Source organism: Ruditapes philippinarum, unplaced genomic scaffold, assembly GCF_026571515.1.
Source record: "Ruditapes philippinarum isolate M1 unplaced genomic scaffold, ASM2657151v2 ctg1078_1_1_1_1, whole genome shotgun sequence".
Taxonomy (NCBI): Eukaryota; Metazoa; Mollusca; class Bivalvia; order Venerida; family Veneridae; genus Ruditapes; species Ruditapes philippinarum.
In genome coordinates, this window is record NW_026854045.1 from 72,944 (window position 1) to 145,032 (window position 72,089).

Here is a 72,089-nt window from a genome sequence, read left to right on the forward strand (position 1 = left end):
GTCTTCTACCCAATATGGACAATCATCCTGTGAAGTTTGAATACTGTGGGCCACATGGAACTTAAGTTATGCTCCGGAAACTGTATTTGGTTTAAAAGTAATAATGACCTTGACCTTTGACCTTGTGACCCCAAAAGCAAAAGGGGTCTTTTACCCAATATGGACAATCATCCTATGAAGTTTGAATGTTGTGGGCCAAATGGACCTTAAGTTATGCTCCGGAAACCAAATTGCTAACAGACAGACGGACTTTTGATATTTATGAGGCAAATCAGCTCATAAACTACACCTGGACCAACGTCCATAAGCAAAATTAGCCCATAAAAACAAAAAAAATAGCTCTTAATTTGAATTTTATGAGTTTTTGTTCTTTATTTAACTACGGAATGAAGCTCATCAATATCAAATGTTTGCTCGGACAGACAGACGGACGGACGGACCCCAGGGGTTATAACATAATATGCCCGAAATTTTTTCGGGCATATAAAAATGTACTATGACTTTTAGAAAAGTAAAAAGATTCAAATAAAAGTAATAATATTTGTGTAACACGCAATTTATGGCCAATTTTGTAGTATTTTTCACAATATTTCTACTACATTTGTATATTACTAAGCAGTCTGCGCTTTTTTTCATATTTTTTTCAGAAAATCGATTAAATGTTTGTGGAATTCATCAGGTTTATTCATGTAGCAGGCATGCCTGGCTCCAGCTAATTCGACCACTGTCTTCTGTTTGATGGTCTCAAAGTTTTTCGCAGATGAAGCACCCGAGCGTTTATCATTCTCACCATATATCACCAGATTAGGAATCTGTAAAAAAAATAGCCAGTTTCTTCTTTATCAACATTTTTGGGCAACTTTTTTTATCAATTTATAATTTTTTTTTTTATTTCAAAGTGGCATACCTCTATGCCACAAGATGAGTAATACATGTATATGTTTTTTGTTTCAAAGCACCAAACCTCAAGATGAGTAATATGTTTTTCTGTTTCAAGACGGCCTACCCCAAGATGAGTTTTTTTTTCAAGGCGGCCTACCTCAAGATGAGTCATATATATTTTTTTGTTTCAAAGTGACATACCTAAAGATGATTAATATATTTATTTTGTTTCCAAACGGCCTACTTCAAGATGAGTAATATATTTTTATTTTGTTTCAAAGCAGCAGACCTCAAGATGAGTAATATATTTATTTTGTTTCCAAGCGGCCTACCTCAAGATGAGTAATATATTTATTTTGTTTCAAAGCGGCCTACCTCAAGATGACTTATATAGTTCTTTGTTTCAAAGCAGCAGACCTCAAGATGAGTATTTATTTATTTTGTTTCCAAATGGCCTACCTCAAGATGAGTAATATATTTATTTTGTTTCCAAATGGCCTACCTCAAGATGAGTAATATATTTATTTTGTTTCCAAATGGCCTACCTCAAGATGAGTAATATACTTATTTTGTTTCAAAGTGGCCTACCTTAAGATGAGTAATATATTTATTTTGTTTCCAAGCGGTCTACCTCAAGATGAGTAATATATATTTTTTTTCCAAAGCAGCAGACCTCAAGATGAGTATTTATTTATTTTGTTTCCAAATGGCCTACCTCAAGATGAGTAATATATTTATTTTGTTTCAAAGCGGCCTACCTCAAGATGACTTATATAGTTCTTTGTTTCAAAGCGGCCTACCTCAAGATGAGTAATATAAGTATATTTTTATTTTTGTTTTAAAGTGGTCTACCTCAAGATGAGTAATATATTTTTATTTTTGTTTCAAAGTGGCCTACCTTAAGATGAGTAATATATTTATTTTGTTTCCATGAGGCCTACCTCAAGATGAGTAATATATTTATTTTGTTATCAAGCGGCCTACCTCAAGATGAGTATTTATTTATTTTGTTTCAAAGCGGCCTACCTCAAGATGACTTATATAGTTCTTTGTTTCAAAGCGGCCTACCTCAAGATTAGTAATATATTTTTATTTTTGTTTTAAAGTGGTCTACCTCAAGATGAGTAATATATTTATTTTGTTTCAAAGTGGCCTACCTTAAGATGAGTAATATATTTATTTTGTTTCCATGAGGCCTATCTCAAGATGAGTAATATATTTTTATTTTTGTTTCAAAGTGGCCTACCTTAAGATGAGTAATATATTTATTTTGTTTCCAAACGGCCTACCTCAAGATGAGTAATATATTTTTATTTTTGTTTCAAAGCAGCAGACCTCAAGATGAGTAATATATTTATTTTGTTTCCAAGCGGCCTACCTCAAAATGAGTATTTATTTATTTTGTTTCAAAGCGGCCTACCTCAAGATGAGTTATATAGTTATTTTGTTTCAAAGCGGCCTACCTCAAGATGAGTATTTATTTATTTTTGTTTTTGTTTCGAAGTGGCCTACCTTAAGATGAGTAATATATTTATTTTGTTTCAAAGCGGCCTACCTCAAGATGAGTTATATAGTTATTTTGTTTCCAAGCGGCCTACATCATGATGAGTAATATATTTATTTTGTTTCCAAACGGCCTACCTCATGATGAGTAATATATTTATTTTGTTTCCAAACGGCATACCTCAAGATGAGTAATATATTTTTATTTTTGTTTCAAAGCGGCCTACCTCAAGATGAGTATTTATTTATTTTGTTTCAAAGCTGCCTACCTGAAGATGAGTTATATAGTTATTTTGTTTCAAAGCGGCCTACCTCAAGATTAGTTATATATTTTTATTTTTGTTTCAGAGTGGTCTACCTCAAGATTAGTTATATATTTTTATTTTTGTTTCAAAGTGGCCTACCTTAAGATGAGTAATATATTTATTTTGTTTCCATGCCGCCTACCTCAAAATGAGTTATATATTTTCATTTTTGTTTCAAAGTGGCCTACCTTAAGATGAGTAATATATTTATTTTGTTTCAAAGCGGCCTACCTCAAGATGAGTTATATAGTTATTTTGTTTCCAAACGGCCAACCTCATGATGAGTATTTATTTATTTTGTTTCAAAGCTGCCTACCTCAAGATGAGTTATATAGTTATTTTGTTTCCAAACGGCCTACCTCATGATGAGTAATATTTATTTATTTTGTTTCAAAGCTGCCTACCTCAAGATGAGTTATATAGTTATTTTGTTTCCAAGCGGCCTACCTCAAGATGAGTATTTATTTATTTTGTTTCAAAGCGGCCTACCTCAAGATGAGTTTTAATTTATTTTGTTTCAAAGCTGCCTACCACATGATGAGTAATATATTTATTTTGTTTCCAAATGGCCTACCTCAAGATGAGTAATATATTTTTATTTTTGTTTCAAAGCAGCAGACCTCAAGATGAGTTATATAGTTATTTTGTTTCAAAGCGGCCTACCTCAAGATGAGTATTTATCTATTTTGTTTCAAAGCGGCCTACCTCAAGATGAGTAATATATTTATTTTGTTTCCAAACGGCCTACCTCATGATGAGTAATATATTTATTTTGTTTCCAAACGGCCTACCTCATGATGAGTAATATATTTATTTTGTTTCCAAACGGCCTACCTCAAGATGAGTAATATATTTATTTTGTTTCCAAACGGCCTACCTCATGATGAGTAATATATTTATTTTGTTTCCAAACGGCCTACCTCATGATGAGTAATATATTTATTTTGTTTCCAAACGGCCTACCTCATGATGAGTAATATATTTATTTTGTTTCAAAGTGGTCTACCTCAAGATGAGTAACATAAGTATATTTTTATTTTTGTTTCAAAGCGGCCTACTTCAAGATGAGTTATATATTTATTTTGTTTCAAAGTGGTCTACCTCAAGATGAGTAATATAAGTATATTTTTATTTGTTTCAAAGCGGCATACCTAAAGATGAGTATTTTTTTATTTCAAAGCGGCATATCTCAAGATTAGTAATATACGTTTTTTATTTCAAAGAGGCATACCTCAAGGTCAATTTTGATGAATATTTTCACAAGTTTTCTTGTGCCATGTGAGTTATTTATCCTTCATGCGAAGTAGATTATAAAACTGAAAGGATTTATGGCAAAATGTAAACTTATTATGACTTTATCCTGTTAACTCAAGGGCATAATGTCACTTTAATTAATTGAGCTTGTACAGAAGACATTGTACAGTGTATACCATTAAATCTGGAAACTGGGTCTTGTAATTATCTGTGCCCGCTGGAGCGACTGGTACAAAACCTTTTGACCGTGACAATGCATTTGACACATCTGAAAAAAGTCATATACATTGTATTATAAAAAAAAGTACAAATCAATGTAAAAGAAATAATACACGTTGAACTAAATATGAATTTCGTTATTACATTATTTCAATTTAAACACAAGACAGAAAAAAAAATCCTAAAGAATGCCTCAAAACAGCAAATTTCAAAATATTGCAGGATCGATTTGACTGAGCCTGTTCATGGACAGTAGTGATAAATGCAAGCTACCGGCCATGCCACCTTGCACTGATTTAAGCAGAAATCAACATTTAAACATGAAAATGGCAAAATTTTAATTTAGAAACATCCCCTGATGTGTTCAACCCTGTTGGAACCAAACAATAATAGCCTTTGCCACTAGTTTAGATCCAGGCCTCTATTTAAGTCCATGCTGTATGACTACCCTGTCTGCTGACTACCGTACCTTTAAATTTATCATCTTGACATCCCTAAAATAGTTATGAACAGTTCAAAAACTGAAAGTTGCCATACAAGTCTATCAAAGAAATTCAGCAAATTAAAGGTTACAAGGAAATTTGCTTCCATCTTTTTAATTATCTCTATTTTATTCTCTGATATTTCTGCAGTTGGCCCACTTACTCGACTTTCCTGGATAACACTCTACTGGCTAGTAATTACCAATTTCTCAAAAAAAAGATCAAGTTTAAACCCCACTTGATTTCTTTCTGAATCAACTGTGAGAGATACATGATCACTAGACGCAATCTGTCGATGCCCGAGATCATTTGCAACAGAGAACATTCACAGCACCCTTAGGATCAAACTACCAACACTTATATTACAAATTTGATGCTCTCCTCATTGAACTAAATAGCTGTCTGATCAAATAACTTACTTTTAAAGAGATATGGTAGAGAATATGTTCCACTCATAGATGGACTAACAATCACTGGTGCATTTAACTGCAGTTTGGCAATTACAGCTTCCATAAAAGCAGCAGGATCAACTTCTGCCTGCGGACTATCACCAAAACCTGTGTAGTAAAAGATCAACAAATTGTAGAGAATACATCTCTGTACTGGTGTAAATATATATATAAATACTACAAAACATTTTATTTATACTTTGGGGGGAATTTTGGCAAATTTGTGCCAGTGATCAAAATAAGCATTAGCATGACAGAAAAACACTGGTAGATTTCAAAATTGGTTAAAAATCCTTATTTTGTTAATAATTGCTCAGTTACTAGCCTGACTTGCTTGCAAATTTTTCTCCTAATTTATATGTGTATGACTGCTATGTATTTGTATAGGTTTACAAAGTTGATTAAATTTGCATAATAGTTGTCTAGCAAATTATACAGAATGTATGATTTTTTATAATCAATCTGTTATTAACTTTCCAGCTTCTCTAATGGATGTGGACCTCAGGAGCCCTTCCATGCATTATTTTAGGGCACAAGAAGTCACCTGAGTACCAACCACAGACCTTCAGTATGCCAGCTATCTAGCTTCTCCAAAAGCCTGCGTAACAATCAAAAGTCCCTGACAGGATGGGTAATATACATGTTAATTACCTGGTAAATCTATAGCCACAGCTCTAAACCCTCCTGTTTTGTATAACAGCTGTAGTGTCCATAAAGGTTTACTAACCCATGTCTCCGATTTGAATGACATGCCATGTAGAAACAGCACATCTGATTTTGCCTCGTCACATTTTGTTTCTCTGTATGCCACAGTGACTACCTGCAGAAGTAGAGAGTTCACATTCTTATTTATCCCTAAATTACTGGTACCAGTATACAAACATTAAATTAAACTCAAGACAATATACATAAAAGAATAAAGTTTAGACAGCATAAAATAACCAACTTGCTATTTATAAAAGCTTGCAAAACTGTTGATATTAATTTAATTATACTATGTTCTAGTGAAATTCATTCCACTGTGGTGGCTTTGACCCTAGTAACTTTGACCTTTGACCCTATGACCTCTAAGTTGGTTTGGTAGGCAGAGCCAATCAAAAGACACAGAGTATGGAGGAACTTCTATGTTATGTCATTTCAAGGTTAAAGTTTTTTTACAAACAGATAGTCAGACCAAAAACTCAGCCCTCCAAATCTATCAATTCAGTGGCATCATAATCCAAGTTCAGTAAAAAGTCATCGAAAATAAACATGTAGCTTTAAACTTGTTTAAATTCAAAGTTGATCCAAAGGGTAGTATGTAATGATAGTGATTGCCAATCAATTCTTTATCCCAGCTGTTTATGTACATGTAAAACATATGTTACAACACAGCAGAGATAGATATAGACTGATATCTTCCTAAACCTGCAACCATATAGCTATATGAAATTCTAAAATAATTCTATGAAACAATCAACAAGAGGGCTAAAGCACACATGTATCCTGGACTTTTTTTACAAGAGAGGTTCACAATATTCTGACAAGGGGTAATGCATATTCCATAGAAGGGTTTGACATTTTACTAGCATTCCAAAGGGGGCCATGAGTCAAATTTTTGATTGATGTTCATGAAAAAATCGTAAGTCAATGTAAATATTATATCTAATGTACAATTCTACAAAAACTCCTGTCAAATCTCATGGGAGGGGGGAAGGGGTCATGAACCCGGGAAGGGGTCATGAACCCCTAATCATGCCACTCTCCCTTGTTCTGTGCATGCATTGCATGACCTTGACCTAGATCAATTGACAATGTGACCTTAACACCCTGCCCAAGGGCAATGACCTTGACCTAAATCAAAGTGATCTCAACACCCAGGCCCAAGGGCAATGACCTTGACCTAGATCAAAGTGATCTTACCACCCAGCCCAAGGGCATGACCTTGACCTAGATCAAAGTGACCTCAACACCCTGCCAAAGGGCAATAACCTTGACCTAGATCAATTGACAGTGACCTCAAACCAAGCCCAAGGTCAATATCCTTGACCTAGATCAATTGACAAATGACCTCACTACCCTGCATAAGGAATATGTCCATGTCAGATATAGTACAACATCTGTAGAGTGGCCTTCTGTACATAAGGCAATAACTTATTTTTGACAACAGTATCACTTAATAATCCCAAAAGGAAAATGCCACAATAGATTTCTAACCTCTCTTTAGCAAGACCTCTTTGCAACAAATAAAGTCATAATGTCTCCCATGCAGCATTCCAGCCATTTTTTTAAAAATCAAAATTAGCCATGCAACATTCCAGCAAATGCTTCAACAAATTATGCCATGCAGCATGCCATTTTTTTCTTTAAATCAAAATAAGCCATGCAGCATTCCAGCCATTGTTTACAACAAATTTAGCCATAAACTATCCAGCCATTTTATTTATCATATATTAAGTCATGCGGCATTCCAGCCATTTTGATAAAATTTAGGCCATTTGTTTTAAGAGTAATTTGAAACAACTGTTCAGCCAATTTTGCATCAAACATCAAACTTAGCCATGTATAGTTTCAAGTAATTTGAAACTATTGTCGACGTCAGATGACAAAGTCAGACCATCGACAGCCACCAATCCTCTAAAAGCTCTCAAACAAGCTAAAAATGAAATTTATTACATGCTTTTCGGTGGTTTATAGAAATATATCAGTGATATAAAACTGGTAATTTCACTGTTTGAAACAGTGAAATTACCACTTTGATAATTTCACTGTTTTGAATTTAAGCCCCTTACGTTGTTTCAGTGAAATACCAGCGTGCACAGTACTGGGTACCAACTTAATGACGTGACGTCGTAAATGACGTCACGTTGTATTATTATTTGGCGCGCTTTTCATTCAGTATTAGGCTTTATGTCTTTTTAAAACGTTTCTTTGCATGTAATAAAAAGAAAATTTGTTTAGTTTAGTGTAAGATAGAAATATATTTCACCTTGTGAACACCAAAAGTTCATATTTCACTCGTGGCTGCGCCACTCGTGAAATATACCTTTTGATGCTCACTCGGTGAAATATATTCCGATCTTACACTGAACTAAACAAATATCCTCTATATAAAATTTATATCATACAAACCTTATCACCAACTGGGACTTGTAAATCTGTTTTATGGAAAACCTTGATACTGCTGAGATCATCTGAAGCCTTTGGTTTGTCTTCTGATTTCTGCTGAGAGAAATCTGCACTAGTTACAGATGCTGTTTTACCTGACATCTTAAAATAGACTATTCCAACCACAATCAAACCTGGAAAATGATAAACTTCAATTAAATTACTGTATAAGTGGTTAAGTTAGCAATGCGGAAATATTGGCGAATTTCGCGAATTGACGAAAATCGCTAAATTTTCCTCTAGCGTAAATATTAACCAACCTGTCATTAAATCCATGATTCGCTAATTATTTTCTTACGCTAAATGTCTGAAATTTTAATTCGCTAACTTTTCTCTAAGTTTGTTCTATTTTTGAGGTCTATAACAAGCACACATATCACAAAAAGTGACCTTGATCATAGTTTATAAAACATACAAGAAAAAAAATAAAAGTGGAACAAACAATCAACACAGGATAAGTTTTAAGGTTTATTTAATGATGATAACTGACGTTTCGACTCTCACGAGTGTTCATCAGGGTTATAAAAATAGACTATTCCAACCATTATAAAACATATTCAAGTTATTTTCTCTTATCTTACTGTTTAGTTTGATATATGGCTATGTCAATATTTGTCCTTCCATTATACCGATACAAACGTCGATATTTGTCTTCCCATTTATCGATATAAATTTTTTAATCAAATTGAAAACCCTTGAGTTATTTACATCACTAAACTTTGACCAACAGATTTGTCCCGTTTTAAAATTATTTTTTTTAATTTTTTTGTTCCTTATGAGATTTCTTTTAAGCTTGAACCCCTGAATTACCTTCATAATACGGGTGTTATTTAAAACCCGACACTAATACATACATCTGCAATAATTCTGAAACTATTTCTATCAACTTATGATAAATTCTTAGTCTGCTTTATTTCTAAAACAAGCTTGTCCGGCTTTCATTTATGAAATAAACTTGCCATTATTAATTTTAAGGTATCTATTGATAAGTTGAAGTTGGTCTGCATGGATGTGCTGGCTGGCTGGCCTTGGTCTATACTGGCCACAAAGACTAATCACCTTTGGTTCAAGCAAGTAAAGGGTTTATAACTAGAAAAGTCTTACAATACATACATTGCCCTAGTTCTATACACCTTTAAAGTTAAAAACACATTATGTCCCAGAACAAAAACAAGAGCTGTCGGTAGGACAGCAACGCTCGACTATTCCTAGTGCTTGATAGTAAAAAAATGCCTGATACAATTACCTCCTCCTGTTTACAGGTTGGGTTAATGATTGTGAACAAGTGTGCAAAGTTTCAAAGCCATATGTCAATGGACTTTGAAAATATTTGAACTATTACAAAAACTTTAACGTAAATTCTAAGTCGAAAAAGGGGCATAATTCTGTCAAAATGCTTGATACAGTTACCTCCTCCTGTCTACAGGTTGGGGTAATGATGGTGAACAAGTGTGCAAAGTTTCAAAGCCATATGTCAATGGACTTTGAAAATATTTGAACTATTACAAAAACTTTAACGTAAATTCTAAGTCGAAAAAGGGGCATAATTCTGTCAAAATGCTTGATACAGTTACCTCCTCCTGTCTACAGGTTGGGGTAATGATGGTGAACAAGTGTGCAAAGTTTCAAAAGCCATATGTCAATGGACTTTGAAAATATTTGAACTATTACAAAAACTTTAACGTAAATTCTAAGTCGAAAGGGGCATAATTCTGTCAAAATGCTTGATACAGTTACCTCCTCCTGTCTACAGGTTGGGGTAATGATGGTGAACAAGTGTGCAAAGTTTCAAAGCCATATGTCAATGGACTTTGAAAAATATTTGAACTATTACAAAAACTTTAACGTAAATTCTAAGTCGAAAAAGGGGCATAATTCTGTCAAAATGCTTGATACAGTTACCTCCTCCTGTCTACAGGTTGGGGTAATGATGGTGAACAAGTGTGCAAAGTTTCAAAGCCATATGTCAATGGACTTTGAAAATATTTGAACTATTACAAAAACTTTAATATAAGTGGTTACGCCGACGCCGACGCTCGGGTGACTACAATAGCTCTACTTATTCTTATCGAATAGTCGAGCTAAAAATATATATACCAGTATTTCATTCTTGAGAAAGGGAAGATATAAAATTCAAAAAGTTTAAGTGCACTGTTCATTCGTAAAAATGGATAGTTTAAAATTCTAATCAGTACAAGTGCAACAAGGATACATATTTTAAACAAAATGATGGTAATTTAACCCTAACTCTGCTGAAACCAAAGGTGACAAACCTTTAGCATCTGAATAGAGCCATAGACTCCGAGCTGTGGGTAGCTTAATTTTTGTATTTTTGTATTAACCTATTGAAATTCCTTACACTGCTCCAAATTCAAAGATTATAGGGTCAAATCAATTACAAATTCAGTATGCAAAGGGTTTAAGACAACATAAAACATAATTTTGATAAACAAGTCTAATAATTCAGTGGACTGTTATAGTTCAATAGCTGACTTGATTACATTTAACCCTTAATTAGCCTGGTGGCAGCAACAAATTCAACACATACAACTAGTGCTCAGATCAAAATCAGCCATCACAATTTCATGCCATCTTGATCATAGTCTGTACTGTCTGCTACTCAGTCAGTACATTGTACATAATTTGATATTTTCTCTAAAAATGGCAAATGTTTTTTGCCTAGATTTTGATAAAAATTCAGCAATTCCATTTAAAATATCAAACATGGCAATGGGAGTTAAAAAAGAAAATGAAACTTACCAGTTTATGTTACTACAGTTCCAAATATTTAATTTATAACTGCATACTAATTGAATATTCAACAGTAGTATAAAACTTATGGAAAGTGACCTTCATAATAACCGTAACATATTGATTTGATTGCATGTCGTAGAATGAGGATTACTAAACTAAACACAGTTTAGATAAAACTAGCTATATAGGTCATGGCCAGTTTATCAAAAAAAAGGTTATTGGTCTATAATGGAAGGTCTGTAATGCAATGAAAAATTAAGTTGATAGTATTTAGTGTAACATATAGAAACAAATACGAATGAATTATGCATGCGTGTTGTTGTCAATTGTGAGAAAGATTATAAGAAATTGCATATATTTATATAGCAGATAATAAATTATTCTAGAACAAAAATATTCATTACTGAATGGATAATACTAAGTCACTTAGAACTTTTTCAACATTAATAATTCCTTCCAATCAATATTTTATAAAAAAAAAATATCCAAATAAAACATTTCTATAGTTTTTACTAATATTTTAAATATTTATGAAAAATGTTCCTATTGTCGATCAATTCACTTTTAAACTTGTTTTTTTATTCTTACCATTCATTTCAAATCTAAATATTAAAGGTGCATGCCTCCAAATGTGCCAAAATATTTTGAGGAAATCAAACTTGAGAAAAATATACTAAGATTTTAAGAAAGGTAGAAAGCGTCATGATTCAATGCTATGGCATTATTAATTTGAATACAAAAATGTATAAAATTTAGGTATACATGAGAATTATGGACAAATGCCACAAAGATTTTTTGTATTTTGTTGCACATGCACGAGTATCGGACCAGGGAAGAAAAAATATGACCAGGTTGATAAAAAAACCTGTGTTCATCTTAAAAGTGTCAAAAACCAAAACAAAATATATAAATTATGACCCCCTTTAAAAATATTCTGTAAGTTATAGTATATTTTTAAAGGCAGTGGTTTTTCTCACTTAATTGGAAAGAGTCAGGCCTTAAAAGTGTCCATATCTAATATAAAGATCAATTAATTTTAAGTATATACAACAAAATATACAGTATTTACCCTTTCCATCCTAAATTGTCTTAAATGGACTTGTTCATCTTTTAATCTGGACAAAAACCATTCATCATTTTCGAGAAAATTTCAAAATATATACTGACTTTTGAATAACCAATAGTTTAGACCATGATCAGACAGCATCAATGAGCCTGCTTATCTTGTTCTGAAGTGGGAACAATCAGTTTGTACAGTCAATATCTTCATTCAAATGCCACCTTAATGCAATAACTGGTTAACTTCTAATAAATCTAGAAGGAATTAAACCATTACTGATGACTTGCCAACCAAATTTGTTAACTAAAGAGAACATGTCAATGTTTGTGGTTAAATCTATTGTTTTTCAAATGAAAGGTCAGAGTAGAGATCTATCAATTATAAATCAGACCTAAACACTATTATGATGGCAGCTCAGTCTCTCTGTAGGAAAATATAAATAAATCTATTAATACTGTGTTAATATTAATAATTTAATTTCCCAATTTTCAAATTTCATAACAATTCATATACATGATAAAGGATTACACACACAAAGTTTATATAAATTATAACCCACACAGGCTATATTCTGCCCCTATTTACAGCAAGGATAAGTAAAACACAAAAATATAGCCATATCTATGTGTATCTAAATGCATACCTAGAACAGAATATAGTGCGCGCCTGTGCAAAGCAGGTGATTTTCAAAAAAAATAAAACAAAAAAAACCCAACATGACACATAAATCAAATATATACATGTATATGGCCTCTATATTTGTATGTTGCACATGAAAAAGGGAAACTACCAATATCAATCAAAAATGCAAAATGTAACTTCATCCATTTTGCCATGTAACATCTTACATTTAACCACAGTATGGTACATTTAGCAGTGCCTTTGATTCTACGATTTAAGTTTTGTTAAATTTTGAATTCTAGAAAGACTTTTTACAGCATAAACAAACTGCAAAGAAGACACCAGTATAAGATCAAAAGCTTCCTTTTTATTTTTCAACAAAGTTCATCACAATCATCAATTTGTTAGTACAAGGAGGTAGGTGGCAATTTCTTAACTTCTATATTTTCCATACAAAATGTTGACCCTATCAGAATGTACAGGTTTATACCCCGTTTAGCAAATTCTAAACAATTCACACCAATAATAAATTCCTTCACTTTAAAGTCCCAATTTAGTTTTAAAGTTGACAAAGAGCAAAACTATAACCTGCAACCTTCTGAATTTATGCAATGAAATCACCCATATTTGAATTTGGAACAATCCATTCAAAATTTAAGGGATTTCAATATCAACATTGAAAAAATTGAGCAACCAATAAAATACAGCCTACTAGTCAAACTACAAGAAAGCACAGGCTGGCCTGGCTCTATACTGGCAAAGGTTAATATGTTTGGTTCAAACAGGGTTAAAGGTCAATGTAAGACTTTTTGAGGTGAATGAAACTGCAATGAACAGTTTAAAATTTTTCTACAAAAAAAAAAATAAATAAATAAAAGTTATAAACACCTAATTGAGATTTATATTATTTTCATCCCATACATATAAACTAGCTATAACACTACCTATTATAAGAGTTAGCTAGTTACATATTAAACCACACAAGACAAAGAAATTGCACATAGCCACAAAAATCTAATAATAACTCAAAGTACCTATAATTAAGTATGCAACAAAAATCAAGAACAAAAACAAGAACAAAAAAATGCAATTGTTAAACAGCAATAGTTTGTTTCATAGAGTGTTACATCAAAATCTTTTTAATAGAACTTCAAAGGTCAAAGTTATTTAAGGGTCAAGGTCAGATTTTAAAATGGAGCAAATTTTCCAAAGGTATCTTGTATGGAGGCTTTTGTTTACATAATGAAGATGGACATGGTTAAAGTTGTCTGAAAAATAACATATACATGTGACAAGTATATGGGCATATACAAATAGTAAGTTTAATGATTGTGATTTATAAATATAATTTTGTAGTTGAATAAAATAGTTTTCACACAAAACTCAAAATCTAACAAAGTGACTGGCATTAGGGCATACACTAAATTAGTGCTTTGCATCAAAATTATACCTGAAACCAATGATTGGCTTCGATATTATATACTAAATCAGTGCTTGGCATCAAACTATTACTAAATCAGTGCTTGACGTAAAAAAACAAATTCATAAATGCTTGACATTATAATCTTACACAAAATCAGTGCTTGGCATTAAATTTTTAATCTGCATCAGTTCTTGACATCAAAATCAAAAACCAAATCAGTGCTTGGTATCCAAATCTTACACCAAATTAGTACTAGGCATTAAATTTAGCAAATGTACTTGACATCAACAGCATACATCAAATCAGTGCTTTGCAGCAAAATCATATGCCAAATCAGTGCTTGACATTAACCTACACCAGTACTTGACATCAAAATTATATACTAAATCAGTGCTTGGTAGCAAAATCATACACCAAAGCAGTGATTGACATTAAAATATTAACCCTCATTTTCACTTGACATCAAAATCATACACTAAATCAGTGCTTGGCAGCAAAAATATCATACATTTAATAAGTATTTAGCTTCAAAACATATAAAATAGGATATTAAGACCAATAAAATGACCTTTTTTCCTTGAAACGGAGCATGATTTTTTAAATCAAAAATCAAACATTTTTATTACTTTAGTACATATATGTAATAAAATACAGACTTTTAACTATAGCATTAACAAAACAATCCAAAATTTTATATATACAAACCATTGTTCTATTCTATCTAAAGTTATACACGTTCATTTAACTATAGACAAATTTGTTCATACATGTTCAATGAACTATAGACAAATTTGTTCAAACTATAAACCATCAGGAAAAAATGCAGATGAGTGAATGTTGACAGATTGGCATATGTTGACAGATGGAAGTACAGATGGGTGTGTCTTAGGCAACTGGTGAATGTTAAAGCCTCTTTTTGGTAATTTACATAGGTTGTAAGTGCTGTTTTTGCAGTGTGAAAATTATTTTCTTTGTTCACTACGATATTTTACTTTTTAATACATTACAAAATTTTTCATGAAAATTAGCATGAATCTGGAGGCATGCACTTTAACAAATGGGTGTATATCAACAGATGGATGTTAAGTATATAAATGGATAGCAAATGGTTTTTAAAGCTAGTGGTCATAAGTTGTGAAATCAGATTAAACCATCAATAAAGTACATTTGTAATATAACTTCATAAAGACAAAGATTTACAATAAAGCTATCAATTTCTTATCCATCTGTAACCATAATGCTTCATTTTTTGTTAAATTAAACATGTTGGTCACTTCTGTACTATAAAGGTCATAGGTCAACTTTCCAGCTTTTAATTGGTGGAGGAAGACCTCAGGTGCCTGCCCATCTGTGCATAATTTTAAGTCAGAAGCCAACACCTGAGTAGAATCACTGGCATTCCATATGTTTTATAGATAGGTGTAAACACAAGAAAAAAAATTCTTAAGACCCTAGTGTGACAGAAAAAAAAACAACCACAGCAAAGAGAAGGTTACAGGGTACAGACTATGCCCAAGTATTTATACATTGTCTTGTTCATGACTGATTAAAATGAATAAATATTAAAAGTGAATATAAATACTTCGCACCCAACTGACAATATTGTTTTTGCCAGACAATTCAAAGATATAAAATTATTAGCACTTATATATATATATATATATATATATATATATATACATGTATTTCAATATTTTACAAACATCACGCATTTGTCTTATTGGCTCAATTTTTTCAGAAAATCAATTAAATGTTTGTGGAATTCATCAGGTTTATTCATGTAGCAGGCATGCCCGGCTCCAGCTAATTCAACCACTGTCTTGTCTTTGATGGTCTCAAAGTTTTTGGCAGATGAAGCACCCAAGCTTTTATCATTCTCACCATATATCACCAGTGTAGGAATCTGTAAAAAAAAAAAAAACATTTTTGGGCAACTTTTTTTTTCAATTATAGTTGGGTTTTTTTTTGTTTTGTTTTTTTTTTTCAAAGTGGCCTACCTCAAAATGAGTTTTATATGGTTTTTTGTTTTGTTTCAAAGCCACATACCTCAAGCTAAGTAATATTTTTTCAAGGCGGAATACCTCAATATGAGTAAATTTTTTTTCAAGGCGGCATACCTCAAAATGAGTTATATTTTTATTTGTTTCAAAGCTGCATACCTCAAGATAATATATAGTTTTTTTTTTGTTTCAAAGCGGCATACCTCAAGATGAATATTTTTTCAAGGCGGCATACCTGAAGATGATAAATAAATATCTTTATTTGTTTCAAAGCCGCATACCTCAAGATGAGTTATAATTTTTGTTTTTTTAAAGCAGCATACCTCAAGATAAGTTATATGTTTTTAATTTTAAAGTGGCATACCTCACGGTCAATTTTTTTGTATATTTTCAGAAATTTTCTTGTGCGATGTGAGTTATCCTTCATGCAAAGTATAATATAAAATTGAGAGGATTTATTGCCAAATGTAAACTTATTATGACTTTTTCCTGTTCCTTCAAAGGCATAATGTCACTTTAATTAATTGAGCTAGTACAGAATCTTTTGTACAGTGTATACCTTTAAATCTTGAAACTGGGGCTTGTAATTATCTGTGCCCACTGGAGCGACTGGTACGAAACCTTTTGACCGTGACACTGCATTTGACACATCTGACAAAAATCATACATTATTATAAAAAATTACAAAACGATTGTATAATAATAAATAATAGATATTGATCAAAATATTAATTTCACTATTAAATTATTTCAATTTAGACACTAGCGTAGAACTTAAATACTGACAAACAGAATCGCTGAAGAATGCCCTGAAACAGCAAATTTCAAAATATTGCAGGATTGGTTTGACTAAGCCTGTTCATGGACAGTAGTGGTAACTGCAAGCTACCTGCCTTGCCCCCTTGCACTTGCTTAAGCAGAATTCAACATTTAAACATGAAAATGGCAAAATTTTTAATTTAGAAACATCCCCAGATGTGTTCAACCCTGTTGGAACCTAACAATAATAGCCTTTGCCACTAGTTTAGATCCAGGCATGTACTTAAATCCCTGCAGTATTACTGGGCTCAATCCTGTTTGCTGACTACCTTAAAATTTTTCATCTTGATATCCCTAAAATTGATAATGGACAGTTCCAAAAACTGACAGCTGCCAGATGAGTCTATCTATTAAATTCAGCAGGTTAAAAATTTGCCTCCATCATTTTAATTTTCTCTTTTTTATGCTGATTTGAAAAATAAATTGGTGGTAATATCTCTGCAGTTGGCTCACCAATCCGACTTTCCTGGATAACACACAACTGGCTAGTAATTACCAATTTCTCAGCAAAAGACCAAACCCCACTTGATTTCTTTCTCAATGCCAGTGATCAGTTGCCATGGAGAAAATTGGCAACGCTCAAGGATTGAACTACCGACCCTAGAGATGTTTGTGAAAAACAAGGAACAGAACTCTGTCAAACATTGCTCAATCAGACCCAAAACAGAACTTGACCTTGATATTCTTTTGATAAATCTTTATACCCAATTTAATTTCAGTATTTGCAACCTCTGCAAGAAAATGAACTGAAACTGTTGCTGGAACGACAGACAGACAGACTCACAGCACCAAAGCAATATGCCCTGCCTTCTTTGAAAGGGGGCATACCAAATTTAATTTTCGCCCCATTGAACTAACTGAACTATCAAATAACATACTTTTAAAGAGATACGGTAGAGAATATGTTCCACTCATAGACGGGCTAACAATCACTGGTGCATTCAACTGCAGCTTGGCAATTACAGCTTCCATAAAAGCAGCAGGATCAACTTCTGCATTCGGACTATCACCATAACCTGTGTAGTAAAAAGATCAACAAATTGTAGAGAAAATATACATCTCTGTATCTGGTGTAAATATATATGAGTGCTTTAAAGGGATACTCAGGCAAATAAAATATTAAAATGATTTAATGTAAGAAATCACAATAATATGACATTTTTTAAAGTCAAATCATGGATTTCTGTATAAATTCTATATATTTTGGGTTTGAAGCATAAATATATGTAGATATATTGAACAAAACTTAGACGCCAACAAAATCATCGAGTAGTTTTAAGACAAGTCATGTGACTTGAACAAACCCTGGAAGTTACAACAACAGATATCATGAATATTGTATGATTGAAACAAGTCTAAGTCATTCATTTGACATGTTCTTTAACGTGTCCAGAGTTCACTGTGGCAACTATTGTGAAATCTTAACGCTCTAACATGACCCATGTGGGTCAAGTTAGGAAACCTGACCATTTTATTCTTTATAAGGAGTAAATTTTTGTTCCTATGACTGACTAGTGTATTTATTTTGATGACATTTACAGAGTAATGAATGAAAAATCAAAATGAAGAAATGAAAATTTTGCCTGTGTCTCCCTTTCAAGAATATCAAATTTTTTTTTAATAAATACTACAAAACATTTCATTTATGCTTTGGGGGAATTTTGGTAAATTTGTGCCAGTGATCAAAATAAGCATTAGCATGACAGCAGTACACTGGTAGATTTCATCTCAAAAATGGTTAAAATATTCCTTATTTAAAGTTGACAATTGTTCATTTACTTGCCCAACTTGCTTGCAAATTCTTGTCCTAATTTATAGGTGTATGACTGCTGTGTATTTGTATAGGTTTACAAAGTTGATTAAATTTGCATAATAGTTATCTAGCAAAAATAAACAGTATGTATGATTTTTTTTTTATTAATCTGTTAAGTTTTCAACTATCCAGCTTTTCAAATGGAAGTGGGCCTCAAATGCCGCTCTGTGCATTATTTTAGGACACAAGCAGGTCTGTGAGTACCAACCATAGACCTTTAGCATGCCAGCTATCTGGCTTCCTCAAAAGCCTCCGTAACAATCAAAAGTCCCTGACAGGATGGGTTATATACATGTTAATTACCTGGTAAATCTATAGCCACAGCTCTAAACCCTCCTGTTTTGTATAACAACTGTAGTGTCCATAAAGGTTCACTAACCCATGTCTCCGATTTGAATTTCATGCCGTGTAAAAATAGCACATCTAATTTTGCCTCGTCACATTTTGTTTCTCTGTATGCCACAGTGACTACCTGCAGAAGTAAAGAGTTCACATTCTTATTTATCCCTAAATTACTGGTATCAGTATGTTAACATTAATAAATCCTCTTAATGTAAATAACATATCTTCCTGACAAATCAAAACAATATGTATACAATTTACCAATATTAACCCAAAAGTTATTAATTAATGAATTTATCTTAAAATAAACTCAAAACAATATACATAAAAGAATAATGTTTAGACACCATAAAATAACCAATTTGCTATTTATAAAAGCTTGCAAAACTGTTGATATTGATTTAATTACACTATATTCCAGTGAAAATCATTCCACTGTGGTCGCTTTGACACTAGAAACCTTGACCTTTGACCCTTTGACCTCTAAGCTGGTCTAGTAGGTAGAACTGATCAAGAGACACAAAGTATGTAGGAACTTCCATGTTGAATCAAGTAGATAGTCAGACCAGATACAATAATTATGCCTTCCCAATTTATCAATTCCATGGCAACATAATCCAAGTTCAGTAAAAAGTTAGTAAATAAAGGGTTATTTCATTGACCCATCCATATTACAGGTCAAGTAAACTGCCAGTTTTATTTAATGACACTATAATATTATATTCATATTGTGACCACCTAAAGTGTGTTGAATTTTAAACAGAGCATAATTATCTACTTTGTGTGAAGTTAAAACATGTTTTTTTTATATTTACAAAGAGACTGTGTAGCAATTATCAATATTTTCTAATATCAAATTTTTGCATACATGTAGTATACATGTGTCTTTAAACTTGTTCAAATTCAAAGTTGATCCAAAGGGTAGTATGTAATGATAGTGATGCTAATCAATTCTTTATCCCAGCTGTTTATGTACATGTAAAACATATGTTACAACACAACAGAGATAGATATAGACTGATATCTTCCTAGCTAAACCTGCAACCATATAACTATATGAAATTCTAAAATAACTCTACGAAACAATAAACAAGAGGGCTAACACAGGCATGGAGCTAAAAATAGACTGACACCTTCTTTCTGCAAATATTTATGTACATAATTCTAAAAAAATTCTATGAAACAATCAACAGGGGGGCTAACGCAGACATGGATCCAGGATTTTTTATAAGAGAGGTTCATATAATTCTGACAAGGGGTAATGCATATTCCAGAAAGGGGTTTGACATTTTACTAGCATTCCAAAGGGGGCCATGAGTCAAATTTTTGATTGATGTTCATGAAAAAATTGTAAGTCAATGTAAAAATTATATCTGAAGCACAATTCTACAAAAAATCCTGTTAAATTTCGTGGGTGGGGGGAAGGGGTCATGACCCCTTGATCATGTCACTCCCCCTTGTTCTGTGCATGCATTGCTCACCAGCATGAAAACAATCATTATTACTTATAAAATCTCATTTAAAATCAGAGACTTTGAACTAGATCAATTGACAAAGTGACCTCAACACCCTGTCAAGGGCAATGATCTTGACCTAAATCAAAGTGATCTCAACACCCAGCCCAAGGGCAATAACCTTGATCAAGATCAAAGTGCCTCAACACCGACCAAGTTCAAAGTGACCTAAACACCGACCTAGATCAACGTGAACTCAACACGAACCCAGATCAAAATGACCTCAACACCTACCTATATCAAAATGACCTCAACTCCAACCTATATCAAAGTGACCTCAACTCCAACCTAGATCAAAGTGAACTCAACACCGACCCAGATCAAAGTGAACTCAACACAGACCTAGAACAAAGTGACCTCAACACCTACCTATATCAAAATGACCTCAACTCCAACCTATATCAAAGTGACCTCAACTCCAACCTAGATCAAAGTGAACTCAACACCGACCCAGATCAAAGTGAACTCAACACAGACCTAGAACAAAGTGACCTCAACTCCAACCTAGATCAAAGTGAACTCAACACCGACCTAGATCAAAGTGAACTCAACACGAACCCAGATCAAAATGACCTCAACACCTACCTATATCAAAATGACCTCAACTCCAACCTATATCAAAGTGACCTCAACTCCAACCTAGATCAAAGTGAACTCAACACCGACCCAGATCAAAGTGAACTCAACACAGACCTAGAACAAAGTGACCTCAACACCGACCAAGATCAAAGTGACCTAAACACCGACCTAGATCAACGTGAACTTTTAAGAGTTGTAATTTGAAACAACTGTTGAGGACAGATGACATCAATCCTAAAAGCTCTCAAACAAACTTAAAATGAAATATAATATTTATATCATACAAACCTTATCATCAACTGGGACTTGTAAGTCTGTTTTATGGAAAACTTTGATACTGCTGAGATCATCGGAAGCCTTTGGTTTGTCTTCTGATTTCTGCTGAGAGAAATCTGCACTAGTTACAGATGCTGTTTTACCTGACATCTTAAAATAGACTATTCCAACCACAATCAAACCTGGAAAATGAAAATGAACATCAAATAAATCACTGTATAAGTGGTTAAGTTAGCAATGCGAAAATATTGGCGAATTTCGCGAATTGACGAAAATCACTAAATTTACCTCTTGCGTTAATATGAACCAACCTGTGTCATTAAATTCTACCCTTCGACCATGATTCGCTAATATTTCCTTACGCGAAATGTCTGAAATTTTAAATTCACCAACTTTTTGACATGCAGAATTATCCACTTACACAGTAACTAGGGCTGTCAATAAATATCGCAATATTGATGTATCATCAATATTCACCATTCAATACAATATTGATACAAAAATAAGAATATCGATAGAGTCTAAAAGCTATTTCTTCATGCCTTGTTTAAATATTTGTCCATTTTTTCTAAATATAGAAGTCACTTCTTTCCATTTTTCTTGGCTAGCTGGATCCCTAAATTTAATTTTCATATGTCAGTGATTAAACTTAACTGGAAAATATACTTTCTTTAAGTTTGTTGTACTGTGATGTTTAACCCTTTCCCCCATGAGCATATCGTGAAAAATGGCCATTTTAACTGAAAAGCCTCCTCTTACAAGTTCAAACTGCTATGAAACTATGAAAAATGCTTCAATACTAATCAAACTTGGCACAAATGTTGACTGGACCATTGCCTTTGTAACGACATGCTCAGTCTTAAATTTCCTATTACCATGGCAACGAGGGGACATCTCAAAATTGCCAAAAATCACTATTTTGCCTCGATTTTTTCCATCAAAATTCATTTCAAAGTGCTGCAACTTCTCAATGGATTGAGATAGAGTCAAAGGCTTTTCAGCGTTGGTTACACGTTACTTTATGATCAACCTGGGGTCATTTTAAGCCTCTCACAAGTCCAAAATTTTCTTGGCGATGAGGGGGACTCCACCCCCCTTCAAACCCCCCAAACAGAAGGGGGCACATCCCCCTTCTGGCAACCCCCTTGCTGCTCTTGTACTGCTTAGAATTTGGCTCTATCAATTATTCCAAATGAAGAGTAGTGTACTTAAACATTTTTAACTTCATATTTTCCCTTCCTAAATAATTAATGAAAAATTTTTTTTTGTTCTGAGGCATAATGTGCGGTTAAGGTGTAGATAACTAGGAGTTATAAACCTTTAACCTGCTGGAACCAAAGGTAATTAGTCTTTGTGGCCAGTTAATAATAGACCCAGGCCAGCCAGCCAGCATATCCATGCAGTCTCTGACCACGCTATATACAGTTGTCTGACCAACTTACAACTTATCATCTAGATAACTCCAAAATTAATAATGGCAAGTTTATTTCACAAATGGAAGCTGGACAAGCTTGTTTGAGAAATAAAGCAGATTAAGAATTTATCATAAGTTGATAGAAATTATTTCAGAATTATCAATTATTACAGATATATTTATTAGGGTTGGGTTTCGTTGTTCAATTACACCAACTTTATGAAGGTAATTCAGCGCGTCAAGAGTAAAGCTTTAAAAAATATCATAAAAAGGAACAAAATATACCAATCCGAGACTTTGAAACAGAACAAATTTGTTGCTCAATTTTTAGTGATGCAAATTGCAAAACCATGTAAATCTAAGGGCTGTCATTTTGAATGAAAATTTTGTATCGATATATGGAAAGACAAATATCGAAGTTTAATCATATTATCAATATATCAGTACATTTTAATATGGGAAGAGAAATATTGACATTATATCAATAACGAATTGAACAGTAAGAACAGCAAAAATTATTTGAATATGTTTCAGAAACTGTAATTATGGTCACTTTTGATGCTCTGCATGATTGTTTTAACCTTTTCCCTTATATAAGCGTGTTTCGACGGCTTTTTGCCCCCCCCCCCTTTTGAGGCCTCAAAGCCGTCGAAACACGCTTATATAAGGGAAAAGGTTAACAAAAATTGATGAAAAACCTTGGAATCACCCAAAATCTAGTTTTTCCATGTTAACATGTGGTCTTTTACCTAATTTTGGTGAAAAATTGTTGTTTTGTAACATTTATATTTTTTTAATTAACCCTTTCCCCCATGAGCATATCGTGAAAAATGGCCATTTTAACTGAAAAGCCTCCTCTTACAAGTTCAAACTGCTATGAAACTATGAAAAATGCTTCAATACTAATCAAACTTGGCACAAATGTTGACTGGAACATTGCCTTTGTAACGACATGCTCAGTCTTAAATTTCCTGTTACCATGGCAACAAGGGGACATCTCAAAATTGCCAAAAATCACTATTTTGCCTCGATTTTTTCCATCAAAATTCATTTCAAAGTGCTGCAACTTCTCAATGGATTGAGATAGAGTCAAAGGCTTTTCAGCGTTGGTTACACGTTACTTTATGATCAACCTGGGGTCATTTTAAGCCTCTCACAAGTCCAAAATTTTCTTGGCGATGAGGGGGACTTCGCCCCCCTTCAAACCCCCCAAACAGAAGGGGGCACATCCCCCTTCTGGCAACCCCCTGATGTATTATTTGGATGGGGGACGGCGCCGAAAAAATGGTCACTTTTTTTAACAACATTTCTCAAACGAAAAACAGTGTTTGGGGTCTTAATAGGACATTTTTTCACTGTTTGAGGCCTCAAAAGGGGGGGGGGGGCAAAAAGCCGTCGAAACACGCTTATATAAGGGAAAAGGTTAAAACAATCATGCAGAGCATCGAAAGTGACCATAATTACAGTTTATGAAACATATTCAAATAATTTTTGCTGTTCTTACTGTTCAATTCGATAAATTGATATAATGTCAATATTTCTCTTCCCATATTAAGATGTACTGATATATTGATAATTTGATTAAACTTCGATATTTGTCTTTCCATATATCGATACAAAATTTTCATTCAAAATGACAGCCCTTAGATTTACATGGTTTTGCAATTTGCATCACTAAAAATCGAGCAACAAATTTGTTCTGTTTCAAAATCTCGGATTGGTATATTTTGTTCCTTATTATGATATTTTTTAAAGCTTTACTCTTGACGCGCTGAATTACCTTCATAACGTTGGTGTAATTGAACAACGAAACCCAACCCTAAATAAATATATCTGTAATAATTCTGAAACAATTTCTATCAACTTATAATAAATTCTTAATCTGCTTTATTTCTAAAACAAGCTTGTCTGGCTTCCATTTATGAAATAAACTTGTCATTATTAATTTTGGAGTTATCTAAATGATAAGTTGTAAGTTGGTCAGACAACTGTATATAGCGTGGACAGAGACTGCATGGATATGCTGGCTGGCTGGCCTGGGTCTATTATTAACTGGCCACAAAGACTAATTACCTTTGGTTCCAGCAGGTTAAAGGTTTATAACTCCTAGTTATCTACACCTTAACCGCACATTATGCCTCAGAACAAAAAAAAATTTTTCATTAATTATTTAGGAAGGGAAAATATGAAGTTAAAAATGTTTAAGTACACTACTCTTCATTTGGAATAATTGATAGAGCCAAATTCTAAGCAGTACAAGAGCAGCAAGCAAACATGTATTAAACAAAATGATAGTAATTTAACCCTTAATTATAAGTGATACACCTTTAACACCAGTCATAGACTCTTTACTGCTGGTAGCTCAATTTTTGTATTTTGCTATTGAAATCCCCTTCAAGCACATTATGTCTTAGAAATCATTTAATTTTTAATTCTTTAGAAATATCTGACATGACTGTGTTTTACAATGTTTACATAATGGATTAAGAGCATGTTAGATGTTTTACAAATGCAAACCAATTACACAAATTCAGCATGCAAACTAAAAGGCCACTGTTTCAGACAACTTAAAATATAACTGTTATCAATAAGTCTTTAATATAGTTCAATAGACTGTAATTTGATTATGTAATTAAACCTTTCACCCCATATTGCGAAAAATGGCCGTTTTCATTGAAAACTGCTATGAAACTATGAACAAGAACTGTCGGAGGACAGTAAAGCTCGACTATTCGAAAATTTGTCACAAGGGTGTTTCATTGAGTATAATAATGCTTACCTATATGAATACATAAAATTGTCCGAAAAGGTACAAACTCTTCAAGTTTCAATACATTCCCTTCAGTAGTTATGGAGATACAAGCTTACATACAAAAACTTAACCAAGATTTTCTAAGTCGAAAAAGGGGCATAATTATGAAATAAAACAATTCAGAGTTATGGGACTTGTACCAATCACCTTAGATAATCACAGAGACCAAGTGTGTGAAGTTTCAATCCATTCCCTTCAGTAGTTATGGAGATACCAGCTTACACGCAAAAACTTAACCAAAAATTTCTAAGTCGAAAAAGGGGCATAACTATGTTAAAAAGCAAATCCGAGTTATGGGACTTGTGCCAATCATCTAAGATAATCAGAGAGAACAAGTGTGTGAAGTTTCAATCCATTACCTTCAGTAGTTATGGAGATACCAGCTTACATGCAAAAACTTAACCAAGAATTTCTAAGTCAAAAAAGGGGCATAATTATGTAAAAAAGCAAATCAGAGTTATGGGACTTGTGCCAATTATCTTAGATAATCACAGAGAACAAGTGTGTGAAGTTTCAATCCATTCCCTTCAGTAGTTATGGAGATACCAGATTACACGCAAAAACTTAACCAAGAATTTCTAAGTCGAAAAAGGGGCATAATTATGTAAAAAAGCAAATCAGAGTTATGGTACTTGTGCCAATCGTCTTAGATAAACACAGAGAACAAGTGTGTGAAGTTTCAATCAATTCCCTTCAGTAGTTATGGAGATAACAGCTTAAATACACAAACTTAACTAAGAATTTCTAAGTCGAAAAAGGGGCATAATTATGAAAAAAAGCAAACCAGAGTTATGGGACTTGTGCCAATCATCTTAGATAATCACAGAGAACAAGTGTGTGAAGTTTCAATCCATTCCCTTCAGTAGTTATGGAGATACCAGCTTACATACAAAAACTTAACCAAGAATTTCTAAGTCGAAAAAGGGACATAATTATGAAAAAAAGCAAATCAGAGTTATGGGACTTGTGCCAATCATCTTAGATAATCACAGAGAACAAGTGTGTGAAGTTTCAATCCATTCCCTTCAGTAGTTATGGAGATACCAGCTTACATACAAAAACTTAACCAAGATTTTCTAAGTCGAAAAAGGGGCATAATTATGAAATAAAACAATTCAGAGTTATGGGACTTGTGCCAATCATCTTAGATAATCACAGAGAACAAGTGTGTGAAGTTTCAATCCATTCCCTTCAGTAGTTATGGAGATACCAGCTTACATACAAAAACTTAACCACATGGACGCCGACGCCGACAAATGGGTGACTGCATTAGCTCGATTATTCTGCGAATAGTCGAGCTAAAAATGCTTCAATACTGATGAAACTTGGCACAAATGTTGACTAGACCATAGCCTCTGTAACAGCATGCTCAATCGTAAATTTCCTGTTACCATGGCAACGAGGGAAGACACAAATCAGCCAGCACATCTGTGCCATATCGCTCATAGTCTGTACTGTCAGCTACTCAGTCAGTACATTGTACATAATTTGATATTTTCTCTAAAACTGGTGAATGATTTTTGCCTAGATTTTGATTGTAAATGTATTAAGACAATTCTATGTAAAATATTAAACATGGCAATAGGAATTAAAGAATAAAATGAAACTTACCAGTTTATGTTACTACAGTCCAAAAGATTTCATTTATGACTGCATACTAAATTACTTATTGAATATTCAACAGTCATATAAACTTATAGAAAGTGACCTTCATATTAACCATTACATAATTATTGATGTGTATGCATGTGGTAGAATGAAGATTACTAAACTAAACACAGTTTAGATAAAACTACAGGTAATATATATAGGTCATGGCTGGTTTATCAAAAACAAAAAAAAAATCAGAACAAAGTCATCTTAAACTTGATTCATTAAATTTTATTCTTATCATTCAATTCAAACCTAAAAATTAAAGATGCATGCTTCCAGATGAGCCAAAATAATTGGAGAAAATCAAACTTGAGAAAATTATAATAAGATTTTAAGAAAGGTAAAAAGAGTCAAGATACATGTAATCAATGCTTAGCATTATTAATTCGAATACAAAATTCAGTGTATAAAAAATGTACGGGTATGCATACATAGAATAATGTGAATGAGAATTATGGACAAATTATGGACAACTGCCACAAATATATGCTGTATTTTGTTGTTGTTGTCTTAATAGGGGTGGGGGTACACTGGGGGTTTAATACTTAACAGACAAACCATTAAGCAAGGAATTGTTAAATCAAAAAGGGGCATAATTATGACAAAATAGTTGGAAATTTTTCACTGAAATTTTGGGAATTTAATAATAAACAAGAAATAGTCACAGGTTTCAAAACCCGACGCCAAACAAGAGTTTATTTTATTTTAAAATGATAGTCCACACACTAACATTTAAATACACATCAAAGAGCAATAACCCAAAGTTAGTATATGAGAGATATAAACCTAAGAAGTTTCAAGCCGAGTGGCATCTCTTGAATATTTTGAGTTGTAGCCTGGACAAAAAATAAAATAAAATAAAATAAAATAAAAAAATTGCAAATTAAAAAGCATGAAAAAGCTTAAAAAAAATGAAGTGAAGAGTTATCATACTTGTGCACTGCACTCTAGTAGTCTACTCAACTAATTCTATCCATACATACATAGTTAATATTCAAATCCCTTTCTTTTTGTTACGCCTTTGGCACATATATATGTAAGTCACTTGTGAACATCAAAGTCTGGAAAATTTGAAACTAAATCGTAACCTATACAGGAGTAGAATTCCCCATGTCTCGAAGTGTTTACACAAGTCCATTCAACTTGGACTTACCAAAGTCATACTGTACATTTATACTTAACATATATAGCGGTAAAAATCAACTTACCGAAAATAATACCTATGGCAGGTTTGTTCACATGTAAACCAGAGGGACTCATTGATGTCATTCTATGTTAAAAAACACACACACTATATTACTGTTTATATGCCTGGCATCAAAGTCTCCATATCTAAAATAAAGACCAATTTATTTAAAGTAAATACAATGTACAATAAAATATATATACAGTATTTTTTACCCTTACCTGACCCCAAATGTCTTAAATGGACTTGTTCATCTTTTGATTTGGACAAAAACCATTCATCATTTTCAGGGAAAACTTCAAAATACATGTATATACTGACTGACTAACCAACAGTGCAGACCTGGCATGATCAGACAGCATCAATGTGCCTGCTTAATTATCTTGTTCTGCAGAGGGTACCACCAGTCTGACACCTTAGTGAAGTAACTGGTTAACTCCTATTAAATTAAAAAGGACTTAACCCGCTACTGCACTAAGGTGACTAAACTGTTGCCAACAGCAGGCTTAGAGTTCAAGACAATTTCTTCAAATACCTTGTTGAGACATTACGCATATAAAAGAACTGAAAGTACTGAAATATTTACATCAGGGCATTTGGAATTTCTTGTACACTATTTTCATTCAAATTCAGCATGATATCAAGACACCTAATTTCGTTTACCAGTCATCCATTTTTATCAGCATGATTCACAGATTATATACAACAACCCAACCCTTGACTTACAACACACTGAATTTTACACTTGTATTTATTTTGAATACCATAATCATTATGCAATAGTAAGACTAAAGCTGTTGGCACAAATAATAAATCAGTAAAATCACAAAGTGTGTTTGCTTGTTTATCTGTTTTTTAGTTTTCTCCAATTTCCTAATTTCATCACATTTTTGGTCATATCTGATAATCTAAGTCACAGTGGATAATCCACCTAGTTCACTTTCCTTAGACCAATTTCTCTGCAAGAGACTGACTACTAATCCAACAAAAATTCTGAATCAGTGGTGGGCGGCAAATAACCATAAATAGACTACATGTACATTTGAGTAAATCTCTGCGATTAACTGTCATGGAGAAATTTCTTCTCAATCTGGCACCAGAATTGAACCTGTGACTCCTGAACTACTAATCCGAAGCTCTCCTACTTTAGCTGAGAGGGCAGACAGATCAATCACAAAGCATTATTAAGTCTTAACAAAGGTCAGGCAGTATTGGGCACTTAAATGCCCAAAAAACATCTTTAATCAATATTTATGTAAAATTAACAAATAAAATAATTGAACTTTCATTTAAGGTCCTTGATTTGAACTGTCATTTGTTATGCATGTACCTTAGGTAATTAAATGCCCATAAAATTCTTTGATTACCTAGTTGAGATTAACAAGATATGTAGTTAACCATGTCTCTGGCAACACATATTCGAATATTTCTCAATATCTGACTAACATTGACATTAATGTTATTGTATATGATCATTTAATTGACTTAAATTATGAAAGCCAATATGGAATAATGGTGTTACTAATAATCAAAAATGAAGTAGACTCTTGGTCAATATACATTTAGACTTCTACTAGTATTAGAATACTAATATTTAAGAAATTATTTATCAGTAAAGTTAATTAATCGATTTATTCACTTCTATAAATGGAGGTTTATTATTATTATTAAAGTTTTTCGGGAAAATCTGGTAATCTGACTCCTCAACCGCACCGCCTATTCATTATTTTTTCATCATCAGTATCATCATCATCATGTGGTTATCCGAAATGTTAATATGTCCGAAATATACACTAGTGTCAAAATACAATTAATTAGTATGCGTCATTCTATATACAAATAAACGGTAAGTCTATTTTGAAATATATATATAAACTGAAAATCATCATTCAGAAATAATGACAAACATTATTTGCTTAAAATCTCAAAAAATAATTACCGTAATTTGTTATGATGTGTACACGGAAGTTACAAAAAAAGCGAAAGTGCACGATATTAACGAAAAGGTGTTGAATTATAGAAAAAAGGTGGTAGGCCTTTCAAATGCTGCGTGTACAATTTAATGACAATGAGGCCTCCCTATTAAATCTGTAAAATTTAATAAACACTTTATTTAAAGGTTTAAATTTACACAAAAGTTGTCACGGTAATTGGTACATGTCAGTAGTTAATTGGAAGGTAACAGGTTGACGTGACGTCACCTGTTTTCTGGGCGCGCATTTTCAATTTCCAGGACATGCTTTTCAATAAATAAATGGTCTGAATTATTTCCATTATGTTCAAGTATATTTTTGAAGACAGGTCGAGTTACCACTAGGTGTAGTAATTCTTTTGTTTTGTCTGAAAACTTTGAAGTTTTCCCTAACATAGCAGACACGTGACTGTAACTATCGTGCACGGTGTCTGCTGCAGCATAGTCGCGCGACACTTGTCCTCGTAGTTGCCTAGTCTCATATTTCGTAATGAAACATGTCTTTAGTGCGACGCTGACCATATCATGTCTGTGTGACATTCCATGAGCGACAAATGAGCTGGGACTACAAATGTAACTTTAAGTGTATCTTCTGTCCCAGACATGCGCTTCACAGTGAAGCACGTCCGAAAACACCCATTTAAAAACCTCGACAAGTTTAACAGGAAGATAGTTCTGTGTGAAATGAAACTAGTGGTTTTATGAATTTTATGTCCGTCTATGAATGGTTGTTCAATAATTCGCCTTTTAACCCTTAACAGATGGAAACTATAGTGATTAATTAGCCTTAGCGAGACAATTTGGCAATTTGGCGTAACTAGGCAAACCGTTCTAAATGGTTTAAGCAAGACTGCAAACTCAATCAAAGCCAGGCGGCCACACGTAGGCCAGATTATTAATCCCTTTTACCGGCTGAAATTCTGGGCTCAATGAATTGTGCCCAGTGGGAAAGAATGTTATCTTTGCGACGTGTCACATTTTAACCGGAGTGTTGCAGATGGTACCTAGAGTATGCGTTTTTTATTTCGTTGAGGCGAGCGTTTTGCAGAAAATTGCTTGCTGGAGCGTTATTGTTTTTGGTGGAGAATAAGTGACAGAAAACCAAATTTAGCGTAATATCTGGTAATCTGAATGTCCAGTTATATTGACACTGTTCTCCTTCAAGTGGTGTGACTTTTCTGTGTCGGCGTCAAGGTTTACCGATGCACGATAATGCAAATGAAAAATAATAATAATTAGTAAAACCAAAATGCAATTGTTTTGTTTGCGTCAGTATATAGCCAGCATGACATATTATTACATTCATGGTAGTCTGTTGCTCGGACATAACGCTCTAATAAATCAAGAATATAATTATGTTATTATGGTACCTCAAGCTTCAGTTTTTTCATCCTGTAAAAAGGACAAGCATGTGCTTGATACTGTTGTAATAATGTATTTGAACATGTGAAATGTTTATTACCTTTATTATCAGAAGAAAATAGAACTCCATGAGATTTAATTTGAGACAAAGGTAGCAAAATGTAAACAAACTGTGGCATTTGACTTCCATTCTAATTCATTATATTTGTACTTATTGCCAAAATACAAAAAAATGCTAAGCTATATGGACAATGAGTAACTTTTTAGAAAATGTAACATGACAAAAAAAAAAAATGCTTTTGAAAAATAAAAATAGCCTGTGTTAATTTCTTGTGTGGTTGGATCATTTTGAGTTGGGGTAGTGTAATGAGTGTGTCACAAAATTAAAATGTTTGTAGTGCTGATGTAAAACGTCAAAACTTCACCCACTCTCAAGCATGACTAAATAAATCATGACAATACATGTATATATTTTGTTTAAAAAATCTTTATTTAACATAGCCATATATGTAACAAGAAACAATAGGTGAAAGCAAATAGAATATTCATCACAAACTAAAATAACTGTACAATTTAATATGTACCTAATGTCCTACTTTACTGACCCATATTAAAGCCCAACCTCTATTTAACGATGATACATGTATATTTTAAAACCCACCCAAGGGACCATTATCATAAATATTTTTACAGAGTTTACCTAAGATCCTATATAAACTGTGACTTCTGAAGTGTTAACTGTTGATGCTTGACAACAGATGACACATGTATGACGGATCAATTGTCTAATGCTAAAAACAAGCCTATGCTGGCCCATGTAAGTAAGCTCATGCAAGTTTAAAATGCTAAAGAATAAGTTCTTAATTGACTTTTAGAACAAAATGTTCTGTTAAATACAATAATTTTTGTCATACTGAACAAATTATCAAACTTTGTATGTAAATACTTTGTATGTAAATGCACATTGATGAGTTTTACCACCTCACTTGTTTCGGGTCAAAAGGTCAAGGCCACAATTTTTCTGCCTGCCCTGCCCATTTTCACCTAAAAGTGACCTTTTATTCAAATTATTTCTTTATTTAGAAACTGTACAGCTAATCATTCAGATCTGAAAAAAGTGGCGCACGGGCTCCTCCAGGCAGCTGTTGTTTTATTTTGCTACCATGTTACAAATGTTTGTTTGTTTCATTTTACACCTTCTTCCAACAGTATTTCAGTCATATAGGCGGGTAGTTTCCTAACCATCGTTCCTGGAGAGTTACACCAGTACAAGACTACCTTCCTCTGTGCTAAACTACCAAATCATCTCCTGGGGATCGAACCCACGCCAGAGAGGTAACTGGACTCTAACCCCTCGACCACGGAGGCGGTCACCATGTAACAAATATTGCTTAATATCATTAAAACTGTTTTTGCATTTTAAGAAACACTACCTTACTAACAAACATTTGTTTATCAAATCGGGAATACAGGTATGTATGAAATATATCCCTGATCAAACTTGATTAAATACTTAATTTGTATCTTAAGCAGCATCTTTACATTATAAATCACCAGAGTGCAAGTATAACAATTCTTACACCAACAAGAGGGCCATGATGGCCCTGAGGTCGCTCACCTGTATATAGGCCCCCCCACCCAATTTTTACCCAAGGGCTTTTATTTGTTTATTTGAACAGACTTGGTAGACACCCATAAAAAGATGTTTCATGCTAAACATCTAAGTTCTAGCTCATTGGGTTTTTTAAAAGAAGATTTTTTAAGTTTTTACTATACACATATAGTTAAAAACAATGACAACCCTGGGGCAGGGCCAGTTTTGACCCCAGGGCTTTTATTTGAACAAACTTTGTAGATATTTACTTAAAGATGTTTCATGCTTAATATCTAAACTCTAGCTATTTGGGATTTTTCAAAGAAGATTTTTAAGTTTTTGCTATACACATATAAGGAAAATCAATGACCCCCCCCCCCCCCGGGCGGAGCCAGTTTTGACCCCAGGGCTTTTATTTGAACATACTTGGTAGACACCCATTAGAACAGTTTCATGCTAAATATCTTAGCTCTAGCTCTTTGAGTTCTTTACAAGAAGATTTTTTAAGTTTTTTACTATATGCATAATACGGGAAAATCAATGACCCCCTGGGACGGGGCCAATTTTGACCCAGGGCTTTTATTTGAACAAACTTGATAGACACTCATTAGAAGATGTTTCATGCTAAATATCTTAGCTCTAGCTCTTTGGGTTCTTTAAAAGAAGATATTTAAAGATTTTTCTTTCGGTTGCCATGGCAACCGGAGTTCTGCATGGAATTAAATTCTTTGAACAATTTTTAAAGGTGACCACCAAAGGAACATTCCTGTGAAGTTTGGATGAAATTGGCTCAGTGGTTTATGAGGAGATGTCATTTAAAGCAAAAGTTTACGGACGGACGACGGACGGATGGACGACGGACGGACGCCGGACGAAAAGCGATCACAAAAGCTCACCCTGTCACTTTGTGACAGGTGAGCTAATAAAAAAAAACAAAAAAACAAAACAAATTAAACAACTTGTCTTTGACGAAATACAAATAAATGCCAACAAATTATATAATCTTAAAATCATAATCTGAACATGTGTATCAATATTTCTATGGAGACATTTTTTCTTACTCAAAAAATTAACCAAAAGAGAAATAATAAATGATAGACAAGGAGTTTATCTACCCAAATGGATGGATAATAACCAGTCAAGTGAATTTCACCTTGGTCAACTAACATTAAACTAGGTCAACTGACTTTTAACTAGGTCAACTGACCTTTATCACGGTCAAATGCTTTTCAACTAGGTCAACTGACTTTAAACTAGGTCAACTGACTTTTAACTAGGTCAGTTGAATTTTACCTACTGCCGAGAAAAATTGATATTTTCATCTGCTGTAAAACATGTTTCATTTCTCTGTAATCTATATCCAGGCCTTGATGTTATAAAACCTTTTTTTTCAGAGTTCTGTCTCAAATTTAAGGATTTTCATTGGTCAGTGAACATTCTGTGACAGTTTTTGACCAATCAAAATACATGAGAAATGAATTAAACCTTAATAAATTTCTTTATAACCTCTGGCCCTGGTGTATATGGATAAAAAATTGTATAAGATCAAAACAACAATAAATAAAAAAACAGATCTATGATAGCTTTCAATTTGGAATAAGGATAAAAATTTGAATCAACTAACAAACATGCAGATCAAAAGTTTAGCAACAAGTCAGATCTGTTAGAAATGAACACAGTTAATACAATAGAACTTTTTTGTACTCCAGAGAATTTTAAAGAAAGCACTACCAAAAAATGATGTTACTTAATTTCCCCGGGGTTTGAACAAAAAGTTCCTTTTTTGGCCCTCTTTTCTACATGTTTTAAATTTTTTCCAGTCTTTCCCTTTTCCAAGCAAGGCCCAAAAGGATTTATGTAAAAAGTTTTAGAAATTTTTCCCCTGTTTATGACTCCCTTTCCCAAATTTTTCTGTCCCTTCTTCTGTCTTTAGATGCTGAAAATCACTGAATCCCCGATCAATATTTAGCAGGGGCTTTGTATTTTTTGTTTGTAATGTTTTTTTAACTCTATGAAAGCGGCTGTATGATCATGATTTTCCCAGAAATCTGTATTTAAAGAAACAATATGCATGTAAAATAAAACAAGAGCTATCGGTATGACAAAATGCTTGACTTTTCTGAGTGCATGAAAGTAAGACAAGAGCTTAGTTCATGTAGAATTTTCTAAGTTCATAATTTAAAAGAGCCATAATTCTGTCAAAATTCATGTTAGAGTAATGGACTTTGGTCAGTGAGCTCCTGCTTGTATTATGCTCCTAAGTAAGTGTTTTTAGTTTCTTGCCATTCCCTTCAGTATTTTTTTGGATATATCAACAAGCACGCAAAAACCAAACCAAATACTGATGCTAACCTCACTTTGAATACAATAGTTCCCCTATTCTTCAAATAGTCGAGCTCATAATGCTATTCATTTTTGGGTCATTTGTCCCAATTGGAATAATTATATGCAAAAAAAAACAGGGGTGAGCGAATGATCAGAAATTTTGCATACAATTTATTTTTCCAGACCTTCATCAAATGGTACACATATAAAAAAAATATTTAGTCAGGTCAATTACCCGCCCCCCCCCCCCCCCCCCCTCCCACTGTGGAGTCCCTTAAATTTTTTAATTTCTTCTTCAAACTCAAAGCAAACCTTCAAGAACAGTGTTTGTTTAAAGAGTTTTGATGGTCAAATAACTTTTTAATAAAATATTAAACAGAAACTATTCTTAGTTAACCTTAACCTTTGCCACCAGTATAGAGCCAGGCAAGCCTTCCCATCTGTGCTGTCTGACCAGGCTCTATATTGTTGGCTGCCAAACTTTAAAATTTTCATCTTGATATCCCTAGATTGATAATGGACAATTCTAAAAAATGGATGCTAGTCAAGAACATTAGAAAAGTCAGCAGGTTTTTAAAGGTTAAAGGTCAAATGTCTGCAGGTTAACTGCAAGTCTGTCATTTGTAGAATCTGTCTACATACTAAACGATGTTGCCTTTCTATAGACCAGAAGGACACTCATTTACTTGAGAGAAAAAATATTCTGGATAAAAACTTTAATCATTTTAGGGAAATTTCAATATATGTAATGACTTAACAGCAAACAGGGGTGCAGACCACAAGCAGAAGGATTGGAAGTACTGACTGACCTTGGACTGCACTGGTCATATGAGTACATTTATTTGCTGCCAGCAAGCTAAGTATAAACTGAGGTATACAAAAAGAGAGATAGGAAAAACACAAATACATGACAAGACATTCACTATTTACCTTTATTTTTCATGAAACCTTTCGGATATAGGCAAAGACATATCCTTCCCTCGAGAGCCATTCTAAGAAGATTATTAGCAGATCTATAAGAATCAAGTCTTGCTGCTTTTGCTGTCAGGAACCCTCTTTTATCAGCCCATGCTGAAATAAGAAATGAGCCACGTCACAACAAAACCAACATAAAGGGTTTGCGACCAGCATGGATCCAGATCAGCCTGCGCATCCGCGTAGTCTGATCAGGATCCATACTGTTTGCTATCAGTTTCTGTACTTGTAATAGGGTTTGTAAGCGAACAGCATGGATCCTGATCAGACTGCGCGGATGCGCAGGCTGGTCTGGATCCATGCTGGTCGCAAACCCTTTATGTTGGTTTTGTCGTGACGCGGCTCAAATATAGATAAACCATTGAGAGTTATATATCACACCAATACTGTAATGGATATCTGCTGATTTTGGTTTATACAGAATTTATTTTAGTTCAATTGTGTAGGAAGCTATAACTGCATATGCTTGTGCTTTTGTTATAGACACACTTTCCAATCCGTTCCTGGAACCAACCAGAACTGTGCAATGAGTGTAAAGTTTCTTGCTCAAGGAAACAAAGACTTGCCCCTGTGGGGGTTTGAACCCATGCGGCTAGCAATCATTAGATTACTAGTCCAACGCGTTAACCTCTGCATGAACCATGCCACTACTATCTGGTGATTTATAGTTTTGTTGGTGCAAGAACATCAAGGGCTGTCATTAAATATCGTGATATCAATATATTATCAATATTCAGCAATTCTATTTTGATTCACAATTTAGAATATTGATATAAAATGTGGAAATAAGAAAATTTATTTTCTTTCAGTATGCTGTATTGTTGTGATTAAAACAAGTTTGCAGAACACCATGATGGCCATTCATGACACATATTCAAATGGTATTTACTATACTAGAAATTTAGTCCCATATATCATATATTGTTGAGTTTGGGCTTTTAATACACTGATACAGAATTTCCCATCAATGACACAGCCAGCCTTAAAACATATTGTCAATATTCTCCTTTAATATTTTGATAATAAATTTTCCATCAAAGACAGCCCTAAGAAGATCTTTAATATTTTTTGATGCACATTTTGAGCCATGAGAGGTCGACTAGTTGTGACTACAGACAATATTCAAACTACTAGATAACTCCCTTACTTAAAATTCAACTACTCAAGAGTGATTGAAATTCATAGTCACAACAGTCAGAGAGCCGGCAAAATCTGATTCGGACTTACTACTCCGTTTTTCTCTGTAGCAATTTTTTAACTTGTCTGTATGATATTTATTTAGTAAATTCTTGAAAATTTCCACTTGTGCGTACAAGCTGTGGAACAACAACCTAGGTAATACAGACAATTGATTTTGCCGCCCCTGAACCAGATAAGTATTTCAAAGTCGGCAAATGAATCTCAGGATTTATGTTAATGTAGGGGTCACTGGCTTGATCCTCTGATGAATTACAAATAATCTTGGACATGGAGTCTAGTGACCATTTGTCTCTATTTGTGACTATTTGTCACTGATGATTCAAAATTATGCGGGATTTGTAGTCTGTTACTTGTAGAAATATTGATTATTCCAGGAAAGCCAATTAACTGGATGGACCACCGATATAGGACCAAAATTGTGTTAAAATCAGCTTAAAAACTAACGTTATGTCAGTAAATCTAGAATATCATCATTTTTATCACTGACATACCTTCACATATATCCATGGCGGACCATCTATATGTTGTTATATCAACATCATCATCTGGAGGTTTTATCTGAAGTATTCTCGGCAAGTCCAGTCTTTCAGCCAGGTAGTTAATAGTTGAATATGGCTCTCTTACTTGAGCAATAGGATATATTCCACCTAAAATCTACAAAAGAATAGCTACATTTATTAAAATAATGAGAGTTAGTTTTCTAAGTTTATAATCTGAAGAAAATTTGAAAAAGGAAATTATTTTTCAAAATTTACTGTCAACAACTTGGGGCTGTGTTTCATAGAAAATCCTTTGTCTGAAATCAGTCTTCAGATCAAAACTGAGACAATTTTGTGTTACAAAGAAAATGTGTTAACTATTATGACTCTTGTTTTATGATTCTTCAAATGTTTGAATAGCAAAACAGATGAGCAATAAAAAAGAATTTTATTTTAGTCTACAGTCTTTGACTGAAGGAAAAATCCTCTATTTAAACAGTCTTAAGTTGGATCCTAAAGTTGGTTTTATGTCCTAGGACTTAGGATACACTTAAGACTTTCTATGAAACCCAGCCTTGACTAAAAGCTTTGTACTTTCATAAAGCATAGTGAATTTAGTTCCTATTTACATACATACAATACACAGTAACCTTGGATGTCATGTTTGATATAATTTTAATTTTTGTTTCAAGTATTAAGGTATTGTCATTCAATACTTGCAAGTTTATTTCTAAGTGTACACATCTTCTCCTCTGAACAGTGACAGTTCTGAACCGTGACACATAAAAAACCTACAAAGTGATGTAGGCAATCCTTACCAAGGGACCCATGTGCAAGAGTAATTAAGCTTGCTAAAGGCAGGTTAGTCATCAGATGCCAACAATAATGTTCAGGGTCATGTTAAAGCATTACAGAATCTCACCTGTAAATCTCTATCTATCTTGGATGGGAACACAAGCCCAGGGCAGTCACACAGTTTGACTGTAGATGTGAGGTAAATTGTTTGAAAGTGCTTCGTGTGACCGGGTGTCCGTGATACACTTACCACCTGAAAATATATATAATCACCTACATCATTCATATAGCTACTTACACTTAGATGGTGGGAAATTTTGCAAAATTTTTTCATATTCCCATTTGACTTATAATTAATAAACTATTGAATAATAGTAAATGATGATAAATCTGTTAATGTTCCTTTTGTGCAAGTGTCACAAAAAACAAACCAAGAGGGCCATGATGGCCCTGAATCGCTCACTAGAAACAACTGTTTTTCAATGTCAGAAATAATTTTTCAAATGAACTTGCCGAAAGGCAAGTCCAGCTCAACTTCAACTTGCACCTCTAGTTAAATAGTTCCCCGACATTGTTTTTTGTTGTTGTTTTTTTTTCATAATAAAAAAAGGAACAAATGGCCCATGTTCATTGTTACTGTACAAGCTTTTTCTATTTTTAGCTTTAGTGGCCCATAAAGGGGCTATTCAAATTAATATTTCATTACATTTAATTATAACAAATATTTTCAAAATGTTTTCAACAGTGCAAAGTTCGAATCCAAAATCATATGATAAAAACTTGAAATATGTTGTAGATGTGGATTTGTAATAGGAACAGATGGACAAACGCAACCCCAATCCCAAGTAGTGAGGGCATGAAAAAATATACATACCTTCTTACCCATGAGGCCATTTATCACTGATGACTTTCCAACATTTGGGAAACCTAAATAAATCAAAAGATTTACGTAAGATTCCATTCTTCATATACACATGTATAACTGTCAGTGCCAAAGAACTTAAATTTGCATTTACATGTAGTGATTCTGAAACATCATTCTTGTTAAAACTAAATAAGTTTGACTAACTTTTCGACCAAGAGATCTCAAATGATCAGCAATATTTTTCTTATAACACAGTATGTTTGTAACTTGGATTTTTCCCTAGATAATCATGATGTTTATATAAAAGCAATTTATATACACAGTTTTTTGTTAATTCATTAAGACATAAGTTTTTTTTTAATTTTTCTTCAAATAAAGAAATTATGCTGCATGAGTGATTCTTTATAAAGATTTTTACAGGTTATATGCCTTGTTATAAGGTTGTCTGCAATAGTGTACAGTCATTTATTCTGAGCCACATAACCTTCTCAGTTAGTATAATTGATTGAACCTACTTCCAATTTGGAACAGTCCATTCAAATTCTAAGGGATTTTAATATCAAAATACAAAAAATTGTGCTACCAACAGTATTGAACCTTGTCAGACAGCATTGATTGGATGTGCAGGCTGACCTGGCTCTAAACTTACCACTTTTGGTTCCAGCAAGTTTATGGGTCAATAATGTTTACTGCATCAAATAATATTTTTTTCCTTACCAACACAACCGATTGTTAAAACTCCATCTTTATACTTCTCATGTTCTTCATATATATCTGTATGGTCAGGTCTAACTTGTTTACCCTTCGTATCATTGTCAACATCAACATCTTCAGCATTGTCATCATCATCATCACTATCTTCTGCCTCAACACCTTGGTCTAATTCAATTTTATGTTTCCAACTTGAAAGGTCAACTATAAATAGAAACATATTAGCTGATTTATTCACTGTATTAAAGGGACTCCTTTGTGGATTTTGACATGAAAATTTATATAAAGCAGCTGAGCTAAAGCTTAAAACAAAATACAGAACTCCGAAGATTTGGAGGGATTCTAATCTGTCCGGGTTGTCACAAATGTTGTCACCATGGTAAGACACAAATGGACTTTTAAGTCAGAAAAATAAGTTAGCCACAGATTCCAACAAATGGTATTAAAACAAAATCAAAGAAATCAAATTTAACCCTTACTAATAAAAAACTACCTAACTACCTTTAATTTCTCCCTAACTACATGTATCTCAAAATTCTCTCCAAGTAAGAAAAACATTCTGGGTACATGTAACTTCTACATCCCTGATTCCATCACCAATTTCAATCTATATGTTCATCACATGATCAAGTAACTACAATATCATCACCTTTGTGCAATAACTGATAAACTCCTAATATATTCAGAAGGACTTATTCAGTTATTGCACTAAGGTGCCAATATGCAACTTACCTTCTGCCTGTACCAGCTTCTCACACACAGTGTGTAATTCTTGAGGTCCAAGAGCTCTGTATGTTCCACGTCTTCTTTTCTTGAACACAACTACATGTATATTGATAATGGTGTGAGAATTTGACATTTGAAATTGAAACTTGGCTAAAATTGTTAAATATTGATATTTCTAATTGAAATTTGTTTTGATTCACAAAAAAGTGTAAATATTAATATTATAAATTGAAACTATTTTAATATGCAAAAACAGTTAAATATTGATATATTTATTTGAAATTTGTTTCAATTTACAACTTAGAGGTAAATAATAAGATTATTAATTAAAACTACTTGGACTCGCAAAAACAGGTAAATATTGACATCATTAATCAAAACTTTCCTTTGATTCACATACTGATATCTTTTATTGAAACTATGCTTTGATTCACAAAAACTGGTAAATACTGACATTTCTAACTTTGCTTTGATTCATTTGAAGAACTATTCAATTGTTCAATATAGTGTCCATGGTCAACTTGTTAGTCACCATTTGGGGTTTAAATTGCCCAGATTCTCTAAAGGTCATATGGTGACTTTCCAGCTTTACTACACCTCAGTGGTGCCCTCTCATGCATTATTTCAGAAATTAGCACACACCTGAGTAGAACCACTGAGGGTCATGAATAAGCCAGCTGCATAATTTTCTTCACTCGAAAGGAATCCATTGTCCATAACAGGATTTGAACTGTTACACACAGCAGTGCAGGGAAAGTAAAGTCGACCAATAACCAGTCAGCCATATATGCATTCCCACAATGGGAGGGTAAAAAATCATTGTTCATACCTTTTCCAACTTTTTTAGACATCTGCTCCATCTCTTCTGTTGATTTTGGAAATGAAGAGAAGCAAACAACATTGACCAATGGAAAATGCTGTTTAAAGTAATGTTGCCAGGCAACAACCAATGAGGGTGGAGCTAGGTCCACTTTGTTGAGAACAATAATAACTGACTTTTTCAGCTCCTCTGTGATATATGCATATAGTGCTGGTGGAAAATGCATGGCCTGTAATAGGAAAAGAAAAGAATTCTGTTAAAAGCATATGAATAAGTTACAAGGTAACTTATTTTGTTTTTAGTTTGGATAAGCAAATTTTAAACATATACATATACTTGTATGGATATATGGCCACTTCATATATTGATACAGACACTTCTATTCACACTATTTTAGTCCATACAAGGCAATTTGTTGCATTTAGTTTATAACTTAACTCAGATAAAATAACTAAAAGTTTTCTGGTACAGACAAAAAACAGATTTTATTACAGTAACTTGTATTTTTTGCATTTTGTTTCGAATTTTGCTAACATTTATGATAATTCTACTAGGACATATATTTTTTTGTAATTTTTCATTTTTCCTTTGATAAGCTTCAACCTATACTAGTACTGAGAAATTGCTTTGGCTTTCATGCTGGGTTAAGCCAAAATAAACTCATTTACCCCTTTTAAAATAACCTCGGTCAAAAACAAGCACGCTGTGACTTCAGCAGAACCAATGAAAATCGAACAGCTTCAAAGAGAACTTCCGTGAAGGGAATTTTTCTCGAAACTACTATGAAAAGATATTTGCACTCACACGATGTCTAAATATACCCCATTCTAATATACTTATATACCCCATTTATGCATTATTTCAGTCAAAAGCATCTGAATATATCACTGCAAATTATTAATTATCTATACCTATATTATTTCTATACATTTAAATTCCTAATATTCCAGGTAACAAATTTACTTACTGGATGTCTTATGTCGGTGATAATCAGGAAAACATCAGACATTTCAAGCACCCTCCACAACTGACGCCATGTTTCTAGATTCAACTCCATATAGCTTAGTTCTTCCGCATTATGTTTACTGAATATTTCATCTAAATAACTCTGAAATAATCCAATACATGACAAGTAATGATTAAAATCTATCTTAATCTGCTTTATTTATTTTTTTTTTTTTTTGTTTCTTTTGGTTTTAGGGCACAGTGACACAGTTTAGGTCATATGGCGCCGAAACAGGAAAGGTGATTTTGGCTAACCTTATGTATTACAATCTTCAAAACAACACCTGGGATCAAAACCACCTAACTTGCTGGAGCTAAGAGATGAATAGACTCAGATATTCACACCCATTTAGTCACATCTTATGATCACGTATGGATAAAGGGTGGCTGCAATACTGATGCCTCAACCATTAAAGGCAACCCCTCAGCCACAAGGGGAGATCTGCTGGTTTTGTGTTTAAATACAAGTAATATGGATTTTGCCCCACAACAAATTTGGAGCAGTCAATTCAAAGCTCAAGGAATTTCATTATCAAAATTCAGAAAATGACCTGGCTCCATGGTTGCAAAGGCTAATAACTTGTAGCACCAACAGATATACCAGAAATATCGATAAAAGGTGATATATACTTCTTCTTTAACCAAAATAGCAAAGTGTTATCTCCATATACTTATTCCATAACCAAAATACTAACCTTGAAATTATTTTTTTTTATTGGGTTTTACGTCACACCAACACAGTATACATGTAGGTCATATGGCATCTTCCCAGCTTTACCGGTGGAGGAAGACCTCAGGCACCTGAGTAGAACCACCAACATTCCGTAAGCTAGCTGGATACCTTTCTCACATAAAAGAATCCGAAGATCCTTGTGCCCATCTCAAACCTACAGCAGTGAGAGGGAAGTGGCTTGAAGTAAAAAAAAAACCTTAACCACTCGACCATGGACGCCCCAATCCAACTTTGAAATATTCGTTGTTTATTATTTCTTTAACCATTTCTATAATAACTTTGAAACATCTCTTTTTACTGTTCTTTAAACCAAATTACCAACCTTGAAATATCTCTCTTCATTATTTTCTAACTGTTTCTTGGAAAGTTTGTAATCCCACGGTGGACGTTTTGGAATATCAATAAAATTCTCTTCATCAATATCTAAGTCCATCTCAAGACTTTCCTGGAAATGTCAAGAAAAATTGTGGGCTTTAAAATGCTAATAAATAGTGTAATTATAAAGTATTTGCAAAAAATTTTTAGGGTCATTCGCAATATATCATAGAAATCTGTGAAATTTCAATCATCTTCGTGTAAGATGACAGCTTTGATCAGCTTACATGGAGATGATAGAAATTTCACAGATTTTTTACAATATATTTGGAATGACCCTAAAAAAATGGCCTTCAAGGGAGGTAATGCATATCATGTGAAAATCATCTTTATACATAAATGTATATTGTATATTATATCATAATCTGTCAAGTTAATTCAGTAGGTTCAGCCTTGGACTGTGAATTGAGTGACCCGGGTTTGATTCCCAGACAGTGCAGGTCACTTTCCTTATGATTGATCATGAAATCCTTTCTACGGTCATTCGCACTGTACCTCTGCTCTGGCATGTACAGATCAGTTCCTTGCAAAAGTGAAGGCAACTAGTACTAGTAAACTGCTTGACAGCCTGGCCAGGAACGGTGCTGTTACTCTGGTAAAGTCAATGTGGATAACTGCCTTGAACAGGAGTGAAAACTACCACCACCACCTCATTATCCCTTAGTCTGTTGGAAGTAAAAGTGAAAAGTCTTTGACAACTGTGTAAAATCAAGCCACAGGTTTTACACAGTTGTAGCTCAGTTTTTGTATTTTGATATTGAAACCCCAAATGGACTGTTCTAAATATTAAGCTAGGCTAGTTCATTAAAGGCACATTATGCCTCAGAATTCCATATTTTTAATTCTTTAAAAATGTCAAACCTGTGTTTAATAATGTTTCAATAATTAATTTAGAGCATGTTACATTTTAAAATACTGAAGAAAGAACTGCTGAACATCAAGTAATGTGTCGTAAAGCAAAATGTAAACAAAGTAATATTTTGACTTCCATACAAAATACTAATTCACTTTTATTACATGTATATCAAATGCTGACAGAGTAAAAGCAGCAAATGATAGTTCATGCATAAGAAAAATGAGTATTTTTTTGGAAACTGTAACAAGATACCAAGAGTTTTTGAGAAATCAAATTGATAGCCTTTCTGTGGCATAATGGGGCTTTAAATATGTTCAGCACCTTAAGGGTTAAAGGGCTTGTTTCTGAACATAGTTTATACCACTGACATTTACATACAAACACATAAAAGACATACAGTGCCACCTCCACAGTGCAACCCTCTGTAGAGCAATTACCTATTTACAACAGCAGTCTCAATCCTTCCCAAAGTGCAACTTCACAAATGATTGCAACTCTTTAGTTTAAGCAAGCAACACCTTTCATCAACACCTTTGTCTCCCAAAGGGTGTTGCTGTGCCGAGGTTGTACTGTACATTGTAAATCATGAATTACAACTTACCTCTGGTAAGGGATTATAAGGGTGTCGAGCCTTCTCCTTCCTCTTGGCCATATCATCTCTACTCTCTTTGAAAAAGTGCAAACGATATCTGTTACAATATAAATTAAATGTATTATGAGTATTATCAAACTCCTCACAGCAGTTACTTCCCTTGATCAGTACTGTATGCCGTAGAAGGGGAGATAACTGCGTGGAGATTGGAGTATTATAAGACATTTTTCATGTTTGGACTGAAATTTTCCAAAATGACATGTACATTTAGTAAAACACATGTAACTCTAACCGTAAACAAGAACATCATCAATGGCCCCAGATAACACAACTGAGAATTGGCTATATATGCTCAGGTGAGCTAAATTAAGTATGCCATTGACAATGTATTAATAAATGGCAAAACATGCTATTAATAATGTATTTATAAATGGCAAAACATGCTATTAACAATGTATTAATAAATGGCAAAACATGCTATTAACAATGTATTAATAAATGGCAAAAATCAGACTAATTTAACCCTTTACCACATATATACGCCGGGCCCCATCCAAAAGATACATCAGGGGGTTGCCAGAAGGGGGATGTGCCCCCTTCTGTTAGGGGGGTAATTGAAGGTGGGCGGAGTCCCCCTCATCGCCAAGAAAATTTTGGACTTGTGAGAGGCTAAAAATGACCCCAGGTCGATCATAATGTAATGTTTAACCAACGCTGAAAAGCCTTTGACTCTATCTCAATCCCTTGAGCAGTTGCAGCACTTTGAAATAAATTTTGATGGAAAAAATCGAGGCAAAATAGTGATTTTTGGCAATTTTGAGATGTCCCCTCATTGCCATGGTAACAGGAAATTTAAGACTGAGCATGTCTTTACAAAGGCAATGGTCCAGTCAACATTTGTGCCAAGTTTGATTAGTATTGAAGCATTTTTCATAGTTTCATAGCAGTTTGAACTTGTTACAGGAGGCTTTTCAGTGAAAACGGCCATTTTTCACAATATGCTCATGGGGGAAAGGGTTAACTGATTTTATTAAATCAGAAAATACAGTCATGACTGAAGAAGTGCATTGTCTTGGATAGACTTTTACCATAATCACAAAATCCGCCCATTTAGCTCAATAGGGAGAGCATCAGATAAGTAATTCAGGAGTGGCTACTTCAATACTTGGGATATGCAAATTTTCTCCACCACAACTAATCTCTGATATTAAGTCTATGATTCTCTTGTTGAAACAGAAAATTACCTTTGCCACCAGTATAGCACCAGGCTAGCCTGAACCAATTTTCAACCTTACTAGACTAAAGAGCTGGTGGCCAAATTTTCGTATTTTGATATTAAAATTTCCTTACACAAAACTTTATATGAAATGTTTTCAATTCTAAGCTGGATAAAACTATTACTCAAGTTCAGCAGGGTATCTATTTATTGTCATAACTGTTTTATGCTTTATTTTGGTGTGGATGCAGAGAATAAGAGATGTTGATACTATGAGTTTATTTCTAAGACTGTTTAACAATATGTAGTCAATTGGTCAGTACACTAAGTAGGCGGAGCCTTACACTCTAGTTTAAAGGTACTGCATGCAATATATATTTAATGTAGAATTAAATATGAAACAATATATTTTTAATGTAGAATTAAATATGAAACATTACTCAAAACTATTACTCAAGTTCAGCAGGGTATCTATTTATTGTCATAACCACAACATTAAAAGTATATGTGACAACAAACCTGTTTGGATCATATTTGCCATGGGAATAGTTGTACGGCTGTGAGTTAACCTCCAGCACATCTAACCCTGTATCTAACCCTGCTTTCTCAGCTGCATTATCACGGTGCACCTTTTGGTTACCTCCATGAGCCTGGCTGTCTGTACCAGACCCCTCACTGTCGGAACTGTTTTGTAAGTAAGCAGGCCCATTTGCTGCAATACATTCAAGATTTGTATTTTATAAAAATGTTATGAAAAAATAAATAAATTTAAATCAATGTGTTGATTAGAATGCTTGCTACAGTTTTGCCCAAAATATTTATGAGACTAAAATCTATGTCTTATAAATCTTTTTTTTCGATTCTTTGATAAGAAACTATGTCTATGCACATTAAGACCAACAAGTTGTACCCTGAATTGAAAGTCTGTGTTAACATACAAGCAATGTCCCGGTTTCTGCAGTAAGATTCTTGTGAAAAGAGCAAGTTACATTTATTTTGTAATTGCCAAATGAAATTACTTATGCTTACAAAACCCCTGCCGCCGTAGTAGATTTATTTGATAAAGTAAAATTCCAAGACGTCGGACCTACCTTGTTTTCTTTGCCTTTTTTCTTGTAGTTGTTTCTTCTTCTGCTTCGAGCTAAATGGCTTCTTTCTAGGCATTTATGTTTCTCTTTGAAAAGAAAACAAAGCAAATCTGTTTTAACTGTGTTGTCAATCTGTCATTTCTACCATCAAACTGAATTTCAATTCCCTACTTTCATACCAAACAATGTTAGAAATGATTTGCACATATTTACATAGAATAAAGGGAGACTCTGGGATCGCTAAACAGACCTAGCGAACAGTTATATAGTATCACTTTTTAGAGTTTACTGGCATGCCAGCAGTTCAGTTGTACAAACTTAAAAATTATTTTTTATTACCCTCTTTTACCAAAAAAATGAATGTTACACATCAATATTCGGCTTGTTACATTCCATTATGTTCTAAACATAGAAGAACCCTTAGTTATGAGGTTTCATATGGGGTACCCAAATTATCCATTATTTTGTATGAAAAGAAGAAGTTCCCGTACATAAAATATAACCTATTATAATTACACAATGTTGTTATATCAGACCTATTTTTTATTTAAAATTGTTGAACAGACCATTTTCAAGATGTAATTCAAGAAAGAGAGCGTAGACTAAACGCTGGTATCTATTACTCAGTACCGTTACCTCAACGCATTCATATGCAATTGCTTGCTTGTATGCATGATATTTAAGGCATTAAAGCCATAAAATTATTTAATATAGTAATTTAGGTCAAAAGTCTGATAATTAAACAAGTTTTCATTGCATTGCCTACTTACATGTACCTGTACACAGGTGGTATTAGTGAAAAACCCTTAAACTGTTAAACAGGCCTTAAATGTAAGTACTTTTGCGCATGTACAAAAGGACGGAATCCCCCAAAGTACCGTTCACTATGTATTTTTTATATAATTATTTGTCACAGTGATCAATCAACGCTCAACACTCTTTGTGGACGAGCTGACTTACACTTGTGGACGAATTGACCACGGGACGAGTTGACCTGTTCTCGTACAGTATTTTCGGTACAAGTCAACCCGGCCCCAAGTCAACCCGGCCCCAAGTCAGCCCGGCCCCAAATTGGTCAACCCGGCCCAAACCAATGTTATTTCTGGTCAACCCAGCCCCATGTTTTTTATTACAAAAACAACAACAAAAGTTTAACGATGATATCTTTTATAATTTATTTTATATAAAAACTTTCAATATTAACAAACAAGCAACACATGCATAATTTACTGTTTTACAATGTCCAATGCATAGTTCTACAATGTTCAATGTATAGTTCTACAATTATTACATAATATAGGTAAAATGTAAGACATATTTAGTATTTTTTACAATAAATTGTTCATAATACAGTACCAGGGACTACCTTGGACTGAAAATTTAGGGAGAAGTGACTTCTCCCTTCAGGAAAAATAGGGAGAAGTTTTGAAATTTAGGGAGAAGTGATCATCAAATCGAGTTATATCATTGGATTTTTTTTCTAATTGTATTTCACAAAATATACATGTACACCTTTACATGTACATGCATATAAAATATACATGTATATGGCATGGAAAATAAACAAATGTGTATTTGAAAATCGCTATGATGATATTTAATGAAGTACTAGTTGCTCAATAAAGTTTATTTAAGCATTTGATTTACATCAACACAACATTTTTTAATTTTTTTTTTAGGTTCAACAGTTTCTGACTCTAACTTTTAAATGCAGTTTATTAAGAAGAAAAGTTCTTTAATTCATAATAATTATCCAAATTCTATCAATTTACATCAGTTTTAATGATGAATATTACTATCATAAAGGTAATGGTGATAACAAACGTATATGGGATATTGTAAATCAAACAGGACATATAGGGGAAATAGTAAATCAAACAGGACATACACGGGAACTAGTAAATCAAACAGGACATATAGGGGAACTAGTAAATCAAACTGGACATATAGTGGAAATTGTAAATCAAACACAAGGTTAGCTTTTAAAAAAGCTAGTAGCGACTCGCTTCGTAATTTTTTTCAAGGGGTGTGTTTAAATGTAAAAATGACAGTTCTGTTAGCTGAAGAGACTTCAGCGAACATCAAAATAAAAGTGAAGTCAACACTGGCCCGGTGCCCGATGGCCAGTGTATATAAGTTCAGGCCAGTGTAAATTTAAGAAAATTTTGTTAATTATTTAGTAGAATAAATTCAAAACTGGAATTCGGGCCAGTAAATTCAAAATCTTAAACTCATTGACTGAAAGTGACATATAAAGTTCAGTTTAACCAAGATGAGTATGAGTATATATGAAGGTGCATGTAAACAGATTGAATGAAGAACCTATGTCTACGCACATTTACTATATGGCCTGTTGACCTTGACCACAAAATGTTAGATAGGTAGATTTCATAAAGATGTCTCTTTATACAAAATTAAGTTGCAATACATGTATGTTATTTAGTATTGGAATGAGAGGCACAAGTCCTAAAGTAAACACAAGTTGTCAATCAATTCAGCCAAAAAAACCGGGATCCTATTAAAAAATATAGGGATCCCGGAAATTGACCAGTCTAAGAAGATGTTTTTCAGATATGCCGGGATCCTATTAAAACATATAGGGATCCCGGGAATTGACCAGTTCAAGAATATAGTTTTCAGAAAAGCCGGGATCGTATTACAATGTAGATAGATCTAACGGATTGGCCAGTTCAAGTATATAGTTTTCAGAAAAGCTGGGAAAAACATATAGGGATCCCGGCATTTGACCAATTCAAGAAAATAGTCTTTGATTTTTCCAATTAATTAGGCATATAATTATAAGTATTGTGATTCCCGCATTTTAAGTTTGTTAATAAATAGCTCTAAATATATCTATATTATAAGTTAAATTAATTTAACGTTCATTATATACAATAAAAAATTAACGTTTAATGGCCTTTCATTACGACAACAATCAACACAAATATAGTTCATTAGGTTTTTCCTCCATATCTTATACGATCCCGGATCCCGGGCGTCCCGGATCCCGGCCAGTAAATACATACACTAAATACCGGAAAGGATAAAATAACCGGAAAAAAGGAAAAATAAAAAATGCACAGAACCAGATGTACACTTATGTTTATTAACCAAACGAAAACTTACTACAGAGAAAACAGGTGAAATCGCTAAATCAGAAGTCAGTGTAAATATGATTTATTGAAAAGAATTCATAAAGACAAACATTTTAATCATCATTATATCTTTGCGCTCAAAACAATACTTGCTGATTTTTAAAAATGGCGTGAAAATTGAAGGTTTTTTGACGCTATGTAAGATTAAATTTGATTGGCTAAATAATTTTGGATCCTAGCCCTGATAGATAAATTTTGTAGAAAGCTGGAAGCCAAGCTTCGATTAAATTTTTGGATAGCTTCGGAGTTTTAGGTTGTTTCTCAGTAAAATCCTACCGTAATACCGGCTCGCCGTGGCGAGCCGGCAAAACGTACAGGGATATTGTAAATAAGACACAAATATACGTTTGAGGTAACTTAATTATCAATTAGCTTGCTTTTTATCACCTGTTGCATTCATATCAGTGTCTTTCACAGCTTTAATTTACCGTATAATCAATGCGCTATTTTTAGCGATGTGGATTTCCAAGTGTGAATTCTAAATGTCGCTATGGCCACGCTTCAGCGCGTGTGCTAATTACGTCAGATTACACACAATTAAATCTGCCTCCAGGCAGTATTATCGAGTGGAGAAATATACATGTCAGACATTTCATAGAGATTTTAGGGCGACTAGAATTTCGCTTTTCAGATCATATAGGGCGAAGTGAAAATATTTACGGCGAAGTTTTCGCCTGACTTCGCCCTGTACGCAGTCCCTGCAGTACAAAATGTTTTCAGAGAAGTTATTAACAATATATCTTCATGAGATTTAGCAATTAACAATATGAGATATGAGATATATACTTAATGTTGAAATAAATTGTTTAATCAAGATTTATATATTTTGCATTTCAGAAAGGAGGCAATTTTACATTTTTCTAAGATTGTACATTAATCTCGAAAAGGTATCCAGACATTATTGAGTTTTATGGTATTCATCTATTCTGTCACGCACAATATATCCACAATCAATACAGTTATCAGTCATAATGACATAAAGTGATTAAACACAAAACAATATCAATTTTTAATTTTTCAAACGTTTAGTAATATTCCAATACTTTTTTACACAGTAAAATTAATATTCTTTGAAAATAAGTTAATAAAAAACGAAACAAATATTAAATTAATTATACTGATGAACGTATTCAATAAAAACATTCAAATGAACTGAAAAAAAGATTGTCGGAAACTTAATTTATACAAATCTTTTAACTCGAAATTCTATGCATTTCTTCCTAATTATTCACGAATTCGAAACCCTAGCTAAACGCCGTTTTCCGGTACTTTCTGTACATAGCTCTGGGGAATTCACCTAATGGAGTGTAATAGCGAACTCAATGTTTTCGCCCTTTTTTTAAATTAAACTGAAATAAAACAGTTATTTCTTTATAAGAAAATAATTAAATATCATTGTTTGAATAATTCCATACAAAAAATAAAGTAAATACACAAGTTTACGCAGAAAATAACCTTATTTATTATGGAAGATTCCACTACGTCTGTTTGAATTTTATTGATTTTCCTTATAAACAATTTTTTTTTTGAATAATTTGCAATAGATATTAAACTAATATTGATAATTTTCAAAAACATCAATTTTTTTCACCTTAAACGGTTAAATAATGATAGAAAAATAGACATATCTCGTAACTGTGTTATGTACTTCATTTGGTGTAATTCCCCAGAGCTAAAATGGTAACGTACCAGAAAACGGTGTTTAGCTAGGTTTTCGAAAAGGTCAATTGCATTAACACTCACGAAACCATCTTTAATTTACATCGAATAAAGACATGAAAGATACTACCAACTTATTTAAAGGATTTGTTTTTTTACAGCTATAATTTTTTGTTGATTGATTGCTTTAAACTGTTTGATTATCACATCTGAATTAATGTTGATGTACATAAAATGTTGATGTTATATAATTATTCAATATCACTTTTCTTTGAAAAATATACAGATATATTTTTTGGGGCCGGAATGCCCGATTTTGGGACCGAAATGACCGATTTTGAGGCCGCACTGACCAATTTTGGGGCCGCATTGACCAAATAAATATACTGTGGGGCCGGATTGACCAATATTGGGGCCGGGTTGACCAATTTTGAGGCCGGGTTGACTTGGGGCCGGGTTAACTTGTGGCCGGGTTGACTGTAATTCCAGTATTTTAAGTCCCAGTATCCATGTAATGTATAGTTACTGTATCAAACCTTTACACACCTATTAAAACTACATTATAGAAATTAAGTTTGACGAACTAACAGGTTGACACTACAACAATCACAGGTCTACATTGCAGTTTTTTTGCAAAAATCATAGGCATTCGGTTCCACAACCTTCTATGATTTTAATTTCTATAAAAAAATTTCATATCATGTACATGTATTTTATATAGAGATCTACATGATATGAAAAAAAATTAAAATCATAGAAGGTTGTGGAACCGAGTGCCTATGGCAAAAATATATTGCATGTCAATGGGCGCTGACATGTTTTAATCCCGGAAACAACATGAGGTTCAATGGAACGTCAGGTGATTGGATGAAAATATTTTTTTTTACAAAAAGTACGTAAACTATTTAAAACACTAAACTAAATTGGTCCCTTGAGGAAAATGAACTGTTTCATAAGTCTCTTGGACAATTTTTCATTATTTGCATTTAAAAAATATATATGCCAGTATGTGATCAGCAGAAAATATCAGTGAAAAGGGAGGTAATCAGCAAAATCACATTTTTAGCATTAATACTCAATTATAAAGTAGGTTAATGGGTCATTTCTTATACTGAAAATCCATCAGAAAATTAATACATTAATCTGACCTAAATTTAAGATCAATGCGCACGTGCCTAAAAGTCTGGATCCTCTTGTTATATTGTTTTCATTACTGTCTTGACACAATAGCGCTTAAACCACTAAATTACACATCAAATACTAATTTTTATACGTATTACAAACCTTCTCCATTGTTTGTGACAGGAGATATATTTTTCGGATAGACCTGCTTTTAGAGCAGCAAATAACTCCAGATTCCTTCTAATTTTCATTAAAATTTTGAAAATGTTTCTGAATGTTTAATATTGTGAAGTAATCAAAAGGAAGCAATTAACACATTTTCAATGGCACTTACAACCCACGTAGATTACCAAAAAGTCGTCAAAATATCTTAATTTCTGCGTTAGTAACGCAGTAGAAATTTAGTTGTAAGTACTGAAAAATCAGTCATTAATCTCACAAAACATGCAAATTATTACTTGACTCTTGAATCTTTTTACATTTTCTAAAATTATAGTACATGTTTCTCAAGTTTGATTTTATTGAAATATTTTGACTCACCTGGAGGCATGTAGCTTTAAAAAACAAAGGAAATTCCGTTATGAGGTCTATCTTTTGCACGTGCAAAAGTCTGATCTTGTCGTACAGACCCGGTCATGTAAAACACGTAAAAATATAGATATGCTTATGCGCAGCCAAAGGAAACATAAAAAGTAATCAGCAATTAAAAAAAAATGTAAATGAATTTCATAATATTCCTGTCATAAAAAAAATTTGGAGACATTTTTCTTTCTTTAACAAGATATGTTAATTGGATGCACTTAGCGAAATTTTATTCAAACATTTAAATCTTTAAATAAAAATAATGGACAGCATATCAAAGTTGAGACATATTGATTTAATTGTGCGAATTTTCAAAATAATAATATTTAATCTATGCACAAATTAAATTCTAATTTGACTAAAGTGGACTCTTCAAGTTCATTTTTATGAAATTATAACAGTTACCATAGCATTCTTATTGCGACATTTTATATCACAAATTCCATAACATCTTAAACGCTCTAGAGAATTTACAGTACAGTACATAAAAATATACCAAAATTACCAATCGAAAAAATACAACAAAAATATGTCTGTTTAAAACGCATTTTGTGATTCTCATGACGACCGATTAACGTACACTATTTATTTGAAACTGCAGTCGCTACCCACAGTTAAGAGCGAAGTCCCTGATAAAATCCCCACCCGCGCGATTAAGTGCCTGTCAGGTGCCCCTCATTTTGAGCTAGTCTTTATCCTGCCTTTCTTTCTAACAGGCGAAAACCTCCGAAAGTAGGGCTTAGTTACAAAGAATGCTACACAACAACGTTAAAGTCATTTTGCAATTGACACAATCAAAAACTTGCTTATAGTGATAGCATAGACAAGTAGTTAAAGCGGATTGATATACAATGTATAATTTGGATATTCTTAAAATATTTCTTAAAAAAGAAATGTTTATAAAGTTTTAAGTGATATAATTTATCTGATGAACAACACTATTTTGTCCTAGAACACTTGATTGTCTGCTATAGGAGGGGCTTATTTTAATTAGTGGCAACGGCAGTGCATTTTTATAAATAAGTCATACCTGTGAAAAATGATTAGTAGAGTCCTTCAAAATATTCACCATGAACCTCTACATATACTTTCCAGCCTCAGAATCCATTCCGAAAAAAGCATTTTGAACTGTTCTTTGGGGTATACTGTTTATATACTGGTATGGAGCGCTTCTGGCGGCAAAACGGGTTTCGGACGTATGCATTTAACTAAAAGTCACAAGGAGAACGGGATGTAGCGAAACCTAAATTCTTCGCTTCTCTAAATAAGCTTGAACCAAGACAGACCGGTGCACAGCTGCGATAACATGGAGTAATTTGATCCTGCGCACCCGGATCTTGGGTTCTTTGTTATGTAGTGATTATCAACAGCAGTGAGAACATGGTCACGGTAAAATGTTCCAGTGGTACTACCTTTTCAGCAAGGCAACACGGCCTCTATTCCATCACTGTCAAAAATAAGCGTTCATAACTCATTTCACCCTCATGCTACGTCGAGCAACAACTGAGCGATCGCTGTTTTTACCTAACCACATTTTGTTTTTTAGTTTATTGCCGGGCTCAAAAAATAAAGCCACGTTTCTTCTCCTCTAACAATTCTCTCAGGCGTCTAGTGTCTCGATCCATGAACCTAGTAAATAAGGCTGGGCCTTTTCAACCCGATCCCTTTTATACCTTCCATTACAGACCAATTCATTTTGATATTGACAAATTGCACATTTAGCATTCTAAATGATTATTTTTAAAGAAAAAAAGCAGAGTTGAATGCAAAATATTTGTTATTCTCAAGCAGAACGTAGATAAAAGCTATTACCTGTATACTAGTATGCGTTGCGTTAAAAAAATCTTTGCGCATTATATCAAATGCTTCGGATCAGCCAATGGTCAAGCCAATAGTTCGACGGTGTGTTAGTTGGTTATCGGCCTCGTACATCGACTACGCTCTCTCGGTCTCACATGAAATTTGTGACCAAGTCTTTCTTAAACAGGCAGACCTCGTACTCAGTCCATATCCTAAACATAAAATCAAAAATCAAAGATATAATTCCAGTCAAGATTAAGTGCTGAACCTTTAGAAAGGCTTATCACTGTGGGTAACATGTGAGCTTTACTGTATTCCCTGACGCTATCTAAATGTTCTGACATGAGATAAGAACCATTAGAAAGGCATTCACTGTTATATAGTTGTGTGAGCTTTACTATATACACTGAGAGTATCACCATGGGACGGCTTGAAATAAGAACCATAATAAGGCCTATCACCGTGGGTTGTGTAAGATTTACTGTATTTATGGAGGCTATCATTGGGGGTTGACATGACATAAGGACCACTATAAAAAAAAAACTTTCATCGACAGTTATGCGATTTTATATGTATTCCCTGCGATATTATCACCATAGTTTGACTAAGGATAAGAACCACTGAAAACGACTATTACCATGGGTTTTCTGAGCTTTACTTTATTCCGTGAGGCTAACACCGTGGGTTGCTTTGATATATAAACCGTTAGAAAGGCCCATTACTGTGGGTTAAGTGAGCTTAACTGTAATCCCTGAGGCTATCGCCATGGGTTGACTTGTGATGTGAACTGTTATGAAGGCCTATCTCTGTATGTTATGCGACCCTTACTGTGTTCCCTGAGACTATCACCGTTGCCTGACTCAAGATGAGAACAGTTAGAAAGGCTATGGGTTGTGTGGGCTTTACGCTATCACAGGGGGTTGACTTGAGATAAGAACGGTTAGAAAGGCCAATCACCGTCAAGACAAGAACCCTCTAAATCCTCTATCACCATGCATTGTGTGAGCTTTCAAGGCTGTGTTCCATCAGGCTATGGAGGTGGGTTTTTTTAGCATTACTGTATTCCCTGAGGCAATGACCGCCGGTTGTATTGCAATAAGAATCCTCTAAAAGAATCCTCAACGTGCTTTTGGTGAGCTTTACTGTATTATTTAAAGCTATAACCGCCGGTTGTATTGCAATGAGAACTCTCTAAAAGGTCTATCTCCGTGGGTTTGGTGGACTTTACTGTATTACATAAGGCCTGACCGCCGGTTGTATTGCGATAAGAACCCACTAAAAGGCCTATCACGTAGGTTTGGTGAGCTTTACTGTATTCCATGAGGTTAAGACCGTCGGTTGTATTGCGATTAGAACCCTCTAAAAGGCATATGACCGTGTATTTGGTGGTATTTACTGTATTCCCTGAGGCTATGACCGCCGGTTGCATTGCAATGAGAACCCTCTAAAAGGCCTATCAACCGTTGGTTTGTTGAGCTTAACTGTATTCATAAGGCCATGACCGCCGCTTGTATTGCGATAAGAACCCTCTAAAAGGTCTATCACCGTGGGTTTGGTGAGCTTTACTGTATTCCCCGAGGTTATGACCGCCGGTTGTATTGCAATAAGAATCCTCTAAAAGGCCTGATTATCACCGAGGGTTTGCCGAGATATACTGTATTTCCTGAGGCCATGACCGCCGGTTGTTTTACAACAAAAACCTTCTAAAAGGCCTGTCACCGTGTGATTAGTGAGCTTTACTGTATTCCCCGAGGCTATGACTGTCGGTTGTATTGTAATAAGACCGTTCTAAAAGGCCTATCACCGTGGCTTTTATGAGCTTAACTGTATTCCGTTAGGTTATGACCTCCGCATTTTTTTTGCATTGAGAACCCTCTAAAAGGCCTATCACCGTGGGTTTAGTGAGTTTTACTGTATTCCATGAGGTTAAAAACGCCGGTTGTGTTTCGAAAAGAAGCCTCTATAAGTCCTTTCGCCGTGGTTTTGGTGTGATTTACTTTATTTCCTGAGGCAATGATCGCCGGTTGTATTACAACAAGAACCCTCTAAAAGGCCGTCGGTTTAGGGAGCTTTACTGTATTCCTCGAGGCTACGACCGCTGGCTGTATTGTAATAAGAACCCTCAAAAAGGTCTACCACCGTGGGATTGGCGATCTTTACCGTATTCTATAAAGCTATAACTGCCGGTTGTATTGCAATGAGAACCCTCTTAAAGGCCTATCACCGTGGGTTTGATGAGCTTTACTGTATTCCCCGAAGCTATGAGCGCCGGTTGTATTGTATTTGTTATTAACAACCCTCTAAAAGGTCTTCCACCGTGGGTTTGGTGATCTTTACTGTGTTCTTAATAGCTATAACTCCCGGTTGTATTGGAATGAGAACCCTCTATAAGGCCTATCACCGTGGGTTTTGTGAGCATTACTGTATACCCTGAGGCTATTGACCATCGGTTGTATTGCAACAGAAACCCTATAAAAGACCTATCATCATGGGTTTGGTGAGCATTACTGTATTCCCTGAGGCTATGACCGTATTTTTAGAAGCTTTAACTGCCGGTTGCATTGCAATGAGAACCCTCTAAAAGGCATATCGTTATGGGTTTGGTGAGCTTTACTGTATTCTCTGAGGTTATGACCGCCGTGTGTATTGCGTTAAGAACCCTCTGAAATGAATATCACCGTGGGTTTGATAAGCTTTACTGTATTCTCTGAGGTTATGACCGCCCATTGTATTGTAATAAGAACACTTATTTGGTGAACTTTACTATATCATATCCCCTGAGGCTATGACTGCCGGTTATATTTCGGATAAGAACCCCCTCAAAGGCCTATCACCATGAGTTTGGTGAAATACTGTATTCATTGAGGGTATGGCCGTCGGATGTATTGCAATAAGAACCATTAAAAGCCTATCATCGTGTGTTTGGTGAGCTTTACTGTATTTTCTGAGGCTAGAACGCCTGATGTATTGCGCGATATGAACCCTCTAAAAGGCCTATCAGCGAGGGTTTTATGAGCTGTATAACCTTAGGATTTTTATATATAGATCGAAACATTAAATTCAATAATATAGCCAATAAACTTGTTATAAATGTACATAAAACAATAAATAGAGCTAATCAACTATTTACAACTTAATGTGGATGAGGACTACCGAAAACATGCGAAACGTCCTAAGACCAGCATTGCACCGCATCTTTGACAGATGTTGTGCTCTGAACTTCTACATGAACTATATGATTTGCTACTGTAATTATTTAGTATAAGCAACCACTGAAGTTACCACTGAATTTGGTTAAATTGTTTATTTGTTTCCCACAAATAAAGAAGAATATATTGTATGTTTTAAATCTATCATCAATCTAACAAATCAAAGTTTTTTCTTCTTCTATTATCATTACGGTATGTTATATAATTTGTACTTTAAAGCAGTGTGACTCATACTACTCATAGAAACATAATAACGCAGACGTAGGCATATTCTCGTTGCTGTATCTATCTATACACCATAACTTCCGGTGCAACAGACGATGTCACATATAATGACTTTATTTACATGACCATTAACTACTAGTTTGCAAAGTCGTTAAATCTTAAGAGGAATATATATACATAAATATCTACATTATTTTTGCTGAAGTTATCATGATGTACGCATTCCTGACAATTTGGCTTATTTTCTTGCGCAGTTTACTAACGGTGCGTTCTGAAACAGTTTGTTCTTCTGAGGATTTGACGTTGAATTGGAACAATATTGGCAAAGATGACGCAGATTCTTGGAATCTTTGTACAGATAAGTGAGTTAAATTATTTCTGCAATGATTTATCATTTCCTATAAACCTTGGACAGTGTAAAGTGGGACAATGAACTGGATATTAGCGGCTCGTGATTTTCTCTATCTGGCGCACATGCCGCCAGTGTCATTTTAAATCAAATGAATGAGCTTTTCGGTTTTGAAATATTGCCTTAATATATTTTACATCCTGTATTATCTTAAACAATAGTTTAAAGATCCTGTAACACAATTTTTTCATAGTTTTATTTCATAAATATGATGCTCAAATTAAGATTTGTCAATATTGTAAGTTCCAATAAGCATTATTTATAAAAATATTTCCAAATTTAACATTTCATGTAAATAAAGGGAGGTAATTAGAAATTTATTTCCTATAAATTCTAAGTCAAATTTTCCAATAAGAAATGGATGCATGTAATTTATTGATTAAATATAATATGCACAAATATTTGCAGTACACATTTTACATATTCTTTGATGTTAGAAAATTGTTTTATTTGCATAATTATATCATATATAACTTTTTGCAAGTGTAGTATAGACACAGTAACAATATCAATCGCAAAACATACAGGATCTTTAATGTGTTAAACCTTAACGTGAGGTAAATTAATATTTAAAGTTTTTTTTTCCTTCTGAAAACCTTAGACCACCCGGCGATGCAAAGCTTTGGCCTTCTGTTGGAAATGGTCACGTAGCAACGGTTGTCCATAGCAACACCGTATATATGAACGGATTATACAACGGTAACGGGACGGATTCGACACGAGCCAGAATTCCCGCTATGACGTCATTAAATGTCAGCAAAATAAATCTTCCATATTCAAAGATTTCTTATTGTCTTCAGTTGGATAAAGGTATGTTTTGCAATAAAGTTTAAGTGGTACCTAGAGGTGTGACAAGCAGATCAAGGTGCCTTTATTAAACGCTTACTTGTATTTAGAATAACACTTGATCTCTAATTACATAACGTCAGCAACGTCATTTCGTATCAATATAGTAATGGATTTTCCTTCTGTTAGGTTGTACGTGGGTGTGTGTGTGTAGGTTCAGATGATACGTGTAGTATATCTATGAAATATGACCCAAATAAGTACTATAAAAAAAAGATTATCCCAATAATTTTCGTCCAGACGTTGCTTGTGAATTGCACCATGTTACCGTCTTATATAGAATAAGAATTTAAAACGATGTTATAGAATCTTTCTTTCCATGAGTTAAAAACAATTCAGTATTGTAATAACTCCAAATATTTTAAGTTATGAACGTGCAATATTACACAGGCATATATGTGGAGACTTACCAAGGTGATCACTGGACCATGGAATTAAAGATATATGCTCACAGAACTATGTCCAGATTGCTGGTTACCGAACTCACTGTCCAGGCAAACGGGAACCATTCCAGATTGTCCGTATCTTTGGACGTTAAGAAAGGAAATGACAGCGTAGATATAGATTTTACAAGTACACCTAGCGGACTAAACGATACCATGTAAATAGGAGCTTTCACTTTCGAAAAATAACAGTATATCTAATATTACTAAAACTATATTTGAACGTCCTCAACAATAAAGCTAAATTTACTGTTTGATGGACTTGTACTATGTTGAATTTTGTAACTGTGTATTGTTGACTTTCGAATTTTAGTTTAAAAAAAAAGGTACTAAAGCTCTGCAATCTGCTATATACTTTTTGTATTAACTATATTGCACCTCTAGACGATTGCATAACATCGGTGGCGTAGAATATGCATTTTCGTTGCTTAGCAACTGTAAGCCCTAGTATAGTGGGATATACGAGGCTTTTTAATAATGAAACTTTCTGTTTTAAGTCTTGAGAATATCAACATCAAAGTATATAAATGGGTAGCCAGTAATATATGGTCTGGTTAGAATTACAAAAATGGTCTTGGTCTTTACTGGCGTTAAGCGTTCCATTACCATAATGAGAAGTACATTAACAACAAGAATTGCTTTTATCAATCATTTTCTTTCCCAATTATAGAATCTAGTCATGTTTTTAGCATTAACCAAAAACAATGCTTTGTATCTAGGTATATGCATGGATTAACGAAGATTGCTGAAACTCCGGAATCAGGACGGACGCCAGTCCACGTGTATTATAGTCGGGTTCCGAACAGCTTTGTTATAGGGGCGGGAAAAACTACAACAGTTAAACACACTTTTCTTATGGCTGTCGGTCGTTATAAGGATGAAACTAAGAAATTTTACATACAAGGTTTGAGCTTTAATATAATTTAAGATTCTATTTTTTTCTGCATTTGTTAGCGGGTGTGCGCGCGTTTCATTATTTCCAATCATTTCTGTTGATGATGATGATGATGATGATGATGATGATGATGTTGATGATATCATGATGATGATGATGATGATGACGACGATAATAATATTGATGCTATTGGACATCTCTTTGTGTATCATAAATAAATAAACATTTACCATAATGTATTGTAAAATAAATTGAGGACATTTACGGAAAATGCCGACTTTATACAATAAACACATTTTCCTCACAGGCATTGAAATGAAGCTTAACGATACTTTGGAATCATCTCATAGGAACGCTTGGCACGAGGTTTGGGACGCTGGTCGAGTTGACATTTACGGCAACACCTACCTGTCGGCAGTGACCTATAGTTCGCTGTATTATATATTTAGTGCGATGCCGACGGTTGAGGAAAAGACTTGGCCTTTCGTAGGATTGTCACCGGCGGATTTAGCTCATGACGTAAATATATCATTCAATCAAGCATTGTAATATGCTCAGTGCCAATTAAATAAGTTATTGTTGCTAAGCACTCATAGCTTCCATGAAATCCGTTTAAATTCCATTAATCAAATGGGCATAAAATCATTATACTTGTATATGGAATAAACATAGCAATGTTATCAAATACGATTTACATTTGTGTCAAGTAAGTTAGCTTCAAAGTTGAGATAAACGTTACTAAATTAGCTTTACAATGTTATCATATAAGCTAGGCAATTATTTTAAATAACATAGACATATATATAAACTGCATAAGCATTGAATATCTTGAAAATAAGCTTAACAATTACATTAAATGAGTAGGCATGGTAACTATACCATATCACTTTATCTATATAAATGAGCTTGATTACTATAAGAAATGAGCTTAACAAAAGATATCAAAAAGCTTACACAGTACTGGTTTATGAAATGAGCTTAACCACTACTCATATCAGTATAACAATTGAGCTAAAATAGCTACTACTATATCAAATGAGCTCAAAAAGTATATCAAATGATTATACATGTATATGAACTACACTAAAACCCTAACATAGTGTGTATTTCAACGTTGAAATCTGTCCATAATTCAACGTTGTTACAACGTTGGTGTGCCTGCTAGGGTGTATGTTTAGGCCAAATTTCTTTAATAACTTGTAGTCACCAATTATTTAAAGTAATATCACATAATGAGAAATAAGTAAAGTAAAATTAATATATAATAAATTGGGAGAGTTTTGTTTGATTCCTTTTTAAATCTTTCTAATTTTATTTTAAGGGTTATAAAGGACACATCTTTTGGGATCAGGATACATGGATGTTTACGCCTATATTACTACTCAATTCTGATCTAGGAAGGACGATAGTTAACACACGTATTCGTGTGCTCGATTCTGCCAAGGAATATGCGAAACGAACCTCTTTTGCCGGAGCGAGATTCCCTTGGGAAGGCGCTTTGTCAGGTACTTTTGATTAATATCTGCCCCGTGTCCGTGTGGCAAGGGTGACAACTCGGAACAATATGTCAATAACCAACCATTGGTTTGAATCTACGCTATTCCAAGAGTTGACTTATAAAATATAGGAGCTAATGGTACTGTCGTTCTACCAAATTGCCTAAAATAATGCACAGAAGACCATCTTTGCCCAGCCGTGTTAGCTGAAAAGTTGCCATTATGGTGAAAACATTGATTTTGCCACCTAAGAAGATTATTAGACATATTTCATTAAAATATATAATTTGCTAGATCCAGCAATGAATCAATATAAAACGTCGTCATCGTCTGCTATAATTTAAGTCATTTTTTAACATAAAATATTTTTTAGATATAGATTTATGATTGTTACTCGTATATTCTACTTGAACGTTCTCTTATTGCTTTTTTGCTCTTAGGATGCATGTTCGTAATTAATTCCCCAGCCTATACTTACATAGCATGCCTAAAGATAGAATCGTGTATAATCTTGCATTTTCTATCAGCTAGATTTTTTCATAATCCTAATGCATATCATTATGTAACGTTTGCATGTTTTTACGCCACAAACGTAGGGTTTGACGTTACACCATGGTTTAGCGGCGAGTATGAAGATCACGTGACCGGTGACGTTGCGCAAGCGTTCCAGCAGTATATTATGCTAACCCATGATACTCGGATTCTATTACATGAGAACATGAGCGACGCCATCTTTGCAATGGCTGACTTCTGGATTTCCCGCTCTTCCTATGACGTCATGCATGACACATATAACATTTTTGGTAAACACCTTTTACGACATTTATTTGATTAGTACATGTATTTAGCATGTCTAACCCTTGCAATAAGGTTTTGAATTATATTTTTGAAAAAAATGCTTCTTAGGGTTAGATGTGACGCCAAGTAGACCGTGCGGGGAATACGAGGTGCATATATCCGGTGACGTAGCGCTTGCTTTTCAACAGTACCTAATGACTACAAGAGATGTGCAAATGTTAAAAACCGGACGTATTGAGGAGGCCATATTTGATATAGCGGACTTTTGGATATCTCGCACTGTAAACAATAAAACACAGAACGTATATGAAATTACAGGTGTCTTTAAAAAAGTTTGATATTTTTAAAAGTAGATTAGAAATCTAATTTTTATTCTGTATTGTTCTGTGGAATTAAATAAATAGATCTACACAAAATGGTCGTTTTATGAATTTAAAATAAATTTGTAAATAAACTTCAAAAAATTTGATTCAACAAGTTAGAAATGATATTAATATATTAATAATATACAATTATACATGTATTTTAAAGTGAACGTTTGTGTTTTTAATTAGTTTTAATGACTCGAGAAGAACCTCTTTTCATAAGCTTCTTTTTTGTGACCATTTCCAGATGTGATGCCGCCTGATGAGTACCACTATCCCGTAAACAACTCCGTTTATACCAACTTCCTCGCTCAAAAATCATTGTTACTTCCATCATACGTTTGTGAATTAACCGGATGTCACGTGCCACCAAAGTATGCGGATGTTGCGCGTAGAATTAAAATTCCATTTGATAGCAGCCGACAATATCACCCCGAGTTTGACGGCTATAACACCAGTAAGTGCATTCTTAGGATTGAATAACTTGTGCGCACCTGCAGGTAATGACTTACTTGATATTTTGTACATTTACAGGTAAGAAATTATCAATAGAATCTGGTGTCCATGACTTCAATGAAACTAGTTGAACCTCACAGAGGCTTGCTTGTTCGTTTACAAATTTCTAGACGTATGTGAAGTAATATCTTTTGAAAGAATCAAGTAGGCGTCATATTGATTAATGCCGCCACATTTGACGTCATGTTGGTGTTTAATCCACGAATTATCCCATTGCTCTAAATAGAAAGCTTGGATAGCAACTTTGACTAACGTGCAATGCCTTGACTGAAGTTAAGTCAAAAGATATTTTTGTGGAAGTCGCTGATCCATTTATTATGAATGTATTGGAAAACGTTCGACCTTAAATTAACACGAACCCAGTAGTTTACTGTAATGTATAAGTTAATAATTTTATTTCAGGTATTACAGTAAAACAGGCAGATGTTATATTGTTAGGATGGCCATTGGAGATGAACATGTCTGAAGAAATAAGACGAAATGATCTTGAAATATATGCAAAGGTGAGCAGTTAATGGAAAGAAATTTACAAAAATACATATAAATCTGACTGGGGGCTTGCACTAGTTGTCGTTCTTGCGTGACAATATAGTTTCGTGGACAAAATGGGTAAAACTATAGTTGTGTGGACAAAATCGGAAAAAGCTATAGTTGCATGGACAAAATGGGTAAAAAGTATAGTTGCGGGACAAAATGGTTAAATCTAAAGTTGCGTGGAAAAAATGGGTAATTACTATAGTTTCGTGGACAAAATTGGTAAAAAATCTATAGTTGCGTGGACAGAATAGGCAACAACTATTGTTGCGTGGACAAAATGGGTAAAAACTATAGTTGCGTGGACAAAAAAGGTAAAAACTATTGTCGCATGGACATTGGACAAATTGTTTTTCATTCTTTCAAATACCATTGACAGTAATGCATACATAACGAGTAAAAAATACTGTATAAAATTGATTGCAACTAAATACCATTGTAAATGGAACATGTGCAATTTGGATCAATATTTTCATATATTCTAAGTTATTAATACTTTTCATGTTTTAAAAGTAAGATAGGAATTTATTGAAGCTGATTCTCCTGATTGTCAATGTTTGAAATTAGATTTGAGACTACCTTTTTGGTAGAAGTCCTCAAAATCGTCATCTTGACCTGCACACAAATGTCAATGTAGTTTAGCAGAATTCAGGGGATATACAATATCGTTTCTAGAATAAACTATAAGATATATAGGTGGATGATATAATACTTAGATAAAATTTGCATTGCAAAATCACTAGCGTTATGTACTACTTATATTCACAGGTGACGCCAGGAGGGCCCGCCATGTCATGGGGAATGTTTACCATTGGATGGCTAGAGATTGGAGAATTGGACAAGGCCAATACAACATTTTATGATCAATTAAAGAACAGGCGGGATCCATTTAATGTAAAATATTTACTATTTTGATGGTCAGTTTCAATAAAAAACGAATAAAATTAAATTTTCCAATTAGATCTAGTCTGAATAGAAATAAAGCAGCTTACATTGAATAACATCTATAATTTGGAACACCTCGCAGATAATTTATTGTCATCCCGGAGATAATACTGATTGAAAGTAGTTCTACCATGTGACCTTTGGTGTAAATAAAAAACAGGGGATTTGAAGTCAAACCAATATAGTAATAGTGTAATTGTGTAACGAGTACACGGTTATATACCGTCTAAGTTTTAAAGTAATCGAGTAGTCTATGTTGTTACCGTGTAACATATATTGCGATTTTGTAATATATTGTGTTATTGTCTAATCTATGTAACTTTATATACCTTCAATTCAGATTTGGACGGAGAACGCTGATGGCAGCGGCACGACAAATTTTATTACTGGCATGGGAGGTTACTTACATTCACTTATCTTTGGCTATGCAGGGGTTCGGTTTAACAAGGATAGTCTTTCAGTAAACTGTTCACCGTTTCCTGATACCTCTTCGTATAGGTAAATTAAAGCAGCCTTCAGCTTTTATTTTCTGCCAGAAAAAAACAATTCTGTGTAGTTTCAGACTAAGTATTTCAGTAATTTTATCTTGAAAAATTGCATCATATTAATTATTATCATTATTATTCTTCGAAACAGCGTCACAAGCGTCAGTGACGTTCGTTTCTAAAAATAGAAGATTTGGAAACGATTGTGCGAAACGATAGATTTTAGGTATTGAGGGGTTTCCTTATTAATTATTATTTTATCGTCGGCAAATTTCGTTTTCTACCGTAATTATTTGATGTGACAATTATATGAAACGAATTATATAAAAATAACATATTTAACCTTTAGGCCGCTTTAATGGGTTATATAGCATAGCTAACATTACTTGTGTACTTGAATGCATGTACATGTATATATATATATATGTGACTATATAAAAACTGATTAATAATACGAGCACTGAAAGTAATGGAGTTATTGAACGAGTTTATGTAGAAAAGATTGTTTTCTAATGTAACATCACACAAAGATTGAGTTCTATAGAATATTTCTGAAAGATTGCATCCTAATGTAATATAGCTTAAAGATGGAGTCCTAACAAAATAAATGCATAGCTCAAAGATCCAATCATTGCGTCATTACATAATATATGTCAAATAAGAAACGTCACGATTTTCTTTTCTTTCATATGAAGGCTGAAAGACATTGACTATATAGGGAATTCCATAGACGTCACGTGCGATGACGTCAGCACAAAACTGACTCTTGTCCGCGGAACTGGCATTGTTAAAGTAACATTGTCGACCACAGGGCAAACACTTGATCTAAAAATTGGAACACCAGTCTGTGTGCCAAGACAAAAGCTTATTATCACGGTCACGGAGGTTTCAGAGACGCGCATGTCAACAAACATCCCTCCTACTACTACTACTACTGCTGCTACTACTGCTACTACTTCTATCATAACAACAACAACAACCACTTCAGTGTCATCAACGGTTAGAGATGCGTCGTGTATAATGTGTCAACCAATTCTGTGGACATGTTTTCTCTCTGTCTTAGTAGTCTTGTCGAATGTTTTAATATAATTTAAAACAGATCTCGTCATTTTTACCTTCTTTTTTAAATTGACACAATATTGTTCTATCCTGTTGTGAACTATGTTTTTATGTTTGTGCTGAAGTATTTTTTGTTTGAAAGTATTATAAACTAAATGTAGAAATGCATATTTATGTGCGTCGTTTTATAGTGGTATCAAACACCACATTAAACCAAAACCAAAACAAACAAACAGTTTTGCGTTGATGAGGCGCATTTATTTGGGTAACATGGACATAGTTTATGCAATAACATACTAGTATACAGTAGTTATTATTGTTGTTTACCAAAATATATTGTGATATAATAAAGATAAATTTACAAAATGTATTCATAATGATAATAAATTAAATAATCCGCTACTTATAATTACCTTTATAAAATAAACTTGAATTAACTCTGGGAAACAGGCCGCAGTCAATATAAACTATAGCTTATAAACATTCATTCAAACAGAGAATTAACGAAAAAAATCATTGACTGTATATTTGTCATCAGAATACTGGCAACCCACGAAAAACCAAGCCTCGACGCTTTTTTAATTTTTTTTTATTTTTATTTTTTTGCGAGAGGAAACGAGTATCCATTATAGCATGCACAAAATATACCGGTGATCGGCACATTTCTCCATTTCTAAGACTATTCCTCGAAATATTGGACTTACCAAACGTGTTATATCTAACTTTCCTAAGAAAAAAACTTTGAAATACAAACTTTGACAAAATACGAGGGATGATCAAAAATTAATAGGACTTTGTAAATGACTCTTTACCTGTTAAATGAATTTACATTACAATACACGGAAAATAAATCGGAATCTTTCCCCTAAATGATACAAAAAATACCAACAAGAAATATTAACAAAGAAAAAAGTTATGGTGTTATTGACATGTACATGTAAAGCAATGCGGCGCACGGTATAACTTTAAAATTGACGTTAACGACGTCACAAGCGTATTGTCCTTAACGGAGCAGCTGTTTACTCACTCACGGAGTAGGCCAATATGTGTTACAGTCATGTTGTTGATGCGGCAGATCCACTGCCTATATATATTTCTATACAAGTCGGTATCATATTGTATTGTAATAGAATGAATGGTGATAAAGAGCTCCTGTAATGACACAAACTTCCGTTATTTCCTTCTGTAAGTTGATTGTTGAACAAAATCGCACATGCAATTAACTATATTATGTATTACAAATGATGTAAAATAATGTTGCTGAATGATAATGTATCATACATACGAAAGAATAACAGAATAATACAACTATGATCAAAATTGTCATACATCTAATTTTAAATTAATTAAAACGCACAGCCGATTTGAACAATGACTGTTAAATTGTTGACTCAATTTCTCCATAAGACTACTGCGTAAAATAAGAAAATAATTGATACAATTTTTAACCAAGAATACAATACATGTAATTAATACATTAACTATCATCATTTTAAAATCCTCAGAGTTGACTGCACCGTCCCGAAGCTACTGTCGAACATCGTTGAAAATGTCCGCAGTCAATCGACTGTCATGTTTCAACGTCTTGGCGATTGACGTCACCAACGTCCTTGAAATTTTCTTTTTTCTGTCTCTCCCTTACTTGTTTTCTATTTCTTTATTATCCTTTCTAAATCCTTTAAGCTAATCAAAAATATGCTTAGAATTCTGGAACTTTTCCTTTGATAGCCATAATCTTTTTCTACGTTTTAAACAGTTTCTCGTCTTACATTTGACAATTTTGACATATTGATCGATTTTCTAGACATTCCGACGACATAGTTTTAACGCGAGTATTTCACTAACATGTGACCTTTGAATTGTGACTGTAAATATAAATATGGTTTAAATGAGGTCATTTTTACTGACAACGTCAAAGATATGGTTCATGACGTTTTGGCGTATTTTGAAATCTAAATGTGCCATATTGTAAAATACACGCAGCATAAAGTGCCTGATGTCAAGGCGAATTTACGCACTGCGCCGGGTGTGTGTTACCATGGTTTTTGAATTCGCTGTTACGAACAAGCTATTTGCGTTATCAGATTAGATATAGTATCAGTTTACAGGTATTGTTTTCCGGTTAAGTGTGATATATAACAATAAGTGATAGGACGAAAATTCTTCAATTGCCAGTCATAGTCCGGTTTATTTTTGATCATCCCTCGTACATGTACATTATTGAATGTAAGATGTTACCTGGCCGTAAGAAAAACTTCGTAGAAGTGACCACTATTGTGTGTGTGTTTGAGTTTGTTTTCTCTCGCCACCGGAAAGAGACCATTTGGATGACCACTATTACACATGTTAAGTGCTTCACTTGATCTATCCAAGAATTTCAAGTTTAATGTTCTTAGGCTTAATGTTCTTAATGTTCTTTTGATCCTAGCTCAGTGTAGCACCTTTAAATTCTACCATTCTACAGAAATAGTGTACATGTAAAAATATTTGCTCATTTCACCAAATGAAATCAACGATTTTATTCAATGTGCTGACCTCATACAAACATAGATTGGGGCTAAAACATTTTATTTTTCTCTTTAAAAAATAATGTCTAGCCTGGTTAAAAAACAACAACAACAACAACAACTTTATGCCTTTCTGTCAGAAACCTAATACGAAGTTTTATGTTGATAGATGACATTGACTTACGAAACAGTGATGGTTCTTGGTCTCACTGAATCCTATATATCCATCTATGAAGTTCCAAGTTGATGTGCAGTAAAACATTAAGTGGTGGGGGTATTTCAAAGACAATCAGAGTTTTGGATAATTATTGATAGATTTCCTTTACAGTGAATCACAAAAATAAGCCACCATGCAACTCCTGATTTCTTTCTTACATTAACAGTTTTATTAAGTCTACAGTATTTGACTGTCAAAGATTAAAACGTTCATTGAAACTTTCTTAAGTTAGTTCTAACCAGTGACTTTGATAGCAACCATTCATTTTCCTAAGCAACTATTGATTTCCGTAGCAAACACTGACTTTAACGTTAGTTTCATGTCCTAAGACTTAAGATATACTTAGGACTTTCACACAGCTCTGAATAGTAAAAAAAAATGATTAAATGAGCAATTCTAAGTATTGCTATTACAACATTGTCTTTGATATGAAAACGGACGTGACCGGTAGAACTTACTACAGTGCATCCAATACTAAGACTCAATATAATTCAGGGTTATTAGTAATGAAATTAATGACCATAAACAAAATCTGAACCAAAAAGGTTAATGCAGATGTCAGCAAGTGGGTCACAACAATAGCTCAGGATAAAAAAGTTTCGCATTTTCTTCAACCAGAGTGTCAT

At 33.7% G+C, this 72,089-nt stretch overlaps 4 protein-coding genes across 7 annotated transcripts; 1 reads left to right on the forward strand and 3 right to left on the reverse strand.

Annotated features, from left to right (window-relative positions):
• Nucleotides 1–610: 610 nt before the first annotated feature.
• LOC132738790 (protein ABHD14A-like) lies at nt 611–11,371 on the reverse strand. Of its 2 annotated transcripts, none has more exons than XM_060726388.1 (6): nt 11,002–11,371; nt 8,206–8,375; nt 5,746–5,914; nt 5,065–5,202; nt 4,121–4,212; nt 611–812 (listed from the first exon to the last, which is right to left on the reverse strand). In XM_060726388.1, exons 2-6 carry the CDS (start codon nt 8,341–8,343, stop codon nt 633–635), a joined length of 717 nt encoding a protein of 238 aa, XP_060582371.1. In that variant the 5' UTR covers nt 8,344–8,375; nt 11,002–11,371; the 3' UTR covers nt 611–632. The 2 variants fall into 2 exon arrangements, with proteins under 2 accessions (XP_060582371.1, XP_060582370.1); XM_060726387.1 differs by lacking the exon at nt 11,002–11,371 and adding an exon at nt 8,502–8,532.
• Nucleotides 11,372–12,511: 1,140 nt separating this feature from the next.
• Nucleotides 12,512–30,577, reverse strand: LOC132738789 (protein ABHD14A-like). 2 transcript variants are annotated; one of them, XM_060726385.1, is made up of 7 exons: nt 30,447–30,577; nt 28,530–28,653; nt 21,455–21,624; nt 19,035–19,203; nt 17,797–17,934; nt 16,659–16,750; nt 12,512–16,002 (listed from the first exon to the last, which is right to left on the reverse strand). In XM_060726385.1, exons 2-7 carry the CDS (start codon nt 28,588–28,590, stop codon nt 15,817–15,819), a joined length of 816 nt encoding a protein of 271 aa, XP_060582368.1. In that variant the 5' UTR covers nt 28,591–28,653; nt 30,447–30,577; the 3' UTR covers nt 12,512–15,816. The 2 variants fall into 2 exon arrangements, with proteins under 2 accessions (XP_060582368.1, XP_060582369.1); XM_060726386.1 differs by lacking the exons at nt 28,530–28,653; nt 30,447–30,577 and adding an exon at nt 27,280–27,382.
• A 4,823-nt stretch (nt 30,578–35,400) lies between these two features.
• On the reverse strand, nt 35,401–53,640 carry LOC132738777 (guanine nucleotide-binding protein-like 1). Its single transcript, XM_060726372.1, has 14 exons — nt 53,629–53,640; nt 48,200–48,282; nt 47,628–47,820; nt 45,902–45,989; nt 44,392–44,514; nt 43,299–43,439; nt 42,341–42,560; nt 41,518–41,607; nt 40,792–40,989; nt 40,084–40,136; nt 39,337–39,462; nt 38,427–38,589; nt 36,691–36,831; nt 35,401–35,483 (listed from the first exon to the last, which is right to left on the reverse strand). The coding sequence occupies exons 2-14, from the start codon at nt 48,270–48,272 to the stop codon at nt 35,401–35,403; spliced, it is 1,692 nt and encodes a 563-aa protein (XP_060582355.1). The 5' UTR covers nt 48,273–48,282; nt 53,629–53,640.
• Nucleotides 53,641–60,058: 6,418 nt separating this feature from the next.
• LOC132738791 (protein-glucosylgalactosylhydroxylysine glucosidase-like) lies at nt 60,059–69,189 on the forward strand. 2 transcript variants are annotated; one of them, XM_060726390.1, is made up of 12 exons: nt 60,059–60,310; nt 60,959–61,167; nt 61,594–61,804; nt 62,366–62,550; nt 62,849–63,060; nt 63,863–64,046; nt 64,944–65,153; nt 65,448–65,657; nt 66,119–66,219; nt 67,019–67,144; nt 67,536–67,693; nt 68,376–69,189. In XM_060726390.1, exons 1-12 carry the CDS (start codon nt 60,159–60,161, stop codon nt 68,767–68,769), a joined length of 2,352 nt encoding a protein of 783 aa, XP_060582373.1. In that variant the 5' UTR covers nt 60,059–60,158; the 3' UTR covers nt 68,770–69,189. The 2 variants fall into 2 exon arrangements, with proteins under 2 accessions (XP_060582373.1, XP_060582374.1); XM_060726391.1 differs by lacking the exon at nt 64,944–65,153 and adding an exon at nt 64,634–64,840 and having other exon boundaries at nt 60,060–60,310; nt 68,376–69,187.
• Nucleotides 69,190–72,089: the final 2,900 nt, after the last annotated feature.

What these genes read in the sequence shown, in the direction of transcription:
- LOC132738790 (XM_060726387.1), bottom strand. An exon ending in AAGTCCCAGTTGGTGATAAG is followed by an intron (nt 5,915 to 8,205) that starts GTTTGTATGATA and finishes CTACTTCTGCAG; the next exon opens with GTAGTCACTGTGGCATACAG. An exon ending in TCTACCATATCTCTTTAAAA is followed by an intron (nt 4,213 to 5,064) that starts GTAAGTTATTTG and finishes GACTTTTTTCAG; the next exon opens with ATGTGTCAAATGCATTGTCA.
- LOC132738789 (XM_060726385.1), bottom strand. Translation starts at nt 28,590, where the DNA reads ATGACATCAATGAGTCCCTCTGGTTTACATGTGAACAAACCTGCCATA. An exon ending in TGCCATAGGTATTATTTTCG is followed by an intron (nt 21,625 to 28,529) that starts GTAAGTTGATTT and finishes TTCATTTTCCAG; the next exon opens with GTTTGATTGTGGTTGGAATA. An exon ending in CCCAGTTTCAAGATTTAAAG is followed by an intron (nt 16,003 to 16,658) that starts GTATACACTGTA and finishes TTTTTTTTACAG; the next exon opens with ATTCCTACACTGGTGATATA.
- LOC132738777 (XM_060726372.1), bottom strand. Translation starts at nt 48,272, where the DNA reads ATGCCTAGAAAGAAGCCATTTAGCTCGAAGCAGAAGAAGAAACAACTA. An exon ending in AGATAGATAGAGATTTACAG is followed by an intron (nt 38,590 to 39,336) that starts GTGAGATTCTGT and finishes ATTCTTTTGTAG; the next exon opens with ATTTTAGGTGGAATATATCC. An exon ending in AGGTTTCATGAAAAATAAAG is followed by an intron (nt 35,484 to 36,690) that starts GTAAATAGTGAA and finishes CTTTAAATACAG; the next exon opens with ATTTCTGGGAAAATCATGAT.
- LOC132738791 (XM_060726390.1), top strand. Translation starts at nt 60,159, where the DNA reads ATGATGTACGCATTCCTGACAATTTGGCTTATTTTCTTGCGCAGTTTA. An exon ending in TGGAATCTTTGTACAGATAA is followed by an intron (nt 60,311 to 60,958) that starts GTGAGTTAAATT and finishes TGAAAACCTTAG; the next exon opens with ACCACCCGGCGATGCAAAGC. An exon ending in GTTTGACGGCTATAACACCA is followed by an intron (nt 65,658 to 66,118) that starts GTAAGTGCATTC and finishes ATTTTATTTCAG; the next exon opens with GTATTACAGTAAAACAGGCA.